This window comes from Amblyraja radiata, chromosome 4, assembly GCF_010909765.2.
Source record: "Amblyraja radiata isolate CabotCenter1 chromosome 4, sAmbRad1.1.pri, whole genome shotgun sequence".
Lineage (NCBI taxonomy): Eukaryota > Metazoa > Chordata > Chondrichthyes > Rajiformes > Rajidae > Amblyraja > Amblyraja radiata.
Window position 1 is genome coordinate 108916672 of NC_045959.1, and position 72089 is coordinate 108988760.

A 72089-nucleotide genomic window follows, 5' to 3' on the forward strand; every position below is an offset into this window, starting at 1 on the left:
TGAGGGCAGAGCTGTAGATGTTGTGTACATGGATTACAGTAAAGCATTTGACAAGATTCTGCATTGTAGGCTGCTCTGAAAGGTTAGATCGCATGTGATCCAAGGAGAGATAGCCGAATGGATAGCAAATTGCCTCCATGGAAGGAAGCAAAGGGTGATGTTGGAAGGTTGCTTCTCGGACTGGAGGCATGTGACTAGTGGTGTGCCTCAGGGTTCGGTGCTGAGCCCATTACTGTGTCATCTACATCAACGATTTGAATGGGAACACACAGGGAAAGATTAGCAAGTTTTCTGATAACCTCCCCCAACAGTCACCGCAGGAGACGGAGAGACCGCAAACGGAAGCGAGGGCGTAGAGCCGGCGTGCTAACTCGGCTAAAGAGGAATCCGCACAGACCACCACTCCCCAGCCTCTCTGTCTCCAACGCCAGGTCTCTTAACAACAAGATGGACGAACTAAGACTCTGTTTATCATCACAATCAGCTATCCAGGATAGTTGTGTTCTGATAATCAGTGAGACCTGGCTCCATCCTGGAATACCTGATGCTGCTATCGAGCTAGCGGGCCGGGCTACTCACCGCAGCGACAGAACCGAAGCCTCAGGTAAACAATGCGGGGGGGGCATGGTTGTTTTTACAAACAATAACTGGACTACGGATGCTACTGTTACTGAGAGACATTGCTCACCAGACCTAGAAATGATGGTAGTTAAATGCAGACCCTACCATCTCCCAAGAGAGTTTTCTGTGGTTTTTATTACAGCCGTGTACTTAGCTCCGGAGGCTAAAGCTAATGTAGCACTGGGCTACCTGCTAAATGCGATCAACAAACAACAGAACTCACTGTGCCTGAAAACCACCACTATCATCCTGGTGCCCACGCAGTCAATCATCAACTCCCTCAATGACTACAGGCCCGTTGCTCTTACATCTGTAGTCTCCAAGTGCTTTGAAAGGCTGGTCCTAGGTCACCTTAAATTATCTCTCTCCCCCCCCCCCCCCCCCCCCTCACTCGACCCACACCAGTATGCATATAGGGCTAATAGATCTACAGAGGATGCCATAAACACTGTCCTCCATGCTGCACTACAACACCTAGAGGAGAAGGGGTCATATGTCAGGATGCTTTTTGTTGATTACAGCTCAGCTTTTAATACAATCATACCCAGCAAGCTGATCACAAAAATGCTAGACCTTGGCCTCAGCAGTCAACTGTGTCGGTGGATATTGGACTTTCTCAGTGAACGCCCACAGATGGTGAGACTTGGACCTCGACATCCCTGACCCTCAGCACAGGAGCACCGCAGGGCTGTGTGCTCAGTCCACTCCTCTACGCCCTATACACACATGACTGCTTGCCCCATCACCCCGCAAATAGGATCATAAAATTTGCGGACGATACAACCGTGGTGGGGCTCATCTCAAATGGGAACGAGGTCGCCTATAGAGAGGAGGTGCACAGACTTTCTGAGTGGTGTGCTCACAACAATCTCTCTCTGAACACTAAAAAGACAAAGGAGATCATCACTGATTTCAGGCGACATAGAGCGGAGCTCAGGCCACTGGAGATAGGGGGCGAGGAGGTGGAGAGGGTGCCTAGTTTTAAATTTCTGGGGATCAACATCAGTGAGGATCTTAAATGGTCTGTGAACTCTGCTGTAGTTGTAAAAAAGGCGCAACAGAGACTTTACTTCCTCAGAACACTGAGGAAGGCCCATCTGTCTGCTAAACTGCTGGAGTCTTTCTACCGCTGTTCGGTAGAAAGCATACTGACTTACTGCATAACTGCCTGGTTTGGGAACTGTTCAGCAGCTGACAGAGCAGCTCTCCAGAGGGTGATAAAAACTGCCCAGGGTATCATTGGACTCCCCCTGCCCCCTCTGGAGGACATTTACCACTCCAGATGCCGCAGCAGGACCTGTAATATCGTGAAAGACATTACACATCCTTGTCACCACCTTTTCACACTGCTGCCCTCAGGAAAAAGGTACAGGTCGCTAAAGTCACGCACTGCCAGACTCAAGAACAGCTTTTACCCATCAGCAATCTTGGAACTGAACTCTGTCTCGGGAGCGGGTTATGGGGAAGGAGGGGGGGTGGGAGACAGTGTTAATTTATGTAAATGTGAATCCATGGGTGGGTTTGGGGAGGGAGGGAGTGTAAAAAGTATGAGTATGTGAATGTTTGAAGTTCTTTTAAATGGAGAGACACAGTAATCTCGTTGTATGTGACACATGCAATGACAATAAAGCATTCTGATTCCGATTCTGATGATACAAAATTTGGTGGATTTACAGATAGTGAAAATGGTTGTGAAAGATTGCAGCAGGATCTGGATCGATTGGCCAGGTGGGCTGAGGAATTAGGCTTTTGGCACATTGGTCTTCATCAGTCAGAGTATAGAAGTTGGGAGGCATGTTGCAGTTGTATAAAACGTTGGTGAGACCGCATTTAGAATATTGTGTTCAGTTCTGGGCACCATGTCATCGGAAAAATATTGTCAAGCTTCAAAGGGTTCAGAGAAGATTTGCGTGATGTTGCCAGGACTAGAGGGTGTGAGCTTTAGGGAGAGGTTGAGTAGGCTGGGTCTCTATTCCTTGGAGGGCAGGAGGATGAAGGGTGATCTTATAGAGGTGTACAAAATCATGAGAGGAATAGATCAGGTAGATGTTACCCAGAGTAGGTGAATCGAGGACCAGAGGACAGGTTCAAGGCAAAGGAGAAAAGATTTAATCTGAGTCTGAGGGGTAAATTTTTCACACAAAGGGTGGTGGGTTTACGGAATACGTTGCCAGATGAGTTAGTTGAGGCTGGGATTATCCCAAGGTTTAAGAAACGGTTAGATGGGTACATGGATAAGACAGGTACACAAAAATGCTGGAGAAACTTAGCGGGTGCAGCAGCATCTATGGAGCGAAGGAGATAGGCAACCTGAAGAAGTCTGAAGAAGGGTTTCAGCCCGAAACGTTGCCTATCTCCTTTGCTCCATAGATGCTGCTGCACCCGCTGAGTTTCTCCAGCATTTTTGTGTACCTTCGATTTTCCTGCATCTGCAGTTCCTTCTTAAACACATGGATAGGACAGTTTTGGAGGGATATGGACCAAGCGCAGGCAGGTAGGACTAGTGTAGCTGGGACATGTTGGCCGGTCTGGGTAAGTTGTGCCACAGGGCCTGTTTCCACACTGTACTACTCTGACTGACACAGCAGATATGTTCAATGTTTTAACTGTCATTTATTACTTAATATTATGCACACAAATTCCTTTTAATACCTGTCCACTTTCTTTGTCAAATCTCTGCTAAGCTAATCAAATTGACTTCCAAATACCCCTTTTACAATTTTCCCTCTCAAATGTTTGCTACCCTTAGCCAGTGTCATGTACCACGAGGGAAAGCTGTGCAGACTACAATTTGCATGGCTCTATGGTTAAGCCCTATTGATGTTACCACTTCCAGTTTCTACATTTAGATTATTCCAGATTAGACCTCTTTTATATGGCAATCAACAATTATGGGTGAAGGCACATCTCCCATTAGTGAGTTGAGAGAGGGCACATAGGGCAGTGTTGAGAATCCTACTATTTTACAGTGTTATAGAAATAGGAATTGCAAGTATGTATCTATACACTGACTTTTGTAAACTCAAGTAAACTGGTTATCCAAGTTTAATTTGAGTCTGAAGAAGGGTTTCTGCCCGAAACGTCGCCTATTTCCTTCGCTCCATAGATGCTGCTGCACCCGCTGAGTTTCTCCAGCAATTTTGTGTACCTTCGATCTTCCAGCATCTGCAGTTCCTTCTTGAACACATCCAAGTTTAGTTTATTGTCATGTGTACCAAGGTACAGTGAAAAGCTTTTGCTGCATGCTAACCAGTCAGTGGAAAGACAATACATCCTTACAATCGAGCCATTTACAGTGTATAGATATACATGATAAAGGGAATAATGTTTAGTGCAAGATAGTCCGAGAGTCTCCAATGAGGATAGTAGATCAAAGCTGCTCTATAATTGTTGATAATATGGTTCAGTTGCCTGATAACAGCTCGGAAGAAACTGTCCCTGATGCTGGCGGTCTGCATTTTCACACATCTATATCTTTTGCCTGGTGGGAGAGGGGAGAAGAGGGATTGGCCGAGGTGCAACTTATCCTTAATTATGCTGGTGACCTTTCCGAGGCAGCGTGGGGTGTAAATGGAGCCAATAGAAGGGAGGTTGGTTTGTGTCATTGGCTGGGCTGCGTCCACAATTCTCTAAAATTTATTGCAGTCATGGGCGGAGCTGTTCACAAACCGTGCTGTGATGCAACCCGATAACATGCTTTCTACGGCACATCTGTAGAAGTTGGTGAGAGTTATTGGGAACATGCCGAACCTCCAAAGCCTTCTAAGGAAGTAGGAGCGTTGGTGTGCTGCCTTGGCCATTGCTTTTATATGGGTGGTTCAAGACATGTTGTGATATTTACTCCTAGGAATTTGAAGTTTTCAACCATCTCTACTTCAGCGCCATCAATGCAAACTGAGGTATGTGTTCTGAAGTCGATCACTTTGTCTTGCCGACTTTGAGACAAAGGTTGCTGTCTCGACACCAGGTCAAACGTTTCTCAATCTCCTTCCTGTACTCTGTCTCATCATTATTTGATATCCGGCCCTCAATGGTGATACCTGCGAATTTGTAAATTGAATTAGATTTGTACATGGCTACACAATCTTGGGTATACGAGGAGTAAAGAAGGGGGCTGAGGCCACATCCTTACAGAGCACCAGCGTTGAGTATTATCGGAGAGGAAGATTTGTCACCTATAACTGATTGGGATCTGTTGGTCAGGAAGTCAAGGACCCAGTTGCAGAGATGAGCGCTGTCTTCAGGTCCTGCGAGTTTGGTGATGAGTAGGAAGGATCTGCAGATGCTGGTTTAAACCAAAGATAGACACAAAAAGCTGGAGTAACTCAGCGGCTCAGGCAGCATCACTGGAGAAAAGGAACAGGTGATGTTTCGGGACGAGAAAAAGGGTCTCGACCCGAATCGTCAGCTATTCCTTTTCTCCAGACATGCGTTACTCCAGCTTTTTGTGTCTAGTTTGGTGGTGAGCTTGGATGGGATAATGGTGTTAAATGGCCGCGGACTTGCTAGCACCCACCGGGGGACTTAGACTTTGACTTCGGGAGAAGAATGGAGAGCAGGGGAGAGACAAGACTTTGCCTTCCATCACAGTGAGGAGTAGATTCACTGTGATGGATGTTTGTGTAAATTGTGTTGGTGTGTGTCTTGGTTCTTTTCTTGTATGACTGCAGAAACCAAATTTCGTTTGAACTTCATGTGAGGTTCAAATGACAAATAACGGTGTTGTATTGTATTGTATATTGTGTTAAATGGTGCAAGAGTGCTTTGCAGACATTTCTTGCAACCTTAAAAAGTACTGTGTTGTGATGGAGTGTGTCAGGCAGCATCTCTGGAGAACATGGAGGGGTGACATTTCTGATTGGGACTCTTCTTCAGAGAAGATGTTGAGGAAAATCACAAAGGTATCTAAATAGGTTTTACAATGTTAGCTGTTTCAGGACTATATGGGCAGTGAGATTGTCCAGGGGAGGATACGAGTAGAAAGATTTTACATTAGGTAAAATTTATAACAAGCGAAATAACATCAAATACCAGAAATACTTAGTTATGTCAGATATTTAGTATATCAGACAGCATCATTTGAAAGATGAACCTGTGACTTCTGTAATGTCACAGATGATAGAAAGTGACTACATTCACTTAGTCATACAGCGTGGAAACAGGCCTTTCGACCCAATGTGCCCACACTGGCCAACATGTCCCAGCTACACTAGTCCCACCTGCTCGCATTTGCCCCATATCCCTCCAAACCTGGTCCTATCCTTGTATTTGTCTTAAACGTTGGGATAGTCCCTGCCTCAACTACCTCCTCTGGCAGCTTGTTCCATATCCCCACCACCCTTTGTGTGGAAAGGTTACCCCTGAGATTCCTATATAATCTTTTCCCCTTCACCTTAAACCTATGTCCTCTGGTCCTCAATTCAGCGACTCTGGGCATCTACCCGATCTATTCCTCTCATGATTCTGTACATCTCTGTAAGATCACCCCTCATCCTCCTGCCCTCCAAGAAATAGAGTCCCAGCCTACTCAACTTCTTCCTACCACTCATACCTTCTAGCCCTGGCAACATCCTCGTAAATCTTCTCTATACCCTTTCCAACTTGACAACTTCTTTCCTATAACATGGTGCCCAGAACTGAACACAATATTCTAAATGCGGCCTCACCAACATCTTATACAACTGCAACATGGCTTCTCAACTTCTTTAATAATAATAATGGATGGGATTTATATAGCGCCTTTCTAATACTCAAGGCGCTTTACATCGCATTATTCATTCACTCCTCAGTCACACTCGGTGGTGGTAAGCTACTTTTGTAGCCACAGCTGCCCTGGGGCAGACTGACGGAAGCGTGGCTGCCAATCTGCGCCTACGGCCCCTCCTACCACCACCAATCACTCACACACATTCACACACAGGCAAAGGTGGGTGAAGTGTCTTGCCCAAGGACACAACGACAGTATGCACTCCAAGCGGGATTCGAACCGGCTACCTTCCGGTCGCCAGCCGAACACTTAGCCCATTGTGCCATCTGTCGTCCCGATAAATACTCTGATTGATGAAGGCCAATGTGCCAAAATCCTTTTTTAACTACCTGTGACTCCACCTTCAAGGAACCCTGCACCTGCACTCTTAGATTCCTCTCCTCCACAACACTTCCCAGAGCCCTACCAATGCCCATGTTAGGCTTCCCAAAATGCAATACCTCACATTTCCCTGTATTAAATTCCATCAACCCACCTGGCCAATCGATCAAGATTGTGCTGCAGTTTTTCACAACTTCACTATCTGCAAAACCACTCACTTTTGTATCATCTGCAAACTTGCTAATCTTGCCCTGTATGTTCTCATCCAACTCATTCATACAAACAATAATGGGCCCAGCATCGAACCCAACACCAAACCATGCCACTAGTCACAGGCCTCCAGTCCAATAAGCAACCTTCCACCATCACCCTCTGTTTCCTTCTCTCCCGTTTGCCATCTGACCTGAGTTTTTCCAGCACTTTTTTTTCCAGATTCCTACCATCTGCACAATTTTACTCTTGAGGGTGAAATAAGACAGGAGTATTGGAATAACTGAGCCTGTAGGTAAGAAAGCACACTATTGTTTCAGAACATTTTTAAAGGAGGCTTCTGTGCTGGACATGAGCTGGTCTGCTTGAGATCATACAGACTGCTGAAAATTATATATTGTTGCAGAAATGGTTTTAAACTGAAATCATTAACCCCAAAATGTTTTTACTGTCACTTAACATAGAAATTGCTATGAGCAGCTTAAGTTCTAAATTCAGATTAGACAATAGACAATAGACAATGCAGGAGTAGACCATTCGCCCCTTCGAGCCAGCACTGCCATTCAATGTGATCATGGCTGATCATCCCCAATCAGTACCCCGTTCCTGCCTCTCCCCATATCCCCTGACTCCCCATATCTTTAAGAGCCCTATCTAGCTCTCTCTTGAAAGTATCCAGAAAATCGGCCTCCACCGCCCTCGGAGGCAGAGAATTCCACAGACTCACAACTCTCTGTGAAAAAGATTGTCTTCCGAATAACCACTGGGTGGCATCATAGAACTTAAAAATAATTATTATATTACTGAATATTAGTCATTCACAAGACATGGACATTGCCTGCATCCTGTCAATATATTTAAAGCAAGATTGAAAAAAGGAAATGTTTAATTATGTATGTTGACTAATTATCATGATGCAAATATCTAAATGAACTAAGCACCTACATTTAACAGGTTTATATGTGATCTAAATAAGCAAAACTTAATTTGTCAGTAATTTAGTAGGTGGTAAGAAGTTTTATTTAATTATTTCATGCATTGTATACCATTATTTATTTATCATCAGTTATTTATTTATTGCATATAATTTAAAACCTTATTCTATTAGTCAACAAATGTTAACATCCAGCGCAATTAGAAAAGGAAAACCAAGAACTACTGGCTGGTGTTAAATTTATTTCAATTGTTTAAAAACATTGTAAATGCGCCAGCTAAATAGACAATAGGCAATAGGTGCAGGAGTCGGCCATTCGAGCCAGCACCGCCATTCACTGTGATCCTGGCTGATCATCCACAATCAGTACCCCGTTCCTGCCTTCTCCCCATTTTCCTTGACTCCGCTATCTTTAAGAGTTGATTAGTGTGGGTGTCAGAGGTTATGGGGAGGCTATGGGGGAAGCAGCTGAGCCTCATCCGAATGGTGTTGGACTTCAGGCTTTCTGTCTGATGGTAATGGCATGAAGAGTTTGGTGGGGATCCTTGTCCATGATAATAGATGCCACTGCCTTGATGCAGTGTCCCATGTTTACCTTTTATGATAATGGGGAGAGCAATGCCCATGATGGATCAGGCTGATTCCAACATAATCTGAAGAAGGGTCTCGAACAAGAAACGTCACCCTTTTCTCCTCTCCAGGGATGCTGCCTGTCCCTCTGGTGTTACTCCAGCATTTTGTGTCCATCTTCGGTGTAAACCAGCATCTGCAGTTCCTTCCTACACATTCTTGTGATCCTGTACGTTAGAATTGCCATACTGGGCTATGATGCCCCAGGATAAATTCTACTGTATCCGTAGACGTTTGTTCCGTAGACGTTTGTTAGAGTATTTGATGACAAGTCACATGCAGTCAACTCTGTATGGAGCCACAGGAGATGGTCATGGTCCTCAATGAGCATTTACCGAGAAGACAGGAGGATGGAAGAACTTGTTATATGGGGCAGTCAATGGAAGTCAGTGTTACGGTCGAAGAGGTGCTGAAGGTACTATCGTGATTGAAGGTAGACAAATTTCCAGGGCCTGATCAGATATGTCCGAGGACATTGTGGGAGCCCTGGTTGAAATTTACAAGTCGTCTTTAAATACTGGGGAGGTGGCGGAAGACTGGAAGTTGGCAAATGTTGTGCCTCTTCAAGAAGGGCTGCAGTGAAAATTCTGGGAGCTATAGGTCAGTGAGCTTAACATCTGCCGTTCGAAACTGTTAGACAGGTACATGGATAAGACTTGCAAAAGTATCATACCCCTTGAACTTTTCCACATTTTGTCACGTTACAACCAAACGTAAATGTATTTTATTGGGATTTTATGTGATAGACCAACACAAAGTGGCGCATAATTGCGAAGTGGAAGGAAAATTATACATGGTTTACAAATTTTTTTACAAATAAAAAACTGAAAAGTGTGGCGTGCAAAAGTATTCAGCCCCCTTTACTCTGATACCCCTAAATAAAATCCAGTGCAACCAATTGCCTTCAGAAGTCACCTAATTAGTAAATAGAGTCCACTTGTGTGTAATCTAATCTCAGTATAAATACAACTGTTCTGTGAAGGCCTCAGAGGTTTGTTAGAGAACATTAGTGAACAAACAGCATCATGAAGCCCAAGGAACACACCAGACAGGTCAGGGATAAAGTTGTGGAGAAGTTTAAAGCAGGGTTAGGTTATAAAAAAATATCCCAAGCTTTGAACATCTCACGGAGCACTGTTCAATCCATCATCCGAAAATGGAAAGAGTATGGCACAACTGCAAACCTACCAAGACATCGCCGTCCACCTAAACTGACAGGCCGGCCAAGGAGAGCATTGATCAGAGAAGCAGCCAAGAGGCCCATGGTAACTCTGGAGGAGCTGCAGAGATCCACAGCTCAGGTGGGAGAATCTGTGCACAGGACAACTATTAGTCGTGCACTCCACAAATCGGGCCTTTATGGAAGAGTGGCAAGAAGAAAGCCATTGTTGAAAAAAAGCCATAAGAAGTCCCGTTTGCAGTTTGCCACAAGCCATGTGGGGGACACAGCAAACATGTGGAGGAAGGTACTCTGGTCAGATGAGACCAAAATTGAAGTTTTTGGCCTAAATGCAAAACGCTATGTGTGGCGGAAAACTAACACTGCACATCACCCTGAACACGCCATCCCCACTGTGAAACATGGTGGTGGCAGCATCATGCTGTGGGGATGCTTTTCTTCAGCAGGGACAGGGAAGCTGGTCAGAGTTGATGGGAAGATGGATGGAGCCAAATACAGGGCAATCTTGGAAGAAAACCTGTTAGGGTCTGCAAAAGACTTGAGACTGGGGCGGAGGTTCACCTTCCAGCAGGACAACGACCCTAAACATACAGCCAGAGCTACAATGGAATGGTTTAGATCAAAGCATATTCATGTGTTAGAATGGCCCAGTCAAAGTCCAGACCTAAATCCAATTGAGAATCTCTGGCAAGACTTGAAAATTGCTGTTCACAGATGCTCTCCATCCAATCTGACTGAGCTTGAGCTATTTTGCAAAGAAGAATGGGCAAAAATTTCAGTCTCTAGATGAGCAAAGCTGGTAGAGACATACCCCAAAAGACTTGCAGCTGTAATTGCAGCGAAAGGTGGTTCTACAAAGTATTGACTCAGGGGGGCTGAATACTTTTGCACGCCACACTTTTCAGTTTTTTATTTGTAAAAAAATTTGAAAACCATGTATCATTTTCCTTCCACTTCACAATTATGCGCCACTTTGTGTTGGTCTATCACATAAAATCCCAATAAAATACATTTACGTTTGTGGTTGTAACGTGACAAAATGTGGAAAAGTTCAAGGGGTATGAATACTTTTGCAAGCCACTGTATGGGCTAAACGTGGGCAGGTGGGAATTGTGTAGCTGGGACATGTTGGTCGGTGCGGGCAAGTTGGGCCGAAGGGTTTGTTTCCACGCTGTATCACTCTTTGACTCTATGACTCTCTTTAGACTTCTTAGAAAATAAAGATGATGGTGCGCTTTTTTTTTTTCATGAACCGTGCCCAAACCAAGTCAACTGAGATTTTAATGCCTCGGAATTTGAAGGCACTAACTCTCTCCACCAACAATCCACCAATGAAAATTCACACACTGTCTCCCACCTTCCCCTTCCTGAAGTCAATCATTAGTTCCTTGGTTTTGTTAATGTTGGGCAAGTGTTTGCTGTTCTAGCACCACTTGACCAGGTGTTTTATGTCTCTCCTGTATACTGACTTATCATCATCTGTGATTTGGCCAACAACAGTGAAGTTGTCTTATGTTAAATCGTTAATGAGTCATGATATTTTAAGGGTAAATAGATATGAAAAGATTCAATGAAAAGGGACGTATGAAAAATGAGGATTAGATATTACATCACACTGGCTCATTTTGTTGAATTCATGAAATATTAATGAATTTTTTAATCAATTGCCATTAAAATTAAAACTAATATAATTTCATGTGGAGGTTTGTTAGGCATGTAAATGCATGTTAACTGTTTTGAACTGTTTTTAGTCAAAATCACTTAGTACTACATAATGTTAGAATATAACATTAATAATATAAAAAAACCGATCTTAACCCAATATTGCAAATGTAACCAATTAACTTTAAAATAGTTTCCTTTAAGAATATTTCAAAAATGTTGCAACAATTAAAGACAATATATAACATCAGAATATGAACTATCTGAATTTGGACATACAAGCTGCATGGAGAAGATTAGTTTCATGAATGAATGGAAGTAGGCAAACAAAATGTTAGATCTTGCATTGAAAGGGAGTGGTTTTAAATATTACCTCCACCAAAACTGTGTAAATAAGTGATAGCACTATCTAATTTGTACTTTTAAAAAACACTTAACAGAGGCAAATACCCATTTATAGAAAATGTTTTTCTTCTTTATTCACTTGACATGCTTAATATTAATATTCTTAAGATCTGTCAACTCTGAATTAGCAATGTCGACTTTAGTTAACTGTATCTCTGTGTTTGAAAAGATAGACGCAAAATGCTGGAATAACAGGTCAGGCTGCATCTCTGGAGAAAAGGGATAGGTGACATTTCGTGGGAACCCTTCTTCAGACTGTTTTGTCCCGCATTTTGTGTCTATTTTGTGTATAAACCACCATTGCAGTTCCTTCCTACTCATTCTGACAAGTTAATCTCAAAGTTGCCAATCAAGTTTTGATTTCAGACATCTGCCACCCCACACCGTGGTCGATGTGCCTCAATACCACTCTGTCTGGTTGTGAGGGGAATGTAGGGACCACAGGTTCTGCCAGAATCGGAGCAGGAGGTGCTTGAAGGGGGAATGAAGTATGGTGTGCGATGCATCCCAATAAAATGCTTTCTACGACACATCTGTAGAATAGACAATAGAAGTTGGTGAATTGTTCAGGAGCACCACAAATCTAGGGATACTACCAAAGGGAAAATAAATTCCAACCATATGGCCTTCTCTTAAGTTGCCTCATGTAGTAGGTGTAAAGAAAAGGTAGTCGGCACACTACCATTTCCAGCTGAGTATTCCTTTTGCGTATCGCTACTAATTGTGATCATGATCAGGTTCCACTCTTATTCTTGGGTTGAAATTGACTGAATGCAAATTTAGTGAGACCGCATTTGGAATGTTGTCATGTTGTTATGTGGAGGCTGTGGAGGTTTACCAGAATGATGCCTGGATTAAAGGCTATTAGCTACCAGGAGAGGTTGGACACTTGGATTGCTTTCTCTGGTATGGCAGACGTTACGGAGAGACCGGATAGAAGTTTCTCTCAGGATGGGAAAATCAAATACTGGAGGGCATACGTTCAAGGTGAGAGGGGCAGAATTTAGAGAGGTGCAGGGCAATTTTTTGTTTACACGTAGGATGCGAATGTCAGTGGTAGTGGTTGAGGCAGATACGATAGTGGTATTTAAGAGACTTTTGGATAGGTGTATGGATATGCCAGGAATGGAGGAAAATAGGTTATGTGCAGGCAGATAGTGGTCATGGCATCATGTTCCGCATTGACATTGTAGAGCTTGTTCTTCAGGTGCTAAAAACAAGGTGATGTGTACACATCAATGACTGACAGCATAAGAATAAAGACTAATGGATTTAAAAAAAAAATATTTACTAGACCAAGTAGGACCCGTTGGGCCCCGTCCCCAAACGCAATAATCCACCACTCACCCGTTTCCCCCAAAGCAACCCATTTCCACCACTCACCCGATCCCCCAATGCAATAATCCACCACTAATCCACAGCCCCCATGGGAGGCCTGGTCCCCCAATACAACCCGTTCCCCAACGTAAGATTCCACCACTCACCCATTCCCCCAATGTAAGATTCCACCACTCACCCATAGCCCCCAACTGTGCAGGCCATTTTAAACTTTTTTTAAAATGCAATTGCACTAAGATTTAATTTGATGTAGGTGCCACCGACAAGGCCATCTTTTGTTATCCAAATCTAATCATTAAATTTGCTGTGCTGGGTTAGGCTGGCAGATTCTTCCCCTTTGTTATCCAAATCTAATCATTAAACTTTGTTGTACTGGGTTAGGCTGGCAGATTCTTTCTCTGAAGGTCATTTGCTGTGAAGGACTCAGTGTTCTGGGATAGAAACATTGTAGCTGGTAGGGCATTGTGACATCATAACTGCCTAACTGCCAGTGCAGATTTGAAGAAATCCAACTTTTAAATGTCACTTTAAAACTTTTAAATCTCCCCCACTACAACCCTCTCCTTACAACAATGAAAAAACACTCTCATAGTTTGCGTATTGGCAGCGGAGATCACATTGTGATGTCGTTTTCGGTTTTTGGAATCTTCACGGCAGCTTGTGTAAATGAGATTGTGTAAATTGGGATTGGATGACTGTGAGATGCTATTGTGACATTATCACTGGAAGCTGCTGGAAGAGTCACCCTCTCAAAGGCAGTCATTATTTTCAAAATTGGCTTTTTTTTAAAAACTTTAAATATCAATAACGTAAAATATAACATCAAATCTGAAGGAAACTTGTAAGTACGACAACGGGAAAAAGCCGAGTAAGGTTCTGCAAAAAAATGGATAATGGATGTTTAAGGACGGGACCTACCTTCAGAAGTCTGAAGAAGGGTCCCGTCTCAAAACGTCAGCTATTCATTTTCTCTAGAGTTGCTCCAGCATTTTGTGTCTATTTTTGGTATAAACCAGCATCTGCAGTTCATATCAAAGATACTAGAGGAGCTCCTCTAAGATCTTTGGTTCATATGTTTGTACATTTAGAGAGTTGGAACGAAAAGAGAAAACATTAAAATTCTCGTTGTACTGTAGGTTGCATTGTCCACTGTATACATGTTCTCATCGACTGAAAGCATTTTCTGAATTTGACAACTGGGAAAACAACTGTGTTGTAGCATCTACATTCAGCTGTTCAGCTGGCGGAGTTCTGGGAATCTGCAAAATGAACATAAATTGGGGTTTTAAATAATTACAAGATACAATGTTTAATTTTATAAGCGGAACCTTGCTATAATTCTGATTTCTGATTAGTGTGGCCATTTTTACTGAGAACTTTAATGAAAAAAGAAGACAAGCTGATTTTGGCCATAAGTGGTTCATACAAACAAGATAGAACCAAAAGGACACAGTGCTGAGGTAACTTAAAGGGCCTGTCCCACTTGGGCGACCTAATCCGTGAGTCCAGAAGAGTGCCTTCGACCTTCAAGCTCGAGGGCACTCGCCTGTAAAGCCTCGAGCTGGATCGACCGGCCACGTTGAAACCGAACCGCGAGCTGCATCTACCGACTGCGCGCACACACACACACACACACACAAACACATCGCGAAGGTGGGGGCCAGGGATAGCGGAGAAGCGCTGTCTGCGCGATGAAGAGGAAGGTAAACGGCTGCCACAGAGTACCGTAGGTCCTTTAGAGAGCGGGGGGAGAGCGAGAGAGAAGGGGAGAGAGGAGGGGAGGGAAGGAGACACTTTTAAGAAGTTTAATAAAGTTTAGCGGGCATTTTACCTAGGTCATGAAACTCCAATGAGCCAGTCAAAATGCCCAGTCAGCAAAGGAGATGGCCTACAGCTGCCCTCGAGTGCCTGTAAGTAAATAGTGACCCCAATCCACTGCACTATGAGTGAAAAAGACCCATGCCGACCAAATTTCACTTGCGGAAAATTTTTCAATATGCTGAAATTTTTTCCGCGACCTAACTGATCCCGCGAGTAGGCGGGATCCTCCCTCGAGCATGAAGGGGAGTTCCAGCCACCTCATGCAACCTCCTAGGACCTCGTGTCGACCATGCTGCGAGTTTGAGTCCAGGGCAAACTCTTCTAAACTCACAGCTTAGGTCGCCCAAGTGGGATAGTCCCTTTAGTGGGTCAAGCCGCATCTTTGGAGAACACGGATAGGTATCATTTCAGGCTTGGACCCTTTGGACCAACATTGGTCACAGTTGTTCTGTATCGAGCATACATCAAGTGAGTAGATGATGACATGCAACACGCAAGTCTTATCTATTCTATAATTAGACAATGTTAATATAGAATAACTAACAGCAAGTCTGGATCAAGGAACATTTATGTTCTCCACTGAACTTTTCAGGAACTTCCAGAGTAAAGACATCAGACAAAGGGAGGGTGGGTTCAGATTTAATGGTGACTAGATTAATTGGGACCCATTGGGTCTCTGTCACACGGGGTCCCTGTTACCTGACCAACGCAATCCTTTCCCCCAACGCAATATTCCACCACTCACCAATAGCCCCAACTGCAGCTCATTTCCTCTCATCCCCCAGCACTCCATCCCCCTCCTCTTCACCCTCCCTCTTCTTTCCCCTCTCCTCCTCCCCAATCCCTACCTCACCTCTCCCTCCCTCTCCTTTCCCCTAACACCCCCCCCACTCAGTCACTCTCTCCTTCCCTCCCTACCCCCTCCTATCACTCTATCCCACACCTTCCCCACTCCTCACCTCCCCATCCCCCTCTATCCCTCCGCAACTCCCCCACTGCCCTCCTCTCCCTCCATTCCTCAATCCCTATGTCCCCCACTCCCCCCTCCTCTCCCTTATTCCCCCTCCTCCACCACTCTCTCTCCTCACCTTCTCCATTTTCTTTCCCCTACCCTCAGTCATTCACTTCTTCCCTCCCTCCATAACTCCTCTCCCCTCCCTACCCCCCTCCTTCCCAACTATCCCCTCCCTCTCTACCCCTTCCTCTCCCTCAATCCCCACCACTCTCCCTCCTCACCTCCCCAACTTTCCCCTCCATCTCCCTCCATACCCCGTCCTCTCCCTCAATCCCTCCACTCACTCTCTCTCCTCACCTCCCCAGGATCTCGAGGTTGCCGCTCCTCTCCCTTCTTGCGTGCCCTGGAGGAGCATCAGCCGTCGGCGCCCTCAGAGCCAGGCTCAGCACCCAGGCCTCAGGAATCCCGGCAGGAAGGCTGCGCCGACAGGCAGGTGGGCACCGGCAGGAAGGGGGGCCGTGCCGGCAGGAAGGTGGGCACCAACAAAAAGGGGGGCCGCGGCCGGTGACTGACAGGAGAGGAGACCAATCTGTGCATGCGCAGTTTTTAAGATTTTTAAACCTTAATCATTTTTTATATATACCACCGATCGGAACAAAACTTTGGTGCATTTTCAGCACAGGACAATGGTGAGTAAGGTGACAGAAAATCTTAGCGCTATCGCGTACCGTTTTTGCGCAAATGGAAAACTATAAAAATATTAGCAGAGAAGATCAGAAAAATAGTTTATGAACAGCCCATAACATCCTGGACTCTACATTTGCTCACGGATTTGTTTTTAAATTGACAAATCATTTAGAAAATATTTGTGAACAAACTATTACCTGCAGTGATTTCTTTGAAGTTGTGGCTTTGGATAGGTTCGTGATCTCTTTTTGTACTTCTGTAAATGCTTTATTGATTTTAGAGACTTTTTCACGGTTCCTAATATTGATCTGTTCCAAGAAAAAAAAATCCTTTTAAACAGTGCTGCATAAATATTACACTAGTAGTTACTTAATAACATGGTATGAATGCAGAGATTCATAAAATACAACTTTGGAGATACTCGGGTATGAGAAAAGGTGGGCACGATAAGGCATTTAACTCCTCTGTCAGTCAAAAGTATGTAAACGCTAACAGGACAAATATCCATCTGAGCTTTATATCTAGCTGAAGTTGCCAAGATTCCTGAAATGCTTGAGAATCTCCTGCTGGCAATCAGAGATGGGTATTCATTTTAGTTTGCTACTGTACATTTCCAAAGACATGAACTTTAAGCCAAGCGTAAAACCAACTGCGGTTTCATGTGACCTTGCCTTCAGAGTTGAAGCGGAGCAAACCTCCAGCTTCCCCATGCAGCTTGCTTCTCGTGCCTTTATGCTCACTGAAATGTTAAAGTATTTTAATATCTTGTTGTTTCTACACAATCAGGAAAATATATTCTGTGCGATGGCATCTAGCTACATGCATAACTGTGGCCTCCCAGAAAATTGAGAAAATAGATGGCAAAACTGCCAGATAGTACTTTGACAGACAGCTGGGAAATCCTAATATTTTATTTCACCTTGGTGCCAATCACTGGCTAAGCTGTAGCTAGCAAAAACACCACCAGGCATAGTGTGCTCGCTATGGATTTGAGTCACTTCACAAATGCCTACCGATGCATTTTAAATACCATTTATCATTTCATCCTGGGAATATCATTTATAAATATCATCTCATTTTGATGCCATGGTGTTAACATAGAAACATAGAAATTAGGTGCAGGAGTAGGCCATTCGGCCCTTCGAGCCTGCACCGCCATTCAATATGATCATGGCTGATCATCCAACTCAGTATCCCGTACCTGCCTTCTCTCCATACCCTCTGATCCCCTTAGCCACAAGGGCCACATCTAACTCCCTCTTAAATATAGCCAATGAACTGGCCTCGACTACCCTCTGTGGCAGAGAGTTCCAGAGATTCACCACTCTCTGTGTGAAAAAAGTTCTTCTCATCTCGGTTTTAAAGGATTTCCCCCTTATCCTTAAGCTGTGACCCCTTGTCCTGGATGTGACCCCTTGTCCTGGACCCCTTGTCCTGGACCCCTTGTCCTGTGTTGTAGTCTGATACTAAACCATTCTTTTTCTGGGCAAAGGTCAGTTTACCAAAGGCATGCATTACCCACCTGTACACAGCTTGCCGCGACTATTGTGTAAATGTAAGAGACAGGTTACAAAGCTGGTATGAAAATTCAGTTCTTGAGCAAATGTCATATGACTAAACCTAAGCTACCAAGGTTAAGTTTAGTTTAGTTTATTGTCACGTGTACCAAGGTACAGTGAAAAGCTTTTTGGTGCGTGCTATCCAATCAGTGGAAAGACAAAACATGTTTACGATCGAGCCATTCATAGTGTGCAGATACATGATAAGGGAAGAGCAGATGAAACCAAAACTTGTCAAGCCTAGAGATATTCATCCCAATAGCACAGCTTGCATTCAAACCCAGAAGCAAGAAATAATAACTGGATATTCAACTATTGAAAGGAATACTCCAAACAAATCCAGTTTCGGAAGCTTGGGTTTGCATTTTTGTAACTAGCATGCATACGCTACATCAAATACTAAACGCTCTCAACTATCTCAAACAAATTTGTTCCATAATTTCCCTGAAATTGCAAAAATGTCCTGAAGCACACCGTTCAGCCATCAAGGCAACCTAAGAATAAGGTATTCATTAAAAACCAGACAGATAATCTCCTCTCCTTGGAACAGGTTTTAAAATGGGTGTAACCAAACAAGAATTACCATGAAAGTAGTATACTTTATCAAAACATTTAACAAAATATCTTAAAACCCAGCTCTGACATAACATGCAATGAATGAAATGTGGTTATATCTTAATGAGGCAGAAACTTGAACGACTACTCACATTGTTCCATTGCAGTATAGAACAGCACAGCATAGCATAAGAAAAGGCCCAAGTGCAGATATGGGCACAGAGCTAGACTTAGCACAGAGCTTACGTGGAGTTTGAATAAGGAGTAACAAAGAGAAGCAGGGAGAAGAACTGATTGGCTGAAGCCCGTGGGAAAGGTGAATAAGTCACAGGGGAAAAACTGTTTAAAACTGAAGAATTTGGTTTGTAAATTGGTAAATTAGGCAATTTATCAGTCAATATACGCAAGGCTGCTCTAGGGGAGTGGCAGTGAGGGACGTGTGAGTCTTTGGCTCGAGAGTTAATAATAATAATAAACTTTATTTGGGACTCAAGGTCCAGACAAGGGGCAACATTACATTCAAATACATTGCATATTAAAAATATCATAAAGTACATCTAAAATCTTAGTATAACACTTATAAAAGCATCATAAATTATATATTAAAAAAAAACAATACATGAATTAAAATCCAGAATAAAAGAATGATCAATGTCCTACAACGAGACAACGATACCAGTGTCTCCACAGCTGGGATTCGTAGCGTGTAGTGCTAAACCTTATGTTTGACAAGGCCACAATAATTACATTTTTAGTCATTTATCCTGCAAATTAATTTATACATATGATTTCTTAGGATAGCTTCTAAAGTACTGACTCCTGCAGCCACAAACATATTACTAGCACTACACCATCTAGGTTTCCTTAGCAGTGTTCTCATGGCATCATTATATGACACCTTTAGTCTCTGCAAACTTGTCTTTCCATAATTCAACCACAGGTGCGCAGTATACAGTGGTGTGCAATATGCTCTAAATAGCGACATCTTCACCACACCTGTACACGCACCAAACTTACGCAAGAGAAGTCTTCGGCGAGGAGGCTGACGGAGGACGCCACACCAAACGAAAGAAGGAGATGTCAAGCAAGCTGATTCAGTGTGATACTTGCAGTATGTGGGAGGTCAAGGACACCGCTGGTGCCTCTGGCTGCTACAAATATGAGAAGTGCATCCAGGTACAGCTCCTGAAGGACTGTGTTGGGGAACTGGAGAAGCAAGTGGATGACCTCGGGTTCGTCCAAGAAGCTGAGTCGTTCCTCGACGAGTCCTACAGTAAGATTGTTACACCTAAGGTACTGGAAGATAGAAGGTGGGTGATGGTGAAAAAGGGATGGAAACATGGAATGCAAAGGTCCCCAGGTATTGTACCTCTTGAGAACAGGTTCACCCACTTAGAAGGGATGAAAGACGTTAACACACTGAGCGGCGCACTGGCTTGCGAAGCAAAAAGTGCTGTTGAGCCAAAACCAAAGAGGCCAACGTCAGGCAACGTTGGAGACTCCATGGTGAGAGATACGGACAGGGGTTTCTGCGGCACAGACGGGATTCGAGGATAGTGTGCTGCCTCCCTGGTGCCAGGATCCAGGATGTCAGGACAGAGTGCAGAAAAACCTCAAGGGCAAAGGTGAACAGCCGGAAGTTGTAGTGCATGTTGGCACAAACAATGTCGGAAAGAAGGGGATGAATATTCTGAAGCGTGACTTTAGAGAGCTCGGAAAAGTGTTGAAAAGCAGGACCTCCAGGGTGGTTATCTCCGGTTTGCTTCCAGTTCCTCGTGCTGGACAGAGCAGGAACAGGGAGATACAGGACCTGAATGTGTGGCTGAGGAACTGGTGCAGGGGGCAGGGATTTAGATTCTTAGACCACTGGGATCTGTTTTGGAGTAAGGGGGAACTGTACAAAAGAGAGGGATTGCACCTTAACAGGTGGGGGACCAGCATTCTGGCAGGCAGGTTTGCCACTGCTACACGGGTGGTTTTAAACTGAATAAGGGGGGGTGGGGTCTCAAATGGGATAGTCAAGGATGTAGTTAAAGGGAAAGGGAGTAAAGGGATAGATAATGACCCCAGAATTAGGTTGGCGGCGCGACCAACGTCGCAGCGGCCTCTGCAGTCCGTCTGTCTTTTTTTATTTTATTGTCCTGTAGAGTGTAAAGTTTGTGGTGGGTTTTTGACTGTGTATGTGTGGGGGGCGGGGGGTGGGTGGGGGAAACTTTTAAATATTTTCCCTGCACGGGGACCCGACCTTTTCTCTGTCGGGTCTCCGTTGCGGTTGGGGCCTAGCACCGTGGAGCGGCCTCCAACCGGAACGACAGCTCAAGTCACGGAGCCTGCAGAGCTGCGGACCTACCATCGTAGAGCTGACCAGCTTCGGAGCGTGCAGAGCTGCGGTGGCGCGCTGCTGCGACCCGACTCCAGTGGATGATGACACCGGGAGCTCGCGGGTCCCCGGTGGGAGACCGCTTTGCGGGGCACCGGCAACGGCGACTTCTCCCGCTTGAATTGCGGGGTTGAGAGTGACCTGGAGCGGGGCCTTACATCGCCCGGCGCGGCTTTAAATGGCCGCGGACTTGCTAGCACCTGCCGGGGGCTCCAACATCAAGACCTGGGGCAGGGCCTTACATCGCCCGACGCGGCTTTAAATGGCTGCGGACTTGCTAGCGCCCGCTGAAGGCTTTGACTGACTTCGGGAGAGGAATGGAGAGCAGGGGAGAGACAAGACTTTGCCTTCCATCACAGTGAGGAGGAGATTCACTGTGATGGATGTTTGTGTAAATTGTGTTGGTGTGTGTCCTGGTTCTTTTCTTGTATGGCTGCAGAAACCAAATTTCGTTTGAACTTCATGTGAGGTTCAAATGACAAATAAACGGTATTGTATTGTATTGTAATTAACGGGAAAGAAAGCTCACAAAGAGATAGGAGAGTATGGCCAAGTGTAATAGGGATCGATGTGAAAGGTGAGATGCGTTAGGAATTAAATGTATTGTATTTGAATGCGCAAAGTATAAGAAGTAAAGTAGATGAGCTTGAGGCTCAGTTAGAGGTTGGTAGATATGACTGGGGATTACTGAGACGTGGCTTCAGGAGGATCGGGCCTGGGAACTAAATACTCAGGGTACATCCGATAGAAAATACAGGCAGGTGGGCAGATGGGGGGGGGGGGGCAGCTCTGCTGGTGAAGGATGGAATTCAGTACCTTGCAAGTGAAGACATAGGGACTGACGAGGTAGAGTCACTGTGGATTGAGTTGAGGAATTGCAAAGGCAAGAAGACACTAATTGGTGTTATCTACAAACCCCCAAATAGTAGCCTGGATGTAGGGTATAAGTTGCAGCAGGAGTTAAAACTTGCAAGTAACAAAGGTAATGCCACTGTGGTGATGGGGGATTTCAATATGCAGGTAGGCTGGGAAAATCAGGTTGGTTCAGGACCCCAAGAAAGAGAGTTTGTAGAGTGCCTCCAAGATGGATTCTTAGAGCAGCTTATAATGGAGCCGACCAGAGAAAAGGCAATTCGGGATTTAGTATTGTCCAATGAACCAGATTTGATAAGAGAACTCGAGGTAAAGGAACCGCTTGGAGGTAGTGATCATAACATTAGTTTTAATCTGCAATTTGAGAAGGAGAAAGTTAAATCGGAAGTGTCAGTGATGCAGTTGAACAAAGGGGACTATGAAGGCATGAGAGAGACGATGGCCAAGGTAGACTGGAAAGGGATCCTAGCAGGAATGATGGTGGAACAGCAATGGCAGGAATTTCTGGGCATAATCCGGAAGTCGCAGGATCATTTCATTCCAAAAGGGAAGAAAGGTTCTAACGGGAGTAGGAAGCAACTGTGGCTGACAAGAGAAGTTAGTGATAGAATAAAACTAAAAGAAGTGATGTATAACATAGCAAAGAGTAGCCGGAAGCCAGAGGATTGGGAAACTTTCATAGGACAACAGAAGGAAACAAAACAGGCTATATGGGCTGAAAAGATGAAGTACGGGGGGAAGCTGGCCAGGAATGTAAAGCTTCTTTAGATATGTTAAGGGAAAAAGAATAGCAAAGTCAAATGTGGGTCCCTTAAATGCAGACATGGGTGAAATTATTATGGGGAACAAGGAAATGGCAGAAGAGGCTCGGTGTTGGGGCCACAACTATTTACCATATATATTAATGATTTGGAAGAGGGAATTAGGAGCAACACTAGCAGGCAGTGTGAACTGTGAAGAGGATGTTAGGAGGTTGCAGGGTGACTTGGACAGGTTGAGTGAGTGGGCAGATGCGTGGCAGATGCAGTATAATATAGATAAATGTAAGGTTATCCACATTGGCGGAAAAAACAAGGGTGCAGATTATTATCTCAATGGGGTTAGGTTAGGTAAGGGGGAGGTACAGCGAGACCTGGGCGTCCTTGTACACCGGTCACTGAAAGTTGGCGTGCAGGTACAGCAGGCAGTGAAGAAAGCTAATGGAATGTTGGCCTTCATAACAATAGGATTTCAATATAGGAGTAAAGAGGTTCTTCTGCAGTTGTATAGGGCTCTGGTGAGACCACATCTGGAGTATTGTGTACAGTTTTGGTCTCCTAATTTGAGGAAGGACATCCTTGTGATTGAAGCAGTGCAGCGTAGGTTCACGAGATTGATCCCTGGGATGGCGGGACTGTCATATGAGGAAAGATTGAAAAGACTAGGCTTGTATTCACTGGAGTTTAGAAGGATGAGGGGGATCTTATAGAAACATAAAATTATAAAAGGACTGGACAAGCTAGATGCAGGAAAAATGTTCCCAATGTTGGATGGATTTAAGAGAGAGTTAGATAGAGCTCTCGGGGCTAGTGGAGTCAAGGGATATGGGGAGAAGGCAGGCACGGGTTATTGATGGGGGATGATCAGCCATGATCACAATGAATGGCGGTGCTGGCTCGAAGGGCTGAATGGCCTCCTCCTGCACCTATTTTAGTCACCAGTATTCTATGCGGGACCCTATCAAAGGCTTTATGAAAGTCTAGATTCACTGGTTCCCCTTCATCCATTTTACTTGTCACATCCACAAAAATTTTCCTTTCATAAATCCATGCTGACTTGGACTAATCCTTTTACTGCTATCTAAATGCCCCATTATTACCTCTTTAATAATTGACTCCAGCATCATTCCCACCACTGAAGTCAGGCTAACTGGTCTGTAATTCCCCGTTTTCTCCCTCGCTTCTTTCTTGAAAAGTGGGATAACATTAGCTATCCTTCAATCCACAGGTACTGATCCTGAATCTATTGAACATTAGAAAATGATCACCAATGCATCCACTATTTCTAGAGCCACCTCCCTGAGGACCCTGGGATGCAGACCATCAGGCCCAGGGGATTTATCATCCTTCAGTCCCATTAGCCTACCCAATACTATTTCTCGCCTAATAAAAAATTATTTCAGTTGCTCTACCCCCTTAGATCCTCTGTCCTCCACTACATCTGGGAGATTGTTTGTGTCTTAGTGAAATGCCTTAGTGAAGACGGATCCGAAGTACCTATTCAACTCTTCTGCCATTTCCTTGTTGCCCATAATAATTTCACCCATGTCTGCCTTCAAGGGACCCACATTTGACTTTGCTACTCTTTTTCCCTTAATATATCTAAATAAGCTTTTACTGTCCTTCTTTATATTCCTGGCCAGCTTCCCTTCGTACTTTATCTTTTCAGCCCGTATTGCCCGTTTTGTTTCCTTCTGTTGTCCTATGAAAGTTTCCCAATCCTCTAGCTTCCGGCTGCTCTTTGCTGTGTTATACATCTTTTCTTTTAGTTTTATTCTATCCCTAATGTCTCTTGTCAGCCACGGTTGCCTCCTACTCTCTTTAGAATCTTTCTTCCTTTTTGGAATGAAATGATCCTGCGTCTTCCGGATTATGCCCAGAAATTCCTGCCATTGCTGTTCCACCATCATTCCTGCTAGGATCCCTTTCCAGTCTACCTTGGCCAGCTCCCCTCATGCCTTCATAGTCCCCTTTGTTCAACTGCATCACTGCCTCTTCCAATTTAACGTTCTCCTTCTCAAATTGCAGATTAAAACTAATCATGTTATGATCACTACCTCCGAGCGGTTCCTTTACCTCGAGTTCTCTTATCATATCTGGTTCATTGGACAACACTAAATCCAGAATTGCCTTTTCTTTGGTCGGCTCCATTACAAGCTGCTCTAAGAATCCATCTCAGAGGCATTCCACAAACTCTCTTTCTTGGGGTCCTGAACCAACCTGATTTTCCCAGTCTACCTGCATATTGAAATCCCCCTTCACCACAGTGGCATTACCTTTGTTACATGCCAGTTACAATTGCCAGAGTCAATAGTGGGGAGTCTACATTGTGTGATGGACTGGGCTACATCCATAACTCTCGGCAATTTCTTGTTGTCTTGGGCACAATGGGGCAGCTTAGGGGTGGCACGGTGGCGCAGCGGTAAAGTTGCTGCCTTACAGCACCAGAGACACTGGTTCAATTGAGTATGGCTGCTATCTATACGGAGTTTGTATGGTTTCCCCGTGACCTGCATGGGTTTTCTCCCACACTCCAAAAGACACAGGTTTGTAGGCTAATTGGCTTCGGTAAAATTGTAAAAAGTGCAGAGCGGCTCGGAGTGCGCCGGGGCTGGGTGGTGGTGAGGCCGGGGCTGGGCGGTGGTGAGGCCGGGGTCGGGCGGTGGTGAGACCGGGGCTGGGCGGTGGTGAGGCCGGGGTCAGGCGGTGGTGGCGCTGGTGGGGCCGGGCGCTGGTGGGGAGCGGTAGGCAGCAGCAGAGGTAGACCACAGCAGCGCTCAGCGGTAGACCACAGCAAACTCAGTGTTTGGGATGAATGCCCAATGATTAGGAGGGGGAAGCTTTGAAGAGGTGGACAGAACTCTTCAAGATGTATGCACCAACATTAAGCCTTTTGGCAGCATTCTTACCATTTGTTGTGGCAATTTTCGACAACTCCTTCCTGTAGTGAAAAGGGAAAATGATGCTAATGCTGAAAATTCCTGCATCAAGAAATCCTACTTGTGGAAACTTTTCACCAAGTTTCAATTGCAGACGAATATGCGATTGAGAGAGGGAGAAGGCGACTATTCTCAATTTTTGTTGAAAGTTGGTGAAGACGAGATTTTAAATGAATGAATATGATGAAATTGAAATGCCAGAAGACATTGTTCTATCAGCAAAAACACTGGAGGATTGTATTGATCTCATCTATCTTACATTTGATAATCCTGCAGAATTATTCTCCGACAATTGCATCTTGGTTCCGCACAACTGTACAATGAGAAGCATCAATTCTCCATGTATCAGACACTTCCCTAGAATCATTAAGTAGTACTTTTCTTTCAATGCTGTCACTGAGGGAACTAATGCTACTCACTTCCCAACAGAATTCCTCGATTCACTCGAGATCTCTGGATTACCACCACACAAATTGGAGTTGAAAAAAGGAACTCCAATCAAGTTAATGAGAAACTTAGAACCCCAAAGCTATGCAATGGAACAAGGATGATTGTGGAAGAGCTACACAATAATATAATAGTTGCAAGAATCAACATGGGAGCCTTCAAAGATAACATTGTTCTCATTCCTAGGATAACACTCAATTTGACAGAAGGCGAAGACATTCCCCTTCAGCGGAGCCAATTCCCGATTCAGTCAAGTTTTGCTATGACGATCCACAAAACGCAAGGCCAAACCAAGGAGAAAGTGTTGATATACGTCGAGAAACGGGTATTTCAGCATGCACAACTATATGTGGCTCCTAGCCAAGGAAAGGTGAAAGAAAATATCAAAGTTTTCCTGAAGAATGGAACATCGACCAAGAATGTTGTCATTAAACGCATGCTTGGTTGAACGATGACTTCTGAGGTAAATTCTCAGATTTTCTTCAAATTAAATTTTGATCACTCAATAATGTCTCTATATTAAAATTGTGTGTCTTTTTTCCCCCATGAACAGCAAAGAGACATCGAGACGCAGTGAGCAGCAGAACGCAACAAGATACGCAACAAGAAAGAACGGAAATGAATAAATCTCATCTTTAACGTTTAAATTGTTGCTATATTTTAAGTTATTCAAATTTTAAGCTTTAATAAATCCCTTTTCCACTTGCCGTGCCCGTCAGCTGCGCCTGCACAGTAATACCTGCGTGTTCTACATCACAATGGGAACCCAATGGGCAGGAATGGCTGCGCCGCCAGAGAGCCGCTAAGAGTGGATGGGGGAGGGGTTGAGGGGGGGGGGATAGAGTGAGTGCGGGGGGGGGTGGGGGGGAGGGCAAGGAGCGAGTGGGACGGTGAGGGGAGGAGGGAGGATCTGGGGCATCACCACGGGAACCCGTCTGCCGCCACTGCGCAGTTGGGGGCTATGGGTGAGTGGTGGAAAACAGTGTTGGGGGACCAGGTCTCCCATGTGACGATGGGACCCAACTGATCCCACAGTCTAGTATCCTGATATATCCAAGATGACAATTCCTGCAGAATATGTCAGAGTTTTTCTATTAAAAAAACTGTTGTAAACTTGAACATGTGGATTATCAGTTTGAAAACTATGATAAAATCAAATTACATTTTGATTAAAATAACTCCCAAGGTAAAAATAATAACTATTTCTCATTGAACATCATTTAACCTGCTGCATCAGGAAAACTGAAATACCAAAACAAGGTCAGGACAATACTGTCTTAGCATTGCTTAGAAGGCACCAAATTCAGTCAGAGTGGTTCTTATGTTTTTGCAATTCAGTGTAGTTTAGTTTATTGAAGGTACACAAAAATGCTGGAGAAACTCAGCGGGTGCAGCAACATCTATGGAGCGAAGAAAATAGGCAACATTTCGGGCCGAAACCCTTCTTCAGACTGATCTCAGGCGATTTTCCAGCATCTGCAGTTCCTTCTTAAACAATAGTTTAGTTTATTGTTACGTATTTAGTTTATTGTAGCATGAACACGTGCTGCAATGATGTATGTAAGAGGAGAAAACAAGATTATTAATATGTTTGTTGTGAGGCTGTTGGTCCAATGCCAAAAAAGATTGATCACTGAATTCTCTGAACATTGCAGGCTGGAGTGAACATGGAGACAAGTGTCTCAACAAATGCTGTACAATGCTGCAACGATTAATGAGTCCTGCCTTTGTGGAAATCTTCTAGAATTTCCCATCTATCTCAATAAGTTTCTCAATGGGTGCTTTTGTGCTCTATGTGGATGATTGTCTGGAAAATGATAGAAACCATCAGTTTTAATCCTACCAGTTTCGCCAAGACAACAAGCTTTCAAGGCCAAGATAAGACTCGATAGGTACAAGACGGTGCTAGGAAAGTGGCGACACTGTGTATTGCCTCAAAAAAATCTATTTTGTTTTACACAACAATCGTTGCAGTCTTTTACTTATGTATGATTCTGCTAATGTATAGTATGATTTACTGGAGTTTATGCCAAAGCGTTTTGCTGTATCAGTGTACAGTAACAGTAAAGTAACTGCTACGAATTGAAAGAAACAGCACATGCACACTGCCAATATAAAGGATGAAATTATGAAAAAAGGTACAAATAAGAGGTTATCAAGCAGCATAAGTTTTAAAACCATCATCTTAGCTTCATATATTAGCATTTATATTAGCCTCATGTTTGAAAATTAGAAAAACCTTTTTGTTTTAAAAAGATTGAATATAGCAGAGCAGAAAACCAAAGCAAATAAAGACCATCTCAAAAGGGAACATAGTTGCACTGCATTTGAATAAGCACCACATTTTCCCCAACATTTACTTTTAGTTTTGTTTACAGATTTAGTATTGAAACAGGCCCTTCAGACTACCGGCTCTGCGCCAACCAGCAATCCCCGCAAAACTAACACTATCTTACACACTAGGGACGATTTACTATTCTTACCAAAGCCAATTAACCTACAAACCTGCACGAGTGTGGGAGGAAACAGGAGCACTCCGGAGAAAACCCACGCGGTCACAGGGAGAACGTACAAACTCCGTACAGACAGCACCCATAGTCAGGATCAAACCCGGGTCCCTGGCACTATAAAGCAAATCTACTGCTTGCGTCACTGTGCCACCCCCTATTACTTCAACATGACTAGCTATCAGCATGCACCATTAGTATGGACATCGTCCCAGCCCAGTGGCAAGCATTAACCCACAGTTCACATAACCCCAGAGTAAAACGGGAACTGAAACCCGGATCAACATCTAGCAGCACCTTTAACAGGAAACTCAAAAGGACTAGTACCAAGAATGTCACGTTAAATCTGTGTCATAGAGTCAGTGTCGTATAGCATGGAAACAGGCCCATCGTCCAACTTGCCCACACTGACCAACATGTCCCAGCTAAACTAGTCCCACCTGCCTGCGTTTGGCCCATATCCCTCTAAACCTGGCCTATCCGTGTACTTGTCTAATTGTTTCTTAAACGGTGCGATAGTCCCCGTCTCATCTACCTCCTCTGGCCACTCGTTCCATACATCCACCATCCATTGTATGGAAAAGTTGCCCCTCAGATTCCTATTAAATCACTTCCCCTTCACCTTAAATGTGCTAAGAATGCCATGAAGGAGAAAAAGTAATGCAACAAGGTTGTTTTAACTGTTATGCCGACAGAAAAAAAATGTACAAGCATATAAAGATCAAATAGTGAAAATAGTATGTTTGTAATAAGGTAGAAACAGCAGCCTTGCCTACATTCACCTGCACTGATAGCTAATGGGAAGATTTGCATCAATTCTCTCTGAATGGTTCTGCCACTAATTAGAATAGATTAAAATAAGTAAACAGATTTCTCAGAGCTAGTTACCTCTTTAAAGGGAGCACTTGCAAACTTATGTGCAAGCCACATCTTGCAAGCCACTTTTCAGAGGTGATTAAAATGGGGAAACATGCATTTGACAGCATGAATTATTACATTTTGACAAGATAGTAGTGGCTGGTGCAGGATCTCAGTCCATGGCAGCTAGGAATCCCATCACCAACTCCCGGTCCTCCTCACACGATGGTCATAGAACAAAGGTCTCGAGCTGTTGTCAGATGCATGGCTGTAAAAGTTTAGTCAGAACAAGCACCAGCAGAGGGTTGGATAGGATACAATCCAGCCCACGAAGAGACACACACGAACAAAAATGAGCAAGCAAATCAGAAATAAAATAAACACAAAATCACAAATACCTCCACTACACAAATTTAGTAACGTGGTGATTGACAACTGTTTTTACTAACCTTCTTGAGACTTGTAGTCACATGTTTGGTTTTGTTTTTGGCTTTTATGCTCCTGCTATTGGCAACCTTGAAAACATCATTATTTTTCTGTGCCTTTGGTCTTTTCTTTGCCATCCCTTCTGAACACTTCCTAGCAAACAAACAAATGTTCACAGAATCAATCACTGCCTGTGAATAACAAACAAAAAGCACCATTTCCCAGTCTTGGTTTAGAAAACTAGGGAATCCTATTCAATAACAAGAGCTCAGGCGAATAACCCGAAGAGCAAGGTGGTTGAAGTAAAGAACAAGGATCTCCTGACACTGAGTGCCATTTCTGGCACACTGCCTCTTGCCCATTTCCCAACCACCTGTTATGGCATTCACTGTGAAACCAAACAGAAAAATCCCAGCCTCTAGTGATAGGTCAACCTCACCTCATTTCAGTACTGAACCAGATCTATCTTGGCTCAGGTGTCACTTTAGTTATTAAGTTGTGTCGCACAGAAACAGGATCTTCGCTCAACTCATCCATGCCGACCCTGATGCTTTTAGATGCCAATCTAATTTGTCCGCCTTCAACCCGTACCTCTCTACTTTCTTGTCCATGTACTTCTCCAAATGCCTTTTAAATGACGTAATTGTTTCTGCCTCAACCACTTCCTCTGATAGCTTGTTTCATATAACAACCGTCCTGTGTGAAAAATGTGCCCCTCAGATCTTTAAATTTCTCCCCTTATCTAAACTGTATCCTTTAGCTTTAGACTCCCCATCTCCAGGAAAATGACAATCCTTTCTATGCCCGTCATAATTTTTTTAAACCACAATACGGTCACCTCCAAGTCTACTATGCTCTTGTGAGAATAAACTCAGACTATCCCATATCTCATTAAAAGTAAAGCCCTCAATTTCAGTCACTATCCTGATGACTCTCTTCCGCATTCTTTCAAATACCGCCACATTATTTGAGTAGCGTGGTGATCAGAATTGTACATTATACTCCAAGTGTGGACTGAGCAATGCAACAACATCCCTATTCTTCTACTCAATGCCTCAGCCTATAAAGGCAAGCATACCGAATGACTTCTTCACTACCCTAGTCACCTGTGTCTCCATTTTTAGGGAACTATAAACTTATATCCTAAGATCTCTCTTTACATCCACATTCCAGAGGGCCCTGCCTATTTGCCCTTGGCATTGATGTCCCAAAATGCATTATGTCACACATGTGATCTGCTAATATCTGGCAACAAGGTATTATTTTTTAGCAGCTGCTATACAATACAATACAATTTATTTGTTGTCATTTGAACCCAGAGGTTCAAACTAAATTTGATTTCTGCAGTCATACAAACAAGAAGAAGAACCAAGACACAACACAATTTACACGAACATCCATCACAGTGAATCTCCTCCTCACTGTGATGGAAGGCCAAGTCTTATCTCTCCCCTGCACTCCTCGTTCTCCTCCCGATGTCAGAGTCAAAGCCCCCAGCGAGCGATGGTAAATAAGTCCCGCGGCAATTATAAAGCCGCGCCGGGCGATGCAAGGCCCCACTCCAGGTCATCCTCAACCCCGCAACTCGGGCGGGAGAAGTCACCGTATCGGAAGCCCCGAAAAGCGGTCTCTCAGCAGGGACCCGCGGGCTCCCGGTGTCACCGTCCACCGGGCCGGCGATTGGAGCCTCCGAATCTTCTGGTTCGGGTCGCAGCAGATCGCCACCACAGCTCCTCCCGCTCCGAACTCGGCCAGCTCCGCGATGGCGAGTAGTCCGCAGCTCCGCGACTGGAGCCTCAGGTCGTTCCGGTTGGAGGCCGCTCCACGGTGCTCGGCCCCAACGACAACGGAGACCCGACAAAGGAAAGGTCGGGTTCTCCGTGCAGGGGAAAGATTTAAAAAAGTCCCCCCACACACCTACCCAGTTTAAAAAAAAATAAAAACTACATACAAACGAGACAAAAAATAAAAAAAACGACAGACGGACTGCAGAGGCCGCTGCGACGCGAGTTGGCACATGCCCTCTAAATGGTGAATGTAATAAAACATGATTGCTTACAATACCATAACATTGTTACATCCAAGTCTGATATCAGACCCAACACCCATCTAAACCCAGGTACTTGATCTAATCGAGTCGAGCCTTCTTCAGATTGAAGAAGGGTCTCGACCCGAAACGTTACCCATTCCTTCTCTCCATGTCCCGCTGAGTTGCTCATAAGATTATGTAATAGGAGCAGAATTAGGGCATTTGGCCCATCAAGTCTTCTCCGCCATTCATGGCTGATCTGTCTCTCCCTCTTAACCCCATTCTCCTGCCCTCTTCCCATTACCTCTGACACTCCCTTTTTGTGTCTATCTTCAGTACTTTTATAACCAGCATCTGTAGTTCCTTCTATACATACTTAATCTAATCAATTTCTTCATGCCATTCTCTCATTAAAGGTAAAGCTCTCAATTTCAGTTACCATCCTGGTAAATCTCTTCTGCATTCTTTCAAATACCACCACATTATTTCAGTAGGATGGCGACCAGACCCAGCCCCTCACATTATCGCCGTGGCACCACAAACTTTAGGTCCTGATGAAAGATCATCGATCTTAAATGGTAGCGGAGATGGACACAAAATGCTGGAGTAACGCAGCGGGTCAGGCAACAACTCTGAAGAAAATGGAGAGGCGATATTTCGGGCCCGGATCTTTCTTCAGACTGATTGTAATAGGGAGAGTGAGGGGGAAAAAATGGAAGTAAAGAAACAAAACAGGACAAATTGGGGCCGGCAACAGATGACCTCAGGCACGGAGGTTCCCCGATAGGCTGCCTGGAGACAGATGTGAGCCCAAGAGGTTACATAGTTACATTAGAAAATTCAACGTTCATAACACAGGGCTGTAAGTTACACAAGCAAAACATCAGCTGCTGTTCCTCCAATTTGCACGTGGCCTTACTCTGGCAATGATGGCCTTCTATATACTGTTGTGCTGAAGCAAAGCAAGAATTTCATTGTCCTATCTGGGACACATGACAATAAACTCTCTTGTCTTGTCTTGAAGAAATGTCCCAACCTGAAACGTCACATTTTCTCCAGAGATGCTGCCCGGCCCGCTGGGTTATTCCAGCACTGTTGTCTTTTTTTGTAAACCAGCATCTGTGGCTTCTGTGTTGGAAGGAACAGCAGATGTTGGTTTATGCCAAAGATAGAGGAGTCTGAAGAAGGGTCCTGACCTGAAACGTTAGGTACACCCGACCCACCGTTTTTTTTCCAGAGATGCTGCCTGGCCCGGTGGGTTATTCCAGCACTTTGTCCTTTTTTGTAAAGCAGCATCAGTAGTGCCTCGTGTCTACTAGTCTCAGCCCGTCTGATGGGACTGGTTAGTGTTTGGACTGTGGGCCCACACTCGACCAAAGCCTCAGCAATGGTAGATATTCAGATCTCCCCTCTCCCACCTCACCCTCCCTGCAATCATATGCAGGGAATAAAATCAGATTTCTCCCCCCCCCCCCCCCCCCCATTTCTCTCTCCCTTCCTCCCCTCCCCGTTCAACCTCCCCATCCTCCTCCTCCCCCCCTCTTCTTCTCGACCAAAGCCTCCACAAGGGAGACAATCAGATCTCTGATCTCTCCCCTCACTCCCTCACTTCCCCTCCCCCCCCCTCCCCTCCTCCCTCTTCCTTCCCCCCCTCCCTCCTCCCTCTTCCTTCCCCCCTCCCTTCTCCCTCTTCCTTCCCCTCCCTCCCTCCCCCTCTCTCCTCCTCCTCCTCTCTCTCCTCCTCCCTCTTCCTTCCCCCCTCCCCTCCTCCCTCTTCCTTCCCCCCCTCCCCTCCTCCCTCTTCCTTCCCCCCTCTCCCCTCCTCCCTCTTCCTCCCCCCCCTCTCCCTTCCTCCCTCTTTCCTCTCCCCCCCTCTCCCCTCCTCCCTCTTCCTTCCCCCCTCCCTCCTCCCTCTTTCCTCTCCCCTCCCCCCATCCCCCTCTATCTCCTCCCCTCTTCCACCCTCTCCTCTCCCCCCCCCCCCCCCCTCCCCCTCCCCTTCCTCTCACCCCCTCCTCCACGTGGTGGAAATGTCAAAGTCTCCAAGAACAAGGATTCGCTCCCAATGGTCCACAACTCCTGTGGCCCTGACTCCAACCGGCTGCCGCCCGCCCAGCGCGGAGACGGAGTCAGAGACACGACACCCCCCCCCCCCCCCCCGCCCCGGCTGCTGCTGCTGCTGCTCACCGCCTGCCGGCCTGGGACCCCGACCCCGAGCCCTCGCCGCCGCCGCCGTTATTGTTGTTGTTCGAGAGCGTTCTGTGGCTCCGGCTCCGCGCCATCTCCGGGCCTCGTCGCTCCCGCCGCCGCGTCACCGGGAAGGGAGGCTCCGCCCGCCCGCCCGCAGCGCTACCGGTAACGGCGGGCCCACAGGCCGGACACAGGGGACGACAATGTGTGTGGGCCAACCAAAATATAATCGTTAACCTCCCTTCCTTCTCTCTTTCCCAAACTTTCATTCATTCTCTCCTTCCTGCCTTCTCTCCTTCCTTCCTTCTCTCCTCCCTTCCTTCTCTCTTTCCCAAACTTGCATTCCTTCTCTCCTCCCTTCCTTCTCTCCTTCCTTCCTTCTCTCCTTCCTTCCTTCTCTCTTTCCCAAACTTTACTTCCTTCTCTCCTCCCTTCCTTCTCTCTTTCCCAAACTTTCCTTCCTTCTCTCCTTCCTTCCTTCTCTCCTCCCCAAACTTTCCTTCCTTCTCTCCTCCCTTCCTTCTCTCTTTCCCAAACTTTCATTCCTTCTCTCCTCCCTTCCTTCTCTCCTCCCTTCCTTCTCTCTTTCCCAAACTTTCCTTCCTTCTCTCCTTCCTTCCTTCTCTCCTCCCTTCTCTCCTTCCTACCTCCCATTCCTTCTCTTTCCTTTCTTCCTTCTCCCTCCCTTCTCTCCGCAGATGCTGAGTTACTCCAGCATTGTTTCTCTATTTACCTTCAAATAATTAATTGAAATCAGTCAATGGTCCTTTGTTTGTCCTTTAATTTCTGCCCCTATTTTAGTGACCTCTAGTCCCCACACTTGAGCAAGCCCAAGGATGCCTAATTGAATAATGCAGTCATGTTCGTTATTAAATAAATTATGTCAATGTTCTCAATTGTTCAGTTGGATAGGGCACAAAACTGGCCCTTTCTCACATCTGTCCAGGAACGCGGCCTACAAATTTTCCTCTTCCCCTGCACACACATTTTATGTTATTACTCCAGATCTGAATTAGTTTTGTTTAGTTTATTCTTGTCAAGTGTATTGAGGTATGGTGAAAAGCATTTTTGTTGTGTGCTCTAGTCAGCAGAAAGATTATACATGATTACAATCAAGCCACAGTGTGCAGATACATGGAGGGATTTCATATTGTGTAATTGATTTTTGTAGTTTAGCCAGTTGCATGCTTTTCTTGTTTGTGCATGACATAGAGTCATACAGCACATAAACAGGCTTCTCAGCCCAACTTGCCCATATGGACAAAAATGCCCTTTCACTAGTCTTACCTGTCCACGTTTGCCCCTTAACCCTCTAAATATTTCCTATCTGTGTACCTGCCAAAAGTATTCCTATACCTGGCTCAACTACCTCCTCTGGCAGCTCGTTCCATGTACCCAATTCAAAAAATTGCCCCTCTGGTTCCTATTAAATCTTTCCCCTCTCACCTTGCACCTATGTCCTCTGGTTCCTGATTCTCCTACTCTGAGTAAAAGAGACTGTGCATTTACCCTCTCTATTCCCCTCATGATCATGTACACTTCAATAAGATCACCCCTCAGCTTCCTGTATTTCAAGGAATAAAGTCCTAGTCTGCCCAGCCTCTCTCCAGAGCCGAGGCCCTCAAGTCCTGGCAACATCCACATAAAGCTTCTCTGCACGCTGCACAATTAATACAGGCTTGCAACCGAGTTTATCCTCCCAAGGATGTAACAAGATATCTCTGGTATGATTATCCAGACCATGGTGTCTTTTGTTCAGTAATTCTACCTTAACAATGAGCATTCAGGTCACTGTTTAATCCTTTCCTTCTATATTTTGATTATGTCTTCCAGATCTACACAAACAATTAGAAAGATAGGTATAATCTCATTAAATTATCATTACCTACAGCTTTGCCTTTCTTTATTGAAATTGACCTGTTAAGGCTGATCGTTGTTTGGAATTTGTGCAACAAATATTGCTTGTTAACTATCACTCAAACCAGGTCTTGCTCTGTGTGGTGACAATTGTTTCATTATTAAGGAATTGCAAATCAAACTGAATAATACAACTTAGTCCAGTTTGGAGATACAGCATTGAAACAGGCACTTCGGCCCACCGAGTCCACACCAACCATCGATCACCCTTTCACACTAGTTCTTTATCATCCTACTTTCAAATCCATTCCTTACAAACTCGGGGCAATTTACAGGGGCCTATTAACCTACAAACCCACACGTGTTTTGAATGTGGTAGGAAATCGGAGCACCCGGAGGAAACCCACGCGGTCACGGGGAGAACAAGCAATCACCACACAGACAGGACCCGAGGTCAGGATCGAACCCGGGTCTCACATTGCAGCGCTACCAGCTGCGCCACTGTGCCGCCCCGCAACATTGTGCCGCCCTCTTTCAGAACTTCAGAACTTATGCTAAAACAGCAGAACGAGGATCGTTTGCCAGCAAACTATTTGTTGGTTTACAACAGGAACAACTATCTTTCTTTACAATAACTCACCATTGAAGAAGTTCTTACCCTCTTTCCCTTTTCCGATTACCAGCGTATTTTGGTCCATGATTCATTGAAAGCATTATTTAAATCATGATCGTATGTCTAACCTCACCACCTTTTAGAATTCAAACTATTTATCCACTCGGACTAATGGCATAATGAAGTCTGGAGCCACATAATTATAGCAAAACACCAAACAGAGCATCAGTGTTCAGGTTGTAGTTGAGTGACAACACCTTTCATCACTGACTAAGGTAGGTTACTGGGGTGCCAATTCATCTGAGACAATTTGCTTTCCTTTAGTGGTCAAAACAATTAAAATACTGCCAGTGTGGTAGCTGTACTGAGCAGCTTGGCTCCTATCCCTGTATCTCAAATATTCAGCTCCACATCCAGCATGGCAACATGGTCATAAGGTCATAAAGAATTGGGCCATTTGGCCCATCAAGTCTACTCTATCATTCAAACATGGCTGATCTATTTCTCCTGCCTAACCCTATTCTCCTGCCTTCTCCCCATTACCTCTGACTCGTACTAATCAAGAATATATCTCTGCCTTAAAAGTATCCACCTTCTCGGCCTTCACAGCCTCTGTGGCAAAGAATTCCACAGATTCACCACCCTCTGACTAAATACATTTCTCCTCATCTCCTTCCTAAAAGAATGTCCTTTAATTCTGAGGCTATGACTCTCCCACTAATGGAAACATCCTCTCCACATCCATTCTATTCCAAGCCTTTCACTATTATGTATGTTTCAATGAGGTCACCACTCATTCTTCTAAATCAGGGTAAATGGCCTTTTCTGCATCCCGTGCCCTCATCCTTACTTTACCGTGTTCAGTGAATCAAATTAGCACAAAACTGCTAGCCATGAAGATCAGTTGTTCTTAGGCCCACAAAGTATATTTCTTTCCTTCCTCGACATCTTAGGAACAACATTATTTAGACTTTAGAGATACAGCACGGAAACAGGCCCTTCGGCCCACCGAGTCCACACCGACTAGCACTAGCATTATCCTTCACACATTACGGACAATTTGCAATTTACAGAAGCCAATTAACCTACAAACCTGTACATGTTTGTAATGTGGTAGGAAACCGAAGCACCCCAGGAGAAATCCTACGCGATCACAGGAAGAACGTGAAAACCCCTTACAGACAGCACCCGTAGTCGAGATCGAACCCAGGTCTCTGGCGCTGTAAGGCAGCAACTCTACCGCTGTGCTGTCCATTTCTCAAGTTTTTGTAATGAAATCTGTATTTCACATTAAGTTTGATATTTTTGTGCTTTTTCATATTGATGTTTATCTATATACATGTATACACATTGGTGTGAAGAAGGGTCCCGACCTGAAATGCCACCTATCTATAGACTCCAGATATGCTGCCTGACGTGCTGAGTTACTCCAGCACTTTGTGTCTTTTTGTGTAAACTAGCATCTGCAGTTCCTTGTTTCTACCTTATACACCTTGGCCTCTCATCATGTAGTTTGTGGTTAGCTTAAAATAAAAAAATGTAAAGTTATAAATTACTCGAGATTAGTGTTTTTATTTTTGCACCAGAGATCCAGTTTCGATCCTGACTACAGGTGCTGTCTGAACGGAGTTTATACGATCTCCCTGTGACCTGGGTGGGTTTTCTCCAGAGGGCCTGTTTTCATGCTGTATCTCTAAACTAAATTAAAGAATTTACCTAAGTTGTATACTTCGGAGACCAAAGGAAAATAGCAAATACATCCTAATGCATTTGTGCTTTATCCCTGTCTAATTAGGGTCACCTGCTGCAATTGCAAAGATATTTTAGGGAGCTTATGTTAACTTGGTCAAATAATGCAGATTCTACATTTAAAGCATTAAAGAAGATACACCATATTTCTGTACATTTACATGGTGATCATAATATCAGCAAATAGAATGTCACAATTGAATGGGCTGGTGAATGTTTAGCTTTAGTTAGGGATTACTGGATAGGCAGATGCAACACGTTCAAAGGTAAAAGCACACATTGATAATTATGACAAACCATGCAGAAACACGGGTAGACACAAGGAACTGCAGATGCTGATTTAGAAAAAAAACGACAAAGTGCTGGAGTAACTCAGCAGGACAGGCAGCATCTCTGGAGAACATGGAAAGGTGACTTTTCGGTTCGGGACCCTTCTTCAGACTGGTGTGGGGGGAGGGAGAAAGCTGGAAGAGAGGAGGGACAAGATAAAGTCTGGCAAATGGTAGGTGGATACAGGTGAGGGGGGGGGATTGATAGGCAGATTGTTAGACAAAGGCCGGGTGTGAGATATAGGTGAAAATTATGAAGCCAGAGGAAAGAATAGAGGTGGAAGAGGAGGTTGGAAGGGGAGAAATGCGTGTGATTCCAGATGGGGCACAGAGAAAAGAGGTGTTTGTAGGCTTGTAGACAATAGCAATCCTTCCAGGTGAATCGGAGTTTCACGTGCACCTCCTCTAACCTGCATTTGATGTTCCCGATGTGGCCTTCTTTACTTCAGCAAGACCAAGTGTAGACTTGGCGACCGTTTTGCCGAACACTTGGACTTGGGCCGCCAAGGTCTGCTGGATCTCCTGGTTGCTAACCATCTTAACTACACTATCCATTCCCACACTGACCTTTCTGTCCTGGGTCTCCTTCATTGCCAAAGTGCGGCCACACGCAAACTGGAGGAACATCATCTCTTTTTCCGCTTTTGGTAGCTTAGTGTATGAACATTGAATTCTCCAATTTTATGTAACTAACCTACAAACATCCTTCCCCCCACCACCACCCTTCATGCAGTGTGTGGAGAATGGAAGAAAGTCCCAGCATTTGAGGCAGATGTTGTCTACAGACAACTGAGCTGCTATTCACAAGGGGAGTTTGCATGGACATGTTAGTGAGAGAAACAGCATTATTATTTTTTTATTATCAAAAAATTATTCAATTATTAAAAATAATATTTACAATTCAATAAAACAAAACAGAACCCACCACCATAATACAAGACAAACAAATATACTAAATAAACTACTATACAACTATATTGCAATCCTTGTCAAGGATGCACTCAACCCTCCGCGGGGCCCAGCGGTCCCGGAAATCCCCCACGGTGCCCATGGACAGCGCATAGTCCCTTTCTAATACCACCCGGGCGCCGACGTAAGCCCGGAAAAGGGGCAGGCAGCTGGTTCAGGCAGAGCCCACTTCCGCCTGGCGCCTTGACACATGGATGGCCAGCTTGGCCAGGCCCAGGAGCAACTCAACCAGTATATCTTCGGCCAGGAACAGCATTATTTGTGATGATGATCTATCGTACTAATTGCTTTGGATATTTGACCACTGATCAATTACGTATTTAATGTATCAAGATTGACTAATTGAACAATACAAAATGAAGAAAGGCCCTTCACTCCGCCAAGTCCATGTCGACCAACCATTGATCACCCCTTCACCCTAGTTTAGTATGTTTTAGTTTAGAGATGCAGCGTGCAAACTGCATCCTTCGGCCCACCGAGTCCGTGTGACCAGCGATCACCCATACACCAGTTCTACTCTGCACAATAGAAACAATTTACAGAAGCCAATTAAACTACAAACCTGCATGTCTTTGGAATGTGGGAGGACCCGGGGGAAAACCATGTGGTCACAGGGAGAACGTACAATTCCATATATACCAGCACCCGTAGTCAGGATCAAACCCGGGTCATTAGTACTATTTATCTCCATCTTTGCAAGTTTGCTTTCCTCTGCCTCCACATTATTTCTGTGTTGATCAACTCACTAACCCGCCACTTTCTTTGCACCCTGTTTCCTGCTTAAGTTCCAAAATGCTCACGTTATCCTTCAATAAAGTCCAATTGTGTGTAGGAAGGAACTGCAGGTGCTGGTTTATATCAAAGATAGACACAAAGTGCTGGAGTAACTCGGCAGGTCAGGCAGTATCTCTGGAGAAAAGGGATGCGTAGCGTTTCGGGTCAGAACCCTTCTTCGGGCTCTACTAAAGGCCAATTGTTCAATTATCACCAACTAATGAGTTACATTGAGTCCTTGCGGCTCAGCGGATCAAACTTAAAATTTGTCGTTATTTGTGAGCCTTTTAAAGATCCCAGATCTTTCTTTATTGGTAATCTCCTCCATCCTCATGTTGTCTTCAATGCCGCATGGCTATCTGACTCTGTCATCCTGTTTACGTTTACTGTGTTCCAACTTTGATCAGAAATCTTCCGGCCAACAAAATCCCTTCTCACTGGAATTTCTCCACATCAATCTGCCTTTTACCTAATTTTAAAAGCTTTCTCACACCAGCTGCACAAACCATGCCTCGTTTCTCCTCTCATCGAGGCCGTCAGGTTTGCAAGAGGTGGTATGTGAAAAAAGTAGCCACTGAAATGGCCGCTAAATGTTTAGCGATCTGCTGGACTGAGATATACAAGGCATGTTTACTGCAATATTTTTTTAATCTTGGTTGGGACTGAATGCAGCTGTGCTTCATGTAGATGGCAAAAGTGTGGCCTCACCCAAACACAAACATCTTATCAGGCAATTTCCAGCAATGTCCACTGTTAGTATTTACACTTTCAAAAGAAATAAGCACAAGAGATACCTGTTTTTAATATTAGTTCATTCTATGTTGTTTTATACATATTTCAAACGATTGCCATCCAGTACCATTTAATTTCCTTTTATCATAAGATTACCAAGATATATTCTCATGTTCAATACCTTCACATTTCTAGTTGCAGTATGACATTAATAGTGAGTGAAACGTTTGCATAGACCTCGTTTACAAATGGACGGCACAGTGGTGCAGCGGTAGAATTGCTGCCTTACAGCGCCAGAGACCCGGGTTCGATTCTGACTACGGGTGCTGTCTGTATGGAGTTTGTACGAACTTACTGTGATCGCGTGGGTTTTCCCTGGGTGTTTCGGTTTGGTCCCACACTCCAAAGACGTACAGGCTTGTAGGTTAATTTGGCATTGGTAAGAATTGTAAATTGTCCCCAGTGTGTAGGATAGTGCTAGTGCACCGAGATCGCTGGTCGGTGCAGACACGGTGGGCTGAAGGGCCTGTTTCCACGCTGCATTCGGCTCAACCAAACCCACCTGGGCTTTCTCAATAAAATCTACCAGTGCAACCCTCTAACCTCTTCCCTTTTCATATCCTTGCCGGGCCTCCTTTGAACTATATTTGCATGTTCCACATTCTCACCACTCTTTGGGTAAAGAGTCCATTTCCAATTCACTGTACCTTGGTACATGTGACAATAAACTAAACTAACTAACTAACAATTCTCTCCCGGCTATTTTATATTCATGGACTCCAATCACTCTCGTCCCATAAGTAGACAAATTATTTTGTATCAGAACCTTTCATCATTTTAAAGACTGCCGCTTGATCATCCTTCAGCATTCTTTCTATTGAGAGTTAAGAGTCAGTTTATCCTTTCCGAAATGTGTACTGCTGTACTTAAAGTTTCCTACTTGTAAATCTTTCCTGGACCCACTGCAGTGCTCGCTGGATCCATGTTCTATAATAAAGCAGAGCACACACAATGTGGTGAACATGGCCTGATCAAAGTTTATTACAGATTTAGCAGCTTCCCTGCTTTTAATTTTTTATCATCTAGAAATAAACCCTAGTGCTTGAATGGCCTTCTTAATGGTCCCACAAGCATGCAGTGTGTATTTGTATACCAAAATCCCTTTGGCCCTCTAAGTAATATAATCTCCTTATTCCTGTTACAAAATGGTACGTCATTTATCTGTGTTGAACATTGCTCTGCATTATTTGTGCATTGTGTAAGTTTATTAATGCTGAATTATTGCAGTCTTAATGGTCCCAATTTGGTATTATGCGCAAATTTTAAAAATTGTGCTTTTCATTGCAAAATCATTCATGTAAACCTTGAAAAGCAGGTGGTCAAAGCAACGACGTGCATAGATCACTACTACGTACCTTCTTCCACTGCAGGCAGTGATCTTTTACTCCAGGGCTCTGCTTTCTGTTCAGAAGCCAGTTGGCAATCCATGCAGCCACTAGTCATCTGTCCACCTCCATTGACCTTTAGCACAGCTTCCTTGCTTTATATTTATATCCCCCTGGAAATAAACCCTAGTGCTTGGGTTGCTTTTGGAGTTGCTTTAGAAAAGGTAATCAAATCACACCTAATGAATAAGATTAAAAAAATTCCGGAAGATGTTGCCATTGTAAACTTTTAGACTTTAGAGATACAGTGCAAAAACGGGCCCTTTGGCCCACCGAGTTCGTGCCAACTAGCGATCACCCCATACACTAGCACTGCCCTACACACTAAGGACAGTTTTCAATTTTTTCCGAAGCCAATTAACCTACAAACTCTACGTCTTTGGAGCACTGGAGAAAACCCACGCAGTCACAGGGAGAACGTACAAACTCCGTACAGACACCACCCGTAGTCAGGATCGAAACCGGGTCGCTGGTGCTGATTAACAAAACAAGTCACTACCAAATGTAAATGAGGGTTAACTCACAGGGTATTAGCTGTAAGGAGAGGTTGGACAAACTTGGATTGTTTTTTCTCGAACATCGGAGGTTGAGCAGAGACCTGATAGATGCATATAAAATTATGAGCGGCATAGATAGGATTGACAGTCAGAAGCTTTATCACAAAGATATCAAAGACTAGAGAGCATAGCTCTAAGGTGAGAAGGGGAACGTTTTAAGGCAATTTTGTTTTATGTCAATTTTGGTGGATGTCTGGAACGCGCTGCCAAGATAATGGAGGCAGATATGATAGTGGAAATGTAGAAAAATAGGTGCAGGAGTAGGCCATTCGGCCCTTCGAGCCAGCACCGCCATTTAATATGATCATGGCTGATCATCTAAAATCAGTACCTCGTTCCTGCTTTCTCCCCATGCCCCTTGATTCTATTAGCCCTACGAGCTAAATCTAACTCTCTCTTGAAAACATCCAGTGAATTGGCCTCTGCCATCTATGCCAGAGAATTCCACAGATTCACAACTCTGTGGGTGAAAATGTTTTTCCTCATCTCAGTGCTAAATGGCCTACCCCTTATTCTTAACCTGTGACTCCTGGTTCTGGACTCCCCCAACATCGGGAACATTCTTCCTGCATCTAGCCTGTCCAATCCCTTAAGAATGTTATATGTTTCTATCCTCTCATCATTCTAAATTCCAGTGACCATAAGCCCAGTCGATTTATTCTTTCATGATATGTCAGTCCCGCCATCCTGGGAATTAACCTGGTGAACCTACGCTGCGCTCCCTCGATAGCAAGAATGTGCTTCCTCAAATTGGGAGGGCAAAACTGCAAACAATGCTCCAGGTGTGGTCTCAGCAGGGCCCTGTACAACTGCAGTAGGATCTCCTTGCTCCTATACTCAAGAGGTTTTGAGAGGTTGAGAGGAGACCTGATAGAAGCATATCAAATTATGAGCGGCATAGAGAGGCAGAAGCATTTTCAAAAAGATATCAAAGACTAGAGACCATAATTATAAAGTGAGAGGGAGTAAGTTTAAAGGAGATATGCAGGACAATTTTTCTTTTACACAGAGTGGTGGATGTCTGGAACTCGCTGCCAGGGATAACAGGGGAGGCAGATATGATAGTGGTATTTAAGAGGATTTTAGATAGGCACATGGATATGCAGGGAATAGAGGGAAATGGATCACGTGCAGACTGAGGAGATAAGTTTAACTTGACATCACATTTGGCATGGATATTGTGGGCCAAAGGCCTGTTCCTGTGCTGTACTGTTCAATCTTCGATGTTATGCATCAATTACAGTCTAGAGGGTTCACAGCAGAGCTGCTTCATCAATTCAGCCTCTGTATTAGCCACTAAAGAAAATTCACAGGACTGATTCATGCTTGTTGAGGCTCAGCCTGACACCTCCTCATGCCGAGATGGCTGATTCATTGCTGGGGAGGAATGAATTTAAATTCACTGCTGCTGTGATTTGCACTGAGGTAATAATCGAAAAAAAATCATTTTGTTTCTCAGTAATTGTCATGGCAGACAGTCTTTTCGGCAGCAGGTCAGAGTAGCAAGACAAGCCATAAGAACGGATAAAATCAGAGCCTGGATCGGTAACACTGTGGTCCTGGATCGAACGCTCAGGACCACAGAGGGTGGTGAGTGGCTGGAACTCACTGCCAGGGGTGCTGGTGGAGTCAGGTATAAGAGTGGTATTTAAGAGGCCTTTAGATAGGCACATGTATAGGCAGCACAGACATTGTGGGGCAAAGGGGTTTGTTTGTTCCTACGCCATACTGTTCAGTGTTCAACACCAAGTACTGGAGTAACTCAGTGGGTCAGACGGTATCTGTGGAGAACAAAGAAAGACAACGGAGTAGACAAAGTGTTCAAGAAGGAACTGCAGATGCTGGAAAATCGAAGGTACACAAAAATGCTGGAGAAACTCAGCGGGTGCAGCAGCATCTATGGAGCGAAGGAAATAGGCAACGTTTCGGGCCGAAACGTTGCCTATTTCCTTCGCTCCATAGATGCTGCTGCACCCGCTGAGTTTCTCCAGCATTTTTGTGTACCTATAGAAAGACAACGTTTCGGTTTGGGACCCTTCTTCAAGACTGGCTGAGGCCAAGGGTCAACTCTCGGACATCTCATCATACTTATCATAGGGTGGCACGGTGACGCAGTGGTCGAGTTGCTGCCTTACAGCGCCGGAGACCCATGATTCGATCCCACCTTCGACCGAGTTTGTACGTTCTCCCCGTGACTGCTTGGGTTTTCTCCGAGATCTTCGGTTTCCTCCCACACTCCAAAGATGTACAGGTTTGTAGGTTAATTTGCTTGGTATAAGTGTAAATTGTCCCCAGTGTGTGTGTGGGATAGTGTTAAGTTTCTTCATGTTTTATTCTGTAGCTCAGAGATGCACTGAATATCATACATGTATCTGTACACGGTGTATGGCTTGAGTGTAATCATGTATTGTCTTTCCGCTGACTGGTTAGCATGCAACAAATGTTTTTCACTGTACCTCAGTACACATGACAATAAACTGAAACTGAACGGAAAACTCTCTCTTTGCTAAATATGATTGAAATTATTATTTTAAAGGCTTGACTGCAATTCCATCCTCTCTTCTGCTTGCGTACAATACTCCTTAAGAATAGCATTAAATCATATGTATCCCAGCAGTCGTTTTGTTATGTGGGGGCGGAGGGGAGGGAGAAGTTGTGTTTTTCCATACAATGTGATGCCTTCTTCAGTAGGGAACTTGTGGAGCTGTCTTTAGGAATGTCATGTCACATTTGTATTGTGCTCATGTAATTCAGCTTGCTGCCATACTTAGAAAAAGGCTGCACTGTGATTTCCGAGCGTTTCCCTCCCTCCCTGTCCAACTTTGCTCCTTCACACTCTATCTGCTTGACTGGACTCCAAATGGAATTTAAATGAGCTTCCTTCACTCATTATATCAAGGTCAGAGCTGAAAGGAATCGGTGGGTACAATCTCAGTTCAATGATGCAGAACAAAGTAATTGACCAGGCGTTCCAGGCTCAGTTAGCGTAAGACAAAACACAAACAAGAAACAAGATAATTGTTATAATTTGAAAATCTCCTACTTCCCCTCTAGAATGAGTGCCAGAAAAATCACTTGCATTAGCAGTGAATTCTCAATTAATGGTGTCGTTGCTTTCTTCTCAACAATCCTAGATGTTGACGATAAAAGCTCACGGGCAACAAACTACAAGACTTCAGACTGACTACAGATAGAAGAAACTTCACAGAAACCAGTAAGTGTGTTGTACGAGGAACTGCAGATGCTGGTTTTCACAACAGGACACAAAATGTTGGAGTAACTCGGCGGGTCAGGCAGCATCTCTGGAAAACATGGATAGGTGACGTTTTGGGTCGGGAACCTTCTTCAGACTAAACATGGATATGCAAGGTTTCAGTCTGAAGAAGGGTCCAGACCCAAAACGTCACCTATCCACGTTCACCAGAGATGCTGCCTGGCTCGCTGAGTTACTCCAGCACTTTGCGTCTTATTTTGAATTCTTCTTACTTTATTGGGGGGAGATTTATTTCTGACGGAGAGCTGACGATGCTGATGGTGAATATCATGCTCATCCATTGGCGGAAGATGTGGGCTATTAAATTCAGGGAACAGCACCTCGTCTTAGAAACATAGAAACATAGAAAATAGGTGCAGGAGTAGGTCATTCGGCCCTTCGAGACTGCACCGCCATTCAATATGATCATGGCTGATCATCCAACTCAGTATCCCGTACCTGCCTTCTCTTCATACCCCCTGATCCCTTTAGCCACAAGGGCCACATCTAACTCCCTCTTAAATATAGCCAATGAACTGACCTCAACTACCTTCTGTGGCAGAGAATTCCAGAGATTCACCACTCTCTGTGTGAAAAATGTTTTCCTCAACTCGGTCCTAAAAGATTTCCCCCTTATCCTTAAACTGTGACCCCTTGTCCTGGACTTCCCCAACATCGGGAACAATCTTCCTGCATCTAGCCTGTCCAACCCCTTAGGAATTTTGTAAGTCTTCTGATTAGATCTTCGGGGCTTAACAATGAACTCAACAATTTCAGACAATCGCTCAATCCAAAGCTTCCAGCTCACATTTCCAGCGTTTTTCCTCTCTCTTAGCTTCTATATCCTAGTATAACCAGCTCTGTGGTTGAACATTCCTTAGTGAACATCACCATAACATGGAATGGAGTCAACTCCTGCCCAGTCACTAAAGGGCCTGTCTCACTTTCACGACCTAATTCACGACCTTTTTTACTCGTGGATATTTTTCATCAGGCTAGAAAAACGCCCCGACCTACTTGATGCCACGAGTACCTACGACTAGCATCACGACCTGCTACGACCTACCTACGACCTCCTATGACTTTGTGACGACCATGCTGCGAGTATGAGCCAAGGGCCAACTCGGCAGAGGTCGTGAATGTGGGACAGGCCCTTAACTCTACCCAGATTGTTTTCACAACCTGACCATTCCCTACTGAGATCTCTTCTTTCAACTGTGCTAACTTCCCTCATCAATATTGTTGCTGCACTTCATTTCTAAAGTTTCCTTGCTAAAGATCTCACAGCATGAAATGTTTAGCTGACGATTATGTTCGGACGGACCTTTGCGGTGGCCACCACCTCATAGCCTTTAAGCTACATTTGCATTACTATCTCTCTTACTTATCTGTTATATACACACATTTGTGTACAGACTCCTATCTGAGTGAATGTCCCCACCCTGTCCAGGTCCTGCCAGCCCTTCACTCTCACTCTCTGACCTGCCAATTCTTCAGCCCTATTAAATGATTACTTGGAATATTAATTGTATTAATTGAATACTTAACAATCCCCACCTGAAGGGCTTGTATCTATCTGCATCCCTAACCTAAAGTCTCTACATGGTGGGTTGAGGCAAAATGTTGGAGAAACTCAGCAGGTGAGGCAGCATCTATGGAGATAGGGAATTGGCGACGTTTCAGGTCGAGACCCTTCTTCAGACTTCTCTACATGGTGCTTGGCTTCCAGTGAGTGGGACACCGAAGGTTAAAGTTCATCTGCGAGACTTTAATGGTACTGAGGTAACTTAGTTAGAAAGTTCACAAAATTAAAAGCATAAAGACATTTGGCACATTCATTGCCTTTGTCCTTATCGCTGCTATCTAACTACTATCTACCTCTTTTATGACCCTCGGACTATCCTTGATCGCTCTTTGCTGGCTTTACCTTGCACTAAACGTTATTCCCTTGTCATGTATCTATACACTGTAAATGCATTGATTGTTATCATGTATTGTCTTTCTGCTGACTGGTTAGCACGTAACAAAAGCTTTTCACTGTACCTCGGTACACGTGACAATACATTAAACTGCTAAACTAAACTGAAATGGCGCCAAGTAAACAAATTCACAGGTGAAACCCCATTTACCTCTCTGTAGCTGCCCATGCAGTGTGCTACTTGTCAGGATGTCTCCTCTGTTAGCTTTCTTACAAATGCTTCATGTCATCACTGGAACATATGCTCCTGTAAATGTCCCCCTATCCAGATGTTGTATGTTATGGCCACATATCTCAGCTGTGCAATTCTCCATTCATCTTGCATTCTTCATATATATTTCATAAATTGCATTTAAACTCGGGTTTCATAACAGGGCAGGTCCATGCCACAAATACCCACTCTAAACAAGCAGAGGCAACCTGCAAATCAAGCACCACTCACTGAAAATGAACAGCCAGTTCTGCTTTTAATCATCTGTCTTGCCATCACAGGAAGAGATGAACCAATGATATAAAAAGGACGAGACCCTTCTTCAGACTTCTTCAGTCTGAAGAAGTGTCTCGACCCGAAACGCCACCCATTCCTTCTCACCAGAGATGCTGCCTGTCCCGCTGAGTTACTCCAGCATTTTGTGTCTTCCTTCGATTTAAACCAGCAGCTGCAGTTCTTTCTTTTTTTTAAATATTTTATTAGAAGTAAGTACAATACAGTAGTAGCTTTTTACAGGTGCCTAATATATGTTAACAGAATACATTCTCTGTACAACTTCATTTTTTATTTTTTTTTAAAGAGAGAAATAAGAAAAAAAGAGATAGTGAAGAATAGGGAAAAGTGTAGTGTGTGTAGATACAAAAGGAAAAGAGATAAGCGAGAAAAGAGAGCAGGAGGGAGATTATCAAATAGACGCAAGGAGATGCGTTTTTATATTGTTGATCATCTTTCACCCGTACCTGAAATATTTAATTTTTACAATACTGTTGCACCACATGAATCCAAGAAATCAATAAATGGAGACCAACTCGTTAAGAATTGGTCTTGTTTATCTATTAGGAGGAGTCTCATTTCATCCAGGTGTGCTGTGTCCAACATATTACTAATCCACATTTTAAGCGTTGGTATTGTAGCATTTTTCCAAAATTGAGTTTTTTTGCTGTTATTAACCCATAATTAAAAAATGAGTTTTGGGGAATGTTTAATTTGTTCCCGTCTCCCATTACTCCAAATATAATCTTTTCAGTATTAGATTCCATTTCTCACTGAAAATGAACAGCCAGTTCTGCTTTTAATCATCTGTCTTGCCATCACAGGAAGAGATGAACCAATGATATAAAAAGGTCGAGACCCTTCTTCTGACTTCTTCAGTCTGAAGAAGTGTCTCGACCTGAAACGCCATCCATTCCTTCTCACCAGAGATGCTGCCTGTCCCGCTGAGTTACTCCAGTATTTTTTGTCTACCTTCGATTTAAACCAGCATCTGCAGTTCTTTCTTACACAGATAAAAAAAGGTTTCTCCCTCTAAGACCAGGTGCATTATGTCAACAGGATCAAAAAACTGTTACGCCCAGCACACTCTGTTCTAGATTGTTACAGTCTTATTGACCAAATCTGCAGCTGCAGCAAAACCTCGCTGGATTACCAATCCCATCAAATTCTAAAATAAGGTGTAGAAACAAGGAATTGCAGATGCTGGTTTCCAAAATAAAAAACACACAAAGCGCTGGAGTAACTCAGTGGGTCCGGCAACACCTCTGGAGAACATGGATAGGTTGACGTTTGTGGTCGGGTCCTTTCCTTTTCAGTAAGATAATGGATTGGCCTTAGAACTTTTTCTTCCTTGGATACTGATCTTCATCTAAAATGTGTGGATGCACAATCTACTTTTGGTTTAGAGAGATAATTAATTTCCCTTATTAAATTATTTTGTTTACAAAAAAGGGCATGACGTGCTGGATTAGTGGGTTAGGTAGCAACTCTGGATAACATGGAAAAGTGAAATTTCACAAGTTATAGGAGCAGAATAAGGCTATTCGGCCCTTCGAGTCTACTCCGCCATTCAATCATGGCTGATCTATCTTTCACTCTTTACTCCATTCTCCTGCCTTCTCCTCATAACCACTGACACCCGTGCTGATCAAGATCGGGGACCTTCTTCAGACAGAAATAAGATCAAGAAATCTAATGGAGGTTGGCCTCTCTCAACTGTCTTTTCTCAATAGCCATCCCAAGCTTCCAGTTGCAATGTCATTGTAACTTTTTTTCGCCTTCCCAAACCAAACTTTGCATCTAGCCTTTTCCATTGCTATAGACGGGCAAACACAAATTGAAAGAACACCTCAGATTGGGTAGCCTACAACCCGAGGGTATGAATATTGAATTGTCTAATTTCAGATAACGCCACAGCCCCAGAGTTCTCTTCACATACATTAGATGTGGCCCTTGTGGCTAAGGGGATCAGAGGGTATGGAGAGAAGGCAGGTACGGGATACTGAGTTGGATGATCAGCCATGATCATATTGAATGGCGGTGCAGGCTCGAAGGGCCGAATGGCCTACTCCTGCACCTAATTTCTATGTTTCTATTCTCACCCATCCATCTAGTGTTCTTCTCTTTCTCTTCATCTTTCCCATCCTCTCGCCCCACCTGACTCCATCTACACCACCATCTCCTCCCCAACAGGTTCTGTTTATCACCAACCAGCCTCTCTATCCAGGCACTGCCCCCTCTCACATATTAAACATGTAAAAGTAAAATTGTCAAAAAGTATCTCTGTATTATACAAAGCCAAGCAAGCTCTGGATTACAAATCACTCCGTATTCTTTATTGTTCATTAATTTTACCCTACTTAAATTATTGTGCAGAAGTCTGGGGTAATAACTATAAAAATTCGATACACTCATTAACCATGATGCAAAAAAGAGCAATTCGTATTATCCATAATGCTAAGTATCTGGGTCATACGAATCCATTATTTTTAGAGTCAAAATTATTAAAATTAGAAGATTTGGTTACATTCAAAACAGCTCAGATAATGTTTAGGGTCAAAAATAAAAATTTACCTGGAAACATTCAAAAATTATTTAACGAGCGTGTGGGGGGTTACAATTTAAGAGGAATATTTAACTTTAAGAAACAAAGAGTCCGTACGACTAGAAAAACCTTTTGTATTTCGGTTTGTGGAGTAGGAGTGTGGAATAAATTGAACGGGGAATTAAAGCCCCGTTAAAGCAATGCACAAAAATGAATCATTTTAAAATGATATATAAAAAAATAATTTTCAAGGGGTACAGGGATGGAGGGGATGGTTGACAAGTGGGGGTTAATGTTTATCTATTGCTTTACTATTGTTTACTTATGTTTGGGTCCTTCAGATATGAAGTTTGTATGTGCATAATAGTTGTATGTATATATATGTCTGTAGGTATTATGGGAAATTGCCTAGGGTAGTATTATTATTATTAGTAATTAATTGATTTTTAAACATGGTAGAAGTGTTGGGGAAAAGGGGTGAGATTTAATAAGTTATTCTTCTTCTCACTCCTTTTCGAGCTTGTACAGACACATTGGAACTTTGCTTTTGTTCTTTTCATTGCTTTGTAAATATTGATTGTAATGTCCAATTGTTTGATAATTTCGATTTTGTTACTATTAATGTCTTTAATGTCTTTACTTGTCCGGAATAAATAAATAAATAAATAAATAAAATAAACAGATAAATAAATAGATAAATAAAGATACTACATCTCCTCCGCTACACACGACCAATCTTTCCTTCTTCCTCTCAATACTGCTTCAGGGTCTCGCCCCAACATAGAGTCATAGAGTGATACAGTGGAAACAGGCCCTTCGGCCCAACTTACCCACAACGGCCAACATGTCCCAGCTACACTCGTCCCACCTGCCCATGTTTGGTCCATATCCCTCCAAACCTGTCCTATCCATGTACCCTCCTAACCGTTTGTTAAATCTTGGGAGAGTCCCTGCCTCAACTACCTCCTCTGGCAGCTTGTTCCATACATCCACCACCCTCTGTGTGAAGAAGTTACCCCTCAGATTCCTATTAAATCTTTTCCTCTTCACCTTAAACCTATGTCCTCTGGAGCATGCACAATGTGCAACCATTTCACCGATTATCCGACCCCCCTTCCCCCTCCCCTCCCATCCCCTCCACCTGTATCTCTTCCTCTGTCTCCACAATTCCTGCCTCCTCTCTCCTTATCTCACAGCCTTTTGTCTTTTGTCTTTGTCTTTTGGACAAAGGCGTCCAGCCATCTTCCAATCAAACCCCTCTCAACTGTATCCACCATCACTTGCCCGTTTTTGTCCCGTCTCCAGCTCCCAGCTTCTTCCCACTTGCTACATGCAGTCCGAAGAAGGGTCCCCCACCCATAACTATCCATGTATTCCACTGATGCTGCCTGACCCAGCACTTTGCTGAGTTCTTCCAGCATCCTGTCTTTTATGTTCTGAAACATTCTGTTCCAAACATTTGTGAATCAAGATTACCAGACAGATAAAGAAAGATTTGAGTACCCTTGGAAATGTATCATCCCGACAGATTCTTAGGAATACCTGGCCAATGATTGCTCAAAGCGGTGGTGTATTTGGGGTGGTATTGAGAATCTTGATACCATGTTAGTTTAGTTTAGAGATACAGCGCGGGAAACAGGTCCTTCGGCCCACGGAGTCCACGTCGGCCAGCGATCCCCGCATACTTACACAATCCGACACAAACTAGGTCAATTTACAATTATACCAATCCAATTAACCTACAAACCTGTACGTCTTTGGAGTGTGGGAGGGAACCAGAGATCCCAAAGAAAATCCATGTGGCCATGGGGAGAACAAACGGACTCCGTACAGTCAACACCCGTAGTCAGGATCGATCCCGGGTCTCTGACACTGTAAAGGGCCTGTCCCACCAGCATGCGCTTGCATGCGGCAAGCGCGACCTAACATGGTCGCTTGAGCCGTACGGCATGCGGCATGCGGCAAGCGCGACCAAATCAGAAGCGGGATCCGCGCGGCGGTCGAGTGAGTGACACGGCGTCGAGGTGGCTGCGGGCCGGCAGGCCGTTGCCGCGCGGAATTTTTAAACACGGTCAGTTTTTCGGAGCTCCGCGCGATGTCGAGACCAGCTCTGCACAACTCCATACAGCTCCGGCGATCGAAGTGGGACCGGCCCCGCGAGGCCGTACGGCTCAAGCGACCACGTTAGGTGCAGGCGCATGCTGGTGGGACCGGCCCTTTAGGTCGCGCTTGCCGCATGCAGGTCGCATGCCCGTGGAACAGGCCCTTTAGGCAGCAACTCTACCGCTGCGTCACTGTGCTGCCCATTGGAAACACACAGAAGCCACGTGTAAGAAGAGGAACGGGTGTGTTATCTCACAGATTAAAACCTGCCCGTCCTGTCAGACTCCTCGGCCTTCATCCATGGAAGAGACTGCATCATTAATCTTGTTCACCATCTCAGTACCCAAATGAATGAAAGCAAGTCATCCTAGATTCCAAGTCATCGCCTGCCTTGGAATAATAAGCTGGTGTAGAGTTACGAGTTTATAAACACTCTTCGATCCTTTACAGCAATTTATTATATCATTCCAGGCCTATGAATAATAATATTCAATATAATAATGTAATAACATAAGTAATAATGTTCTGTGTAATGTTTAAGAAAGATCTGCAGATGCTGGAAAAATCAAAGGTAGACAAAAATGTTGGAGAAACTCAGCGGGTGAGGCAGCATCTATGGAGCGAAGGAATAGGTGATGTTTTGGCTCGAGACCCTTCTTCAGACTGATGTGGAGGTGGGGGTTGGGAAGAAGAAAGGAAGAGGCGGAGACAGTAGGATGTGGGAGAGCTGAGAAGGGGAGGTTAAGGCGAGAGAAAGCAAGGACTACCTGAAATTGGAGAAGTCAATGTTCATATCACTAGGGTGCTCTAGATGTCCTTATCTACCCAAGCGAAATATGAGGTGCTGCTCCTCCAATTTGCGGTGGGACTCACTCTGGCCATGGAGGAGGCCCAGGACAGAAAGGTTGGATTCGGAATGGGAGGGGGAATTGAAGTGCTGGGCCACCGGGACATCAGGTTGGTTAGTGCGAACCGAGCGGAGGTGTTGGGCGAAGCGATCGCCAAGCCCACGCTTGGTCTCACCGATGTAGAGCAGCTGACACCTAGAGCTGCGGATGCAATAGATGAGGTTGGAGGAGGTGCAGGTGAACCTCTGCCTCATCTGGAAAATCTGTGTAATGATGAGTAATAATATTTTCTGTAATAATGAGTAATAATATGAGCCATAATATTTAGTGTTTTCGTAAACCTATAGTCTAGGAGAGCACTGAATATTATTATCCATATTTGACAGCAGTCACTACTTATTGTTATAAGGAAAATTATGTAAAAATGTCAGTTCTAATCCTTATTTCTAATCCTACTCTCTCTTCTCCATACTTCCTCAGCCTGCAACCCTTTAGTATAACGTTGCACTTTCACACTGGCACTATTGTCTTCAGCTGGCAAAGTTCTAACTCCTGGAATTCCCTAAACATCTTTGTCTATGTGCCTGCTCCTTTATGACCACCCTCAAAGATTACCTCGGTGTCCACATTATCTTCCAACTGCCTCAGTGTTGCTATATGAAGTTCAGTGTCCAATGTTGTTGGACCACACAGTGTTTTAGTTTCAGTAGAACCCTTGACTGCACACCGCTTGCTTATTGCCATGGACTGGCAGGCCAATGGGCCCTTTTTGCATGATATAGAGTCGCACAGCATGGAAGCGTGGGAGATTGCAACCTTCACGTGGTCCGCCCTGCTTTGACGAATGCAATCAACCTGCCGTGCACAATCAAATAAGATCAAATAGAACAAGTTGTCCTACAACTTTAGGCTGTGCACGCCATACGCAAGAAGAAGAAGTACAGCATGGAAACAGGCTCTTCAGTCCAACTTGCCCACGCTGGCCAACATGCCGCATCTACACTCGTCCCACCTGCCTTTGTTTGGCCCATATCCCTCTAAACCTGTCCTATCCATTATCTGTCTAAATCTATCTATCTATCTATCTTCTATCTTCGATCTATCTCTACATAACTAAAACTCTGATCTTGTGCTCTTCCGGTTTTGCATTTTTTCTATTTGCGCAAAAACAGTACAGGATAGCTCTATGATTTTTCTCCACCTTACTCACCATTCTACTGTGTTACAAGGACAACGAGTTTTGTTCTGATCAATGGTATATAAAAAAAGTTATTAAGGTTTTAACATTGTAAAAACCGCGCATGCACAGATTGGTCTCCTCTCCTGTCAGTCTCCGCCACGCAGATTGGTCTCCTCTCCTGTCAGTCGCCCCTTCCTGCACCATCACCGCACTGATTGGCCGGGTCCGCTGTCAGTCATGGGCGGCGCCTGCCTCGCCCGGCGAGGAGAATATAAAGCTGAAGGAGCAGCGGAGTGAGCATCACTAACGCTCCGTCGTTTGGAGCTGCGTTTGCGGCCGCCTCCGTGGTGACGAGCAGGCAAGCCCACTTCACGGCCTCCATGGTGCCCAGCCGCGGCATCATCGGCCACTTAGTCCAACCCGGGCTTCTACCCGCGAGGCCCCGGCCGGGGTTCTATGCAGCGATTCATGAAGCATCGAGACCGCGGTGGCGAGGCCTCTCGAGGGTGGCGCCATGTCGGCGGTGGGGCCTCGCTACGATTGGGGCGCATCGGCGGTGGGGCCTCGCGGTGGCGGTGGGGCCTCTCGATGATGGGGCCCCTACAGTGGTGGGGCCTCGCGGTGGCGGTGAGGCCTTGCGGTGGCGGTGGGGCTTTGTGGCGACGGTGGGGCATTGCGGCGGCGGTGGGGCTTCGCGGTGGCGGTGGGGCCTCGCGGCGGCGGTGGGGCCTCGCGGCGACGGTGGGGCCTTGCGGTGGCGGTGGGGCCTCGCGGCGGCGGTGGGGCTTTGTGGCGACGGTGGGGCCTCGCGGTGGCGGTGGGGCCTTGTGGTGGCGGTGGGGCCTTGCGGTGGTGGTGGGGCCTCGCGGCGGCGGTGGGGCCTTGTGGTGGCGGTGGGGCCTTGCGTCGGCAGTGGGGCTTTGTGGCGACGGTGGGGCATTGCGGCGGCGGTGGGGCATTGCCGAATTTCAAAATCCGCTGAGAAACCTACCTCTTTTTTCAGTTTTTTCCTGTCTCATGTCTGGTGGGGAGGAGGGGGAATAGAGGGAGTGGAGGGGGAGAGTGGGGGAGATAGGGAGTGGGGAATAGAGGGCAGTAGGGGAGGTGAAGAGGGATAATGGGGGGATAGGGTGAGGTGAGGAGTGGGGGAGGTGGGGGATAGACCGATAGGGAGGGGAGATGAATTATGGAGGGAGGGAGTGACTGCGGTTAGGGGAAAGGAGAGGGATGGAGAGGTGAGGGATTGGGGGAGGGGAGGAAGAGAGGGGAAAGAAGAGGGAGGATGAAGAGGGGGGGGAGTGCGGGGGGATGAGGGGAAATCAGCCGCGTCTGCGCAGTTGGGGGCTATGGGTGAGTGGTGGAATATTGCGTTGGGGGAACGGGTTGTGTTGGGGGAACGGGCCTCCCGTGTGACGGAACCAACAGGTCCCACTTAGTCTAGTGTTTCTTAAATGTTGCGATAGTACCTGCCGCAACTACCTCCTCTGGCAGCTCGTTCCATACATGTTGTGTGGCTCTGTGCATCTTCCACACTCCAGTAGAGCAGTTTGAGATGTGTTGCCAAGTTTAGTTTGGTTTAGTTCAGAGATACAGTATGGAAACAGGCCCACCGAGACCGCACCGACTAGCAACCCCGCACATTAACACTAATCTGAGGAAAGACATTCTTGCCATAGAGGGAGTACAGAGAAGGTTCACCAGACTGATTCCTGGGATGTCAGGACTTTCATATGAAGAAAGACTGGATAGACTCGGCTTGTACTCGCTAGAATTTAGAAGATTGAGGGGGGATCTTATAGAAACGTACAAAATTCTTAAGGGGTTGGACAGGCTAGATGCAGGAAGATTGTTCCCGATGTTGGGGAAGTCCAGAACAAGTGGTTACAGTTTAAGGATAAGGGGGAAATCTTTTAGGACCGAGATGAGAAAAACATTTTTCACACAGAGAGTGGTGAATCTCTGGAATTCTGGGCCACAGAAGGTAGTTGAGGCCAGTTCATTGGCTATATTTAAGAGGGAGTTAGATGTGGCCCTTGTGGCTAAAGATATCAGGGGGTATGGAGAGAAGGCAGGTACAGGATACTGAGTTGGATGATCAACCATGATTATATTGAATGGCGGTGCAGGCTCGAAGGGCCGAATGGCCTACTCCTGCACCTATTTTCTATGTTTCTATGTTTCTACCCAATACACACTGGGGATAATTTACATTTACTGTATATCAAACCAATTAACCTACAAACATGTACGTCTTGGGAGTGTGGGAGGAAACCGAAGATCTCAGAGAAAACCCACGCAAGTCACGGGGAAAACGTACAAACTCTGTACAGACACCAGTCGGGACCGAACCCGGTCTGGCGCTGTAAGGTAGCAACTCCACTACTGCGCCACTGTGCCCCCCAAGTATCTACAATATTATTGTCCTGTGAGGTACTTTACACCAAAGATTATAGAGAGGATCTTTGCTTTACACAGAGTCTCAGCTATTTGTGCATTGTAACATTCCTCTAGGTGGCAGTAAAGTAATGATTATAATAAAGTCGATAGTAATTTATTTTTGGGAGCACAGGCAGGAGATAGTGAGCTTAGCAGCATAATGTCCAGATAACAACCTCTTCCTCAATGTCAGCAAAGTAAAGGAGCTGGTTGTGGATTTCAGGAAGCGATGTGGAGTAAACATCCCAGACTGTATCAATGGTGGTGAAGTGGAGATGTCCGAAAGCTTCAAAGTCCTAGGTGTAAATATGACCAACAATTTGCCATGGTTCAACATTTACACTTCAGCCAAGAAAGCACCTCAATGCCTCCACTTCCCCAAAAGACTAAGGAAATTCCAATTATTCTTATCATTTTCTATTGATGCACCATAGAAAGCATCCTATTAAGATGCATTACAGATTAAGACGGCAACTGTTTTTGCCCAAGAGTGCAAGAAATTGCAGAGGGTTGTGAATGCAACCCATTCCATCACGTAAACCAGCCTTCTCACCCCCACCCTCCCTAACCCCGCCCCCCCCCCCCCCCCCCCCCCCCCCCACCCTCATCGACTCTATCAATACTTCACACTGCCTCGGTAAAGCAGCCAACATAATCAAGAGCCTGTCATCCTCTCCTGACGTCTCCCATCAGGCAGAAGTTATAGAAGCGTGAAAGAACGTACCACTAGACTCAAGAAAAACGTATTTGCAGTTAAATGGATCTCTCATAAGCAGAGGATGTATTCCTGATCTTCCGATCTAACCAATCGCTGTGATGGTATTTCAGTCTCTGTCACAGAGGCCGACGTCAGGAAATCCTTCAGAGGGGTGAACCCTCGAAAAGCGCCTGGACCTGATGGTATACCCGGTCGTGTTCTAAAAACCTGTGAGGACCAACTGGCTGGAGTTTTTGCGGACATTTTCAACCTCTTACTTCTGAGGTCTGAGGTTCCCACCTGCTTCAAAAGAGCATCAATTATACCGGTGCCCAAGAAGAGTAAGGTGACGTGCCTCAATGGTGATGAAGTGCTTTGAGAGGTTGATCATGGCGCAAATCAACTCCTACCTCGACAAAATCCTGGACCCACTGCAGTTCGCTTATCGCCACAACAGATCAACGGTGGATGCGATCTCGCTGGGCCTCCACTCCGCTCTGGACCACTTAGACAACAAAAACTCATGGAAATGTGTCAGACTCGATAACAATCAGCATGGGAGCACCTCAAGGCTGCGTACTCAGCCCCCTGCTGTACTCACTCCCGAGGCTGGGAGCTCCGCAAACCACAGCTCCATGATGTTGAAGCAGTAGGCCCAACACTCCAGAGCTTCAAATGGCGATCCAGGTAAGGTGAATCCAATATGTAGTTTAAAACCAACTGTTTAATGACAACATACAGTAGGATCTAAAAGTGTCACACTGTCACTGTTGGGTAGTCATGGTCCTCTAGTCGTGGGGGGCCTCACAAGTGAAATAGCTTAGGGCCTCTCTTCATCTAAATCCAGCCCTGAAAACCAAGAACCTGATTATGGACTTTGGAAGGAGTAGGATGGGGACCCACAGTCCCGTTTATATCAACGAGTCGATGGCTGGTCAAGATCTTCAAATTCCTGGGTGTGCACATCTCTGAAGATCTTTCCTGGTCCGAGAACACTGATGCAATTATTAAGAAAGCACATCAGCGCCTCAACTTCCTGAGAAGATTACGGAGAGTCGGTTTGTCAAAGAAGACTCTCTCTAACGTTTACAGGTGCACAGTAGAGAGCATGCTGACTGGTTGCATCGTGGCTTGGTTCAGCAACTTGAGCGCCCTGGAGAGGAAAAGACTACAAAAAGTAGTAAACACTGCCCAGTCCATCATCTGCTCTGACCTCCCTTCCATCGAGGGGATCTCTCACAGTCGCTGCCTCAAAAAGGCTGACAGTATCATCAAGGACCCACACCATCCTGGCCACACACTCATCTCCCTGCTACCTTCAGGTAGAAGGTACAGGAGCCTGAAGACTGCAACAACCAGGTTCAGGAATAGCTACTTCCCCACAGCCATCAGGCTATTAAACTTGGCTCGGACAAAACTCTGAACATTAATAGCCCATTATCTGTTATTTGCACTTTATCAGTTTATTTATTCATGTGTGTATGTATTTATATAATGGTATATGGACACACTGATCTGTTTTGAGTCAATGCCTACTATGTTCTGTTGTGCTGAAGCAAAGCATGAATTTCATTATCCTATCAGGGACCCATGACAATAAACTCACTTGAATACTTGTCTACCTTCAGTATCAATCAGCATCTGAAATTCCTCCTACACTGTCAACATTTATTTTACACAAAGCTTTTGTGAAGACATTACATTCGAGGCACGGCATATCCAAACAGCTAATGGGTACTTGCAAGACAAAAAACTTAACCTATTTATACGTTGATATTTTAAACTGCATACTGAACACTGAGTCTGTATCAATGTTATTTTTTTGTAAATCAGGCATAGATATGTCTGTCCTGTTCAATACTCCAAATAGCGGCAACAAACACACCAGGACACAGATCAATAAATGGTTTACCAGCAGTACTAACAAAGCTCATCTCAGAAAGTCAATTACAAAACCACATCCATTTTCAAGTTTAATGTTTTAAATATTCAGACCTCAGAAAGTTGGGCAATTCTTCCAGAAAAAATATTGTATTGTAGCGGCATTGCTAGCGCACGCAGATATCAAACCCGGCGTTCGGAAGCAGCGGTCACGTGACTCGGGAGGGGCTGTTGTTTACGCGCGGTTTTTCCCTTGCGTGCGTTAGTTCAGCGCTGACCACCGTTGTGGGCAGACGTGTCTGATAAGCCTGTATGCTGCAACTTGAACTTTCCAATAAAGATCTGTTGAAAACTCCAGTAGTCGTTTCTCAGACCACTATTAGTATTATTATAACAAACCGAGCCGATAATCTGAATGAAGAAGAGTCTCAAATCCAAAATGTCACCTATCCATGGTCCCAGGAGATGCTGCCTGACCTACTCCTGCACTTTGTGTCTTGTTTTGTAAACCAGCATCTGCAGTTCCTTACATCTACGACAGTAACAACAATCTAGTGGAGATCAGTTTCGACAGTCTGAGCAGGCAATTTGTTCCAAAATATCAGATCCCATTCAGATCTTTTGTAGGTATCGAGAGCTCAGATCCAAAGAGTGCAGTTGGGAGCAAGGTGTCATATCATGAACTATTGGCCCTTAAGATTTGAGGGAGTTAGATGTGGCCCTTGTGGCTAAGGGGATCAGAGGGTATGGAGAGAAGGCAGGTACGGGATACTGAGTTGGATGATCAGCCATGATCATATTGAATGGCAGTGCAGGCTCGAAGGGCCGAATGGCCTACTCCTGCACCTAATTTCTATGTTTCTATGTTTCTATTAGATTTGTAGTCACCAGTTTGTGACGATTATTAATAGACGCCATTGCAAATTGTTGACGATTATTAATAAACTGCCCCCCCCCTTGTAGCCGGAGCAAAACCCTTATCCATTGATGTTGGAGACATTGGAGACCGAGATTGTTGGAATCTGGGGCCAAGGAAAAAAAACTGCTGGAGGAACTCAGCAGGTCAGGCAGCATCTGTGGATCGAAATGGAACAGTTCGCTAAGTTCCTAAGATCTATGGGTCCCCACCTTAAAAGTCATCTGTGTATTTCCCTCCACAGATGCTGCCTGACCTACTGAGTTACACAGAAACATAGAACACAGAAAAACAGGTGCGGGTTAGGCCGTTCGGCCCTTCGAGCCAGCACCACCTTTCAATATGATCATGGCTGAAAATCAGTACCCCGTTCCTGCTTTCTCCCCATATCCATTGATTCCATTAACCCATTTAAAAAGTGGATTGAGCCACTAGATCTCCTCAACTTGGTCAAAAAGGCTCACTTCAAAATTTAATCACGACTCTGCTCACTCCGACCTGTGCGAGATAACCACTGATGAGGTGCTTGCGCAATAATCAACCAGTAACAGAATCATATGTCAGTCCCGCCATCCCAGGAATTAACCTGGTGAACCTAGGCTGCACTCCCTCAATAGCAAGAATGTATTTCCTCAAATTAGGAGACCAAAATTGCACACAATACTCCAGGTGCGGTCTCACCAGGGCGCTGTACAACTGCAGTAGGACCTCCTTGCTCCTAAATTCTTGCAATGAAGGCCAATCTGAATCTGAATCTGAACATGCCATTAGTTTTCTTCACTGCCTGCTGTACCTGCATGCTCCAGCATTGTGTGCTGTGTTCTCCTGTAGTTTATATGTTTGACCCAGTTTCCAACATCTGCAGTCTCTCGCGTCCCCATGAAAACTGATACAATATTAACACAATGCGCAGCATTGCGATTTCTCGCTGCAAGTCTAAAACTCCCAAAGATATAGAAGATGCATTAGAGATTTGCACGTTTAAACGCCGGCAAGATTGGGGTTTATATTCCGCACTGGCTTTTTCCCCCCTGGAGAAGCGCACCATTGCAAATTGTTGGTCATTAATATTGTTGGGTCTCTATATTTATAGCAAAGAGACCGATGCAAAAAAAAAACCACATTGCAAAGATTGGAGCGACGTGGTGGGGAGAGTTTGCAGAAGAACTGTACCTAGTGCAATCCCGCCTCTCCACTATACACACGCGTGCGTTTTTTACTGCCCTAACCCAGCACAGTGTAACCAACCCCATCGGATATGTTCACACAAGGTACTTCTACTGAGCAGAGTGGGTTCAACAAATACCTCTGTTCAATCGGAGCCCCACTACATTTGCAATGAACAGCCCCGCTGCCACTCCACTGACAGATCGTGAATGAAACGCAATGTTTAGGAAGGACCCGCAGAGCGAAGATAGAGACACAAAGCTGGAGTAACTCAGCGGGACAGGCAGCATCTCTGGGTGGAAGGAATGGATGACGTTTCGGGTCGAGACCCTGCTTTAGACTGAGTTAGACCCGGAATGTCACCCATTCCTTCCACCCAGAGATGCCGCCTGTCCCGCTGAGTTACTCCAGCATTGTGTGTCCGTCTTAGACTCCAGGCAGTTCGGACTGAACGCAATGTTGATGAACCAAATAAAAGTGCACGTTCCTCAGCTTGATCCTGCCCGCGTTCTCCGTCTGATTCCCTTTCCCAATTACACTTGTGACATAACGCACAGCAAAACGCCGCTGATCCAATGATGTGCAACCGTGCAGCCTATAAAAACTGGTCCGGAGCCAAAGCTCCTACCAGTTATCGGCTGGTGTGTGATCAGTGAGCAAGCAAGCAAGCAAGCAAGCAAGCAAGAAGCAAGCAAGAAGCAAGCAAGCAAGAAGCAAGCAAGAAGCAAGCAAGAAGCAAGCAAGAAGCAAGCAAGAAGCAAGCAAGAAGCAAGCAAGCAAGCAAGCAAGCAGCAAGCCAGCAAGCAAGCAGAACCAGTACTGAACAAGGCGATGTCGGAAAGCTGGGGATACGGAGTAGACAACGGTGAGATGTGCTCTGCCCTAGTACCAGGGGGCACCCCCTACACAGCGAGCTGGTTCAATCCCAGCATCGGCCCGACTGTGTGTGTGTGTGTGTGTGTGGACTGTGGAGGAAAGAACTGCAGATGCTGATTTAAACCGAAGATAGACACAAACAAGCTGGAGCAACTCATCTTTCATTCATTTGTTCTATAATCAATGTCCAAATCTCCAGTTACCCTCTTCCCTGACTCTCAGTCTGAAGAAAGGGTCTCGACCCCAAACGTCACCCATTCCTTCTCTCCAGAGATGCTGCCTGTCCCGCTGAGTTACTCCAGCTTTTTAGTGTCTATCTTCTTCGACCTGACTACAAACAGCAGGTTGATCTGCTGACTACAAACAGCAGATCAAGCGCTGGACAGTGGAATAACCTCAGGAGAGGAGACGTTTTAAGACATCTTTCCCTGTCATTTAAAGAACTCGATTCCTCTACCGCTTGAACATTAAAAAAAAAAAAAGGACATTGCATATTATATTTCTATTGCAATGAATATCACTGTAGGGGCTAAATGGTTCTGTGGTTTAAGATTAACTAACATTGTAGGAAAGTTCACTTTGATATTTGTTGCCAGATTCAATTGCTTGATCAGTATCATCGTTCTGTCCGAGGCTCCACACACTGACACCGCTAAACTCTCATGGTGCAAACTGCCGCACTGGGTATTAGATTCACAGTCACTAAACATTGAAAAAATGTATCTCCTTCCCGGTTGCAAAATCGAAACTCTCCGCTTCCTCCTCTTCCCTCTCTCTCTCTCTCTCTCGCTCCCCGCCCTCTCTCCTTCTCTCCGCCTCTCTTTCTTTCTCTCTCTTTCTCTCTCTCTCTCGCTCTCTCCCCATTCCTGCTGCAGCTTTCAAGGAGAGCAGAGGGTGACCTTGGCTGTGGTTTCACGTTGCAGGTCCGGTCCACTGGGCAGACAAATTCCCCGTGGCTAAGGATGGTCGCCGGCAGTCGCCCATCGAGATCAAGAATGCGGAAACCAAGCACGACCCGGCTCTGACCGAGCTGATCCTCAGTTACGACCCGTCTACCGCCAAGAGCCTCGTCAACAACGGCCACTCGGTCCAGGTGGATTTCGACGACAGCGAAGAACGGTCGGGTTAGTACAGATGTGGTTGTATGAGGCTGTGTGTGTGTCCATGTGTCTATGTCTCTGTCTGGCTATGTGTGTGTGTGTGTGTGAGAGAGAGAGAGAGAGTATGTATGTGTGTGTCTCTATATATATGTGTGTGTCTCTATATATATGTGTGTGTCTCTATGTGTGTGTCTGTCCGACTATGTGTGTGGCTCTGTGTCGGAGTGTGTTTATGTGTGTGTGAGAGAGAGTGTATGTGTGAGTGTGTATGTGTCTCTGTGTCTGACTATGTATGAGTTTGTGTGTGAGAGAGAGTATGTCTGTGTGTGTCTCTATGTGCGTCTCTCTGTCCGACTATGTGTGTGGCTCTGTGTCGGAGTGTGTGTGTGTGTGAGAGAGAGTGAGTATGTCTGTGTGTGTCTCTATGTGTGTGTGTGTGTGTCTCTGTATGTGTGTGAGAGAGAGTGAGTATGTCTGTATGTGTCTCTATATATATGTGTGTCTCTGTGTCTGACTATGTATGAGTGTCTGTGTGTGAGAGAGAGAGCCTGGTTCATGACTGCTACCAGGAACACCACAGACTCTACCTCTCTGATTGTTGCCGTTCAATTCGAGGTGGTACAGTGGAATAGCCGGTTGAGTTGCTGCCTCGCAGCGCCAGAGACCCGGGTTAGAGGCTACGTGGATTTCACTTGCGTGCTCCGGTTTCCTCCCACATCCCAGAGACGTGTAGGTTTGCAATAACAAGGAAAGACCGATATACTAAGTATGGGTCAGGCTTTGTAGATTAGTTGGCCTTTTCTGTAAAAAAAATATATGCTACTAATGTATTCAACAATGCAAGGACTCGGTGGGCTGAAGGGCATGTTTCTACGCTGTATCTTTACAACTAGACTGTCGCTGCTTTAGATTAGCCGAGAAGTACAGGCTCTGAATCATAAGGATTGCACGTTTCACAATGAGCAAGAAGCGCGTCAGCGGATAGTTTCCAACTGGTGCTCTAGTTAAAGCCCAGCTGGAAAACCAGCCCACTAAAAAAATTTGTCACATTCGTGACGAATTGCGAAATGGTGAAATTTTCGCCTCTCGATTTGGGGAAGTTCGACGCTGTGCAGATAGGCGTTGAACTTCTTGTTTGAAATTCTTACTTGCAGCAGCACAACAGAATATGTAAAAGTGCAAAGGTGGCAGGGTTGCTTTGAATGGGAGGAGGGGGGTGGGGGGAAACAAACCAGTCAGATTGCTGGAATAGTTGCAAAAATAAGAGACGTTTAGTTTGAATTTGGCGTGTGCCGAATGATTTGACCCACGCATAGCCGAACGCCTTTGCAACCACTTAAAAAGGCACTCAAAAAGGGACAAAGTAGATTGCCTGCACGGGTAAGTGATAACATCCTGTTTAGATTTCCCTGTTGCGTCCCCGCAGAAGCTTGGCGGCCCCATATTGGCCAGTATTACATTCTCAACCTTGCTGACGCTGTTGGAGATTTGTATAGGGAACCTCAGCCAAACAATAGTAGTTTAGTTTATTATTATTATTATTATTATTATTATTATTATTATTATTATTATTATTATTATTATTATTATTATTATTATTATTATTATTATTAATATAATTATTAATATTATTAATTTTTATTATTATTGAACTACAGAGATTATTAAGTATTATTATTAAATACAGTGTTATGATTGTATGCTTTTTATGTGTACATGTGGATATATACACACGCACTGATTTTTTTTTTGTCTCGTTTATTATATTGTATTGTGTTTACATATTCTGTTGTGCTGCTGCAAGTAAGAATTTCATTGTTCTATGAAATGACAATGATTGACTCTTGACTTGATTATTGTCACATGTACCGTGAAAAGCTTTTTTATTGCATGCTATCCAGTCAGTGGAAAGACTATCAAGCTGACCACAGAGCACATTTCCAGGATAAAGGGTATAATGTTTAGTGTAAGGTAAAGCCTGATTAAAGATAGTCCGAGGGTCTCCAAAGAGATAGATGGCAGGTCTGGACCACACTCCAGTTGATGATAAGATGGTTCAGTTGCCTGAAGAAACTTCCAAAATGTGGAGGTGTGCGTTTTTACACTTCTGTACCTCTTGCCTGATGGGAGAGGGGAGTGAGACGGTTCTTGATTAAGCTGAAGATAGACACAAAGAGCCTGAGTAACTCAGTGGGTCAGGCAGCATCTCTGGAGTAAAATAATGGGTGGCGTTTCAATCCTTGATTATACTAGTGGTCTTGCCGAGGCAGCGTGAAGGTTAGATAGTCAATGGAAGGGAGGTTGGTTTGCGTGATGGTCTGGATGCGTCCAGAATTCTTTGCAATTTCTTGCGGTTTTGGACGGACCTGATAAATTGCAGATGAATTTGGAACTAAAGGGACTGTTGATGCAGGTTTACAAAAAAACCCACACAAAATGCTGGTGTAACTCAACAGCTCAGACGACATCTCTGGAGAACATTAAAACTAAAAGGAAGGGGAGAGGGAAGTCTAGTTGGGGCACAGGAGAAGGGAAGGGGTAAGAAAGGGGAGCGCGTGAGGGAGAAAGAGGAGGGAGGGTTGTAGGAAGTTGCAAGTCAATTATTTGAAGGAATAGAAACATAGAAATTAGGTGCAGGAGTAGGCCATTCGGCCCTTCGAGCCTGCACCGCCATTCAATATGATCATGGCTGATCATCCAACTCAGTATCCCGTACCTGCCTTCGCTCCATACCCTCTGATCCCCTTAGCCACAAGGGCCACATCTAACTCCCTCTTAAATATAGCCAATGAACTGGCCTCGACTACCCTCTGTGGCAGGGAGTTCCAGAGATTCACCACTCTCTGTGTGAAAAAAGTTCTTCTCATCTCGGTTTTCAAGGATTTCCCCCTTATCCTTAAGCTGTGACCCCTTGTCCTGGACTTCCCCAACATCGGGAGCAATCTTCCTGCATCTAGCCTGTCCAACCCCTTAAGAATTTAGTAAGTTTCTATAAGATCCCCCCCTCAATCTCCTAAATTCTAGCGAGTACAAGGGATAAAGAGAAAACTCTATCACAAGTTGAGATGTTGTTGTGGGAGACTTCACTGATGAAGTGTCTTGAGTCAACTACAAGGTCAGATGGGGAGTGTTTGTAGTTTAGTTTAGTGTAGAGATACAGCGTGGAAACAGGCCCTTTGGCCCACCGAGACCAGTGATCCCCCTACACTAACACTATTCTACACTCTAGGGACGATTTACAGAAGCCAATTAACCTACAAACCCGCACGTCTTGAAATGTTGGAAGAAACGGGGGCACCCGGAGAAATCCCACACGGTCACAGGATACATGTTCAACCTCCGTACAGACAGCACCTGTAGTCAGGATCGAACCTGGGTCTCTGGTGCTGCAAGGCAGCAACTCCACTGTTGCGCCACCGTGCCGCCCCAAAATCCTGTGCTTTTAAGTTCTGCTTTTAAAGTCATCCACTTATTTGAAACCCCTTGATCTAGCTTCCAGCCCCCCTAAACTTACAGAGTTAAAGATCTTCTTAATGCACAGTACTGCTATCTATCTAGGAGGATCTGCCTAGTTCTATTTGGGTCCAGCCAGTTACAGCTGCAGAATCTCTGTTAACTGGGAAAGAGTGCAGGGATTTACGAGGATGTTTCCAGGACTTTGAAGGGTTCTGCTGTAGGGAGAGGTTGGGCAGGTTTGGGCTATATTCCTTGGAGGGCTGGAGGATGAGGAATGTTCTTATAGAGGTATATACAGTACGATCGTGAGGGGAATAGATAGGGTAGATGCACAGAGTCTTTTACCCAGAATGGGGGAATCAAGAACCTGAGGATATAGGTTCAAGGTTTCAAGCTCAGTTTATTGTCACGTATACTAGTTTGCAGCCATACAGCCATACAAAAAAAAAAAAGCAACAAGACACACAAGTACATAAAAGTCAACATAAACATCCACCACAGTGGATTCCCCACATTCCTCACTGTGATGGAAGGCCATAAAGTTCAATCTTCTTGCTCTTTATTCTCCCGTGGTCGGGGCAGTTGAAGCGCCCGCGTCGGAGCGATCAAAGCTCCCGGCTTGGAGTTCCCGAAGTCGGACTCTAACCAGAGACTGCGAGCTCCACGATGTTAAAGTTCGCAGGCACCTGCGGTTGGAGCCCAGAGGTCAATCCCTTGCAAAGGGATCACAAGCTCCGTGATGTAAGTCCGCACGCTCCCGCGGTGGAGCTCCCGATATCAGTCTCTGGCAAAGGCCTCCAACTCCTTGATGTTAGGCCGCAGAGTGGATGGAGATACGATACGGAATAAAATCGCATCTCTGTCGAGGTAAGAGATTAGAAAAAGTTTCCCCCAAACCCTCCCCACTCCCCACATAAAACAAGCTAAAGAACACTAAACACATACATTTAACACATACAAACAAACAACAAAGAAGGAAGGGACAGACAGACTGTTGGCGAGGCAGCAGATGGAATGGGAGGAGGTAAAAATTAAATAAGAAAAAGGGCAACTTTGTCACTTGAAGGGTGGTGGGATATGGAATGAGCTGCCAGAGGAGATAGTTGAGGTTAGTACTAGAACAACATTGAAAAGACCTTTGGACAATTGGATACCCAGTGTCATGGGGCAAATGTTTCTTATCACGACTGGAGAGCAGTAATTTTTGAGACAAAGAATAAGATTGTGAGGGGATACAAGATGGAATTATTTTCGTAGAGAGTGGTTGAAGTCTGACACACTGCATGAGAAGGTGGTGAGGGCAGATACAATCAACATTTAAGAAGTATGTGGACGTACGTTTAGTCACCAAGGCATAGTAGACTATGGTCTACCTGGTGATACAAGGGATTGTATGCATCGGTAGACACAAAATGCTGGAGCAACTCTGTGGGACAGGCAGTATCTCTAAAGAGAAGGAATGGGTGATGTTTTAGGGCGAGACCCTTCTTCAGATTGCCAGTTCCTTCCTACACATTGTATGGATGGTTGGCAAGGACATTATGGGCCAAAGAACCTCTTTACCAGCTGTGTAATAATGGTCATTTTAAAATCTGCTAACTGGGTCCTAACATTCACCTTGATCTACATTGACTCCCAACCAAATGTATTTTTAAACTGTCCTTGCTGTCAAAACCTTCCTATCTTTAACTTCTTTCAGACATCAGCATGCACTGAACTCCCGCAGTTCTGGCTTTATAAACATGCATGAATCTAATCTCCATTAGAGATTGTCATTGAATGTCAAAGGTATGACCTCCAGAATACTTCCTCAAAACATTTTTCAACGCTATTTCCTTGTTTTTCTTTTTTTCTTTTGAATTTTCTTTAGAAATCTTTTTTGTTTGACAAAGCCTTTGGTAATTTGTTGTATCACCTTGTGATACAGTGGTGTCAACTTTTATTTGATGGCCTTCTCCTCAAAACACAAAGAGATATTGACCCATGTTATAAGAGCTGCAGATGCTGGTTAATACACAGAAGGACACAGTGCTGGACTAACTCAGCGGGTCAGGCAGCATCTCTGGAGAACATGGATAGGTGACGTTTCGGGTTGGGACACTTCTTTGCGTCACCTACCCATGTTCTTCAGAGATGCTGCCTGACGTGCTGTGTTACTCCAGCACTTTGTGACCTTTATGTGTGATTTGCTGCTGTGTGCTGTAATCCCTCTAGCATTAGTAGCCTTTAGTCTGTCTAAGTTTCTAAACATGAATCGTTTTTATTATTCCATACTTTTATTCAGAAGATTGATCCTTTAATAGGACGTAAATAATGAGAGATCTTGGTTTAGTTTAGAGGCACTGCGTGGAAACAGGTCCTTCAGCTCACCGAGTCCGTGCTAACCAGTGATCCCTGCACACGACCATCCTACACACTAGGGACAACTTACAATTTTATCGAGGCCAGTTAAACTACATCTTTAGAGTGTGGGAGGAAACCGGAGCACCCAGAGGAAACCCACGCTGTCACCGGGAGAACGTACAAGCTCCATACAGACAGCAACTGTGGTCAGGATCGACGCCTGGTCTCTGGCGCTGTAAGGCAGCATCTTTACCACTGTGCCACCCTAAATTCTTAGATCTATTGTAATGAACAATTACTAAAACATTGATTACCTTGCTATATTCTGTTAACGTTCATATGTTTTTGTTTGTTACCTCAGTATTGTCGGGTGGTCCCATTCAAGGTAAATATAGGCTTCGTCAGTTCCACTTGCATTGGGGAGCCCGTGACGGACACGGCAGTGAACATGTAGTAGATGGACAAGCTTACTCTGCAGAGGTAAGTAGTCCCAAAGTCTTGTACTTATGAGAAAAATAGTGCAACAGATTAGCTGGGGCGCACCAGATTAGTGTAAATTATTAAATTTTCTAGCAAAGTAGCTGGGTTTAGCTAAGGATGCTATCTATAATTTTAGTTTGGAGAAACAGGTCCTCCGGCCCACCGAGTCCGCACCGACCAGCGATCCCCCCCCCCCCCAACACTAATACTATCCTACACACACGAGGAACTATTTTTTACATTTATACCATACCAATTAACCTACAATCCTATATGTCATTGGAGTGTGGGAGGAAACCGAAGATCTCGGAGAAAACCCACGCAGGTCATGGGGAGAATGTCCAGACACTATCCGTAGTCAGGATCGAACCCGGGTCTCTGGCGCTATAAGGCAGTAGCTCTCCCGCTGCGTCATCATACGGCCCAATAAGTACAAATGTTAAAGCAAAAGATTGCACTAAACTAATTTTGTGCAGGAATATTTTACGATAGCAAATTAATATTTATTCCTGCATATCATAAACTGTATCAAATCCAATTTCACTTTGATTTTGCTGTTAGTCTGAATCAAGACACTGACTTCAGGTAAAAAAAACATTTCAATCTTTGATGTAAAACAGGGAACAATAATCAACAATACATATTTCTTGCACCTCAGATGAGGTTTTGAAAAGTTAATTTTAGATGTTTGAGATTCAGCGCAGAAACATGCCCTTTGGCGCTCTGAGTCTGTGCTGACCAGTGATCACCCCGTACACTAACACTATTCTACACACTAGGAATTTTTTTAACAATTTTATCGAAGCCAATTAACCTACAAACCGGCATGTCTTTGGAGTGTGGGAGGAAACCGGAGCACCCGGAGAAAACCCACACAGTCACAGGGAGTTCAGTTCAGTTTAGTTTATTATCACGTGTACCGAGGTACAGCGCAAAGCTTTTGTTGCGTGCTAACCGTTCAGCGGAAAGACAATACATGATTACAATCGAGCCGGTGTATAAATGCATGATAAGGAAATAACATTTAGTGCAAAGTAAAACCAGTAAAGTCCGATCAAAGATAGTCAGAGGGTCACCAATGAGGTAGATAGTTTTGTCCATCCAGGACTACTATCAGTAGATCAGGGAGAAAGTACAAATTCCATACAGACAGAACCTGTAGTAAGGATCGAACCCGTGTCTCTGGCGCTGTAAGGCAGCAACTCTACCTCTCTGTAGCAATGCTAAATTTCACTAGCCACCGAAATGAAAGTAAAAGTATGCTTATGT

At 44.8% G+C, this 72089-nt stretch overlaps 2 protein-coding genes across 3 annotated transcripts in view; one reads left to right on the plus strand and one right to left on the minus strand.

The window, feature by feature from the left end:
• Window positions 1–14017: 14017 nt before the first annotated feature.
• Window positions 14018–34355, minus strand: rbis (ribosomal biogenesis factor). The gene is made up of 4 exons (XM_033020198.1): window positions 34050–34355; window positions 29857–29986; window positions 16729–16839; window positions 14018–14327 (listed from the first exon to the last, which is right to left on the minus strand). Exons 1-4 carry the CDS (start codon window positions 34319–34321, stop codon window positions 14232–14234), a joined length of 609 nt encoding a protein of 202 aa, XP_032876089.1. The 5' UTR covers window positions 34322–34355; the 3' UTR covers window positions 14018–14231.
• Window positions 34356–63199: 28844 nt separating this feature from the next.
• Window positions 63200–72089, plus strand: part of ca13 (carbonic anhydrase 13) — a 15868-nt gene continuing 6978 nt past the window's right edge. The window contains exons 1-4 of one of the 2 annotated variants that reach the window (XM_033020200.1): window positions 63230–63247; window positions 63332–63430; window positions 64365–64565; window positions 70702–70820. In XM_033020200.1, the coding sequence (XP_032876091.1) occupies window positions 63397–63430; window positions 64365–64565; window positions 70702–70820 (354 nt within the window). In that variant the 5' untranslated portion in view covers window positions 63230–63247; window positions 63332–63396. Of the gene's footprint in view, window positions 63431–64364; window positions 64566–70701; window positions 70821–72089 lie in introns of both variants that reach the window. The other variant, XM_033020199.1, reaches the window with a different exon arrangement.

Excerpts from the sequence above, each read along its gene's own strand:
- rbis (XM_033020198.1), bottom strand. The coding sequence starts at position 34,321 with ATGAAAGTTTGGGAAAGAGAGAAGGAAGGGAGGTTAACGATTATATTT. Across the intron at positions 29,987-34,049 it reads GGGTCCCAGGCCGGCAGGCG|GAAGTGTTCAGAAGGGATGG; the intron begins GTGAGCAGCAGC and ends TTTGTTTGCTAG. Across the intron at positions 16,840-29,856 it reads TGACTACAAGTCTCAAGAAG|ATCAATATTAGGAACCGTGA; the intron begins GTTAGTAAAAAC and ends TTCTTGGAACAG.